The following is a 72,089-nucleotide window of genomic DNA, read 5'->3' on the forward strand; positions in this document are numbered from 1 at the left end:
AAAACAAGATTCACCTGCTTTAGGATAAATAGAATGAATATAGAATGGTGTTATAAATTTTAGGAAAATGCACCAGAAAATGATTTTCTTGTTGTTGCTGTTGTTATTCTTAATCTGGCAGAGCAATAGAATTATCCTGGAAAATATCTAATGGAACCCAAAAGAGCAAGAGGGTAAAAGGGATGATTTTGTACTCAACACCCTGATAGACAATTAGGAAAGGTTTTTCAGCTGCAGTCTATCTGAGATGTAGACTCACCTTGTATTTCTCAGAGACTTAGGTCCTAACCATGTAAGCATCTCAAGATGATCGTCATAACTCCCCAACTCTTAAACCTACTGGCCCGAACAAGAGGAATCAACATGTTGAAGATTTTATATCCTAAATCTGTGATGCAGTAATACAGCTCAGGCATTTAAAAATCTGATGTTACCTTGGCTCCATTTGAAATTTTTTTAAAGAGAGAGAGAGAGACAGAGAGAGACAGAGAGAACCAGTATAAATTCCAAACAGTATCATTTGAAATTCTAAACATGTAGATTTAAATTTTGGAATGCACAGACTAGACTGTGAGTGATATGGTCTAAAAGACATTATCAACTATGTCAAATCAATAAATCAATCATGAATTCTCTTGCAATTCACAACAGCCCCTTGCAAAAGAGTGCAATGATGTGAACACTGCCAAATGTATAGAAATGACTCTTCCTATAGAGTGGCCAACAAGACAAACTGACATTTTCTCTGTACTAATAGAGATTGAGTTCATAGCATATTTCCTCTCTCTTCAACACACACACACACACACACACACACACACACACACACACACACCCTGACAACACTCATGCTGTCTAACCAGCTGAGACTGCATTTCTCACTTTGAACATCAAAGTGAGAAATCAAGATTCAATTCAACATCATTTGCTGAGTAACTTCTGTGGACTCCGTGGGAGATTTGTAACAATCTAAAAGATTATAAGAGGGAAGAGCATATGATATGTCCACAAATAAACTTTTGAGTGTGAGTTAAGAAGAGTATTCATTTTTACACTGAACTGGAGATCCATGACTCTATTAACACCTTGATTCTGATATAATTCAATTTGTAGAAGTGATCTTCCTTACAGAGAATATAGCCTGTTCAAAGTTGGATCCACCAAACCTACTGTGGTATTTGTAGATAATCAACAAAAATGTTCTGAGTTAAGTTGAAATGAGAATTATATTGAAATACTGTTTTATAGCCAGCTTTTATCATTTTACAATGTGATATGTAATGTGATATATTGTGATTATATTTCCATTTTGATAAATATTCTTCTACAACAACATTTCTAATAGCTGCTGGCATTTCATTTTAAGAATGCATCATCATTTATGTAAATACTATTTTATTATTGTTTCCAAGTTTTCCTGTTATAAACAAATCTGAAATGAACGTCTTTGAAGACGCTAAATGTTTGCACATGGTCTTGACTATTCTCTTAGAGTAAAATCCAACAGGAAAAATTGTTAGGTTAAAAGATATTTTCATATGTGCTAATTCTTTTTTTTTTTTTTTTTTTTTTTTGAGATGGAGTCTCACTCTGTGGTCCAGGTTGGTGTGCAGTGGCACAATCTTGGCTCACTGCAATCTCTGCCTCCCGGGTTCCAGAGATTCTCCTGCCTCAGCCTCCCTAGTAACTGGGATTACAGGCACCCACCACCACACCCAGCTAATTTTTGTGTTTTTAGTAGAGATGGGGTTTCACCATGTTAGCCAGGCTGGTCTTGAACTCCTGACCTCAAGTGACCTGCCGGACTCAGCCTCCCAAAGTGCTGGGATTACAGGCATGAGCCACTAATTTTGATACATATTCACAAATATTTCCCCAGAGAGGATGTATCAATTTATGATCATATACTAATGTTTCTTTTCCCATTTAGTAGACAAAGAATCTTATTTTAATCTGTAATTTTCGATTCATGTTTGGCACCTTTTCTAATTCTTCATTTGCAAATTGCCGGGTTACATTCATCCATTTTTCTACCAGTATTTGCATTATTTCTTACTGATTGGCAACAAGTTTTTATATTCAGTATTGTAACACATTGATATATGTGTTAAAAAACATTTTTTACTCTTAAGAATAGAGACAGGGTCTTGCTATGTTGCCAAGGCTGATCTCAAATGCCTGGCCTCAAACTATCCTCCCACCTCGGCCTCCCAAAGTGTTGGGATTACAGGCGTGAGCCACCACACCCAGCCAGAAACATTTTCTCATTCATTTATTCATGACACTAATATTTATTAAAGATATATATCAAATTCCGTAAGCAACATGGGGAAAAAATAAGGTAACCAAAAAGAACAAAATATGCTGCTTTAAGCTCCTGAGATGCCACACTGAACACCAAGAAGTAATATGTCTTCTAGCATTTTGTGGAGAAAATATGTGAACTAAGCATTTTATTTCCAACCAATTCAGGTATTCAGTTAACAGAAGGACATTTTCAGTTATTCACAGATTTCAAAAATATTACATCCATATTTTCTTGACAGATTAGCTGAAGATGTCCTCCAACAAAATAAAAGATGAAGCCCACTTAAGGATTAAAGAGTGAAGATGACATGGCGTAAAACACTGGACCAGCTCCAAAAGCCAGTGATAGTAAAATATTTGCTGAGACAGATACAAAACTACAAAAGTGATTGTTAATGATACAACCTATTTCCAAGTATAAGTATGTGATAGGATACAGGAAATGCTATCCCTAAATATGGCATCTTGTCATACTGAATATTTCAAGCTGAAGAAAATTGAGAAAACCACAGAAGCAGAAAAGTCTCTCTGACCTTCTCTCCTGAAGACCCTTAAGTGACAGATGTCCTGCCCTATGTCTGCAGGGAAGGAATGTTACACAGGGAGGCCAAGAAGCATCTGAACAAACAGGCTTTGCTAAGTTCCCCCAAGTTTATTACTACTATGTCACATCCACTTTTTGTCCAATCATACGCTATCTATCCATTCTTCACCAAACCTAAGCATAAAAACACAGTTTTTCCTGGGTCTTTGGGTCTTCATTTCTCAAGGCTCCTGTGTCATGTAAAACTTTGGTAAAATAAATTTGTTATGCTTTTCTCTTGTTAGTCTGTCTTTGTTATAGGAATGTCAGCCACAAACCTTGTGATGAATGAGGAAAATATATTACCTTTTCTTCCCAAATGCAATAATATGAATTTTAAGAACCTAGCTCACCCTTTTTTCTTTTTCTTTTTTCTTTTTTGAGACAGGATCTTGTTCTGTCACCCTGGCTGGAGTCCAGTGGCACAACCCTAGCTCAATACAACCTCAAACTCGTGGGTTCAAGGGATCCTTCCATTTCATCCTCCCAAATTGCTGGGTTTACAGGCACACACCACCATGCCTGGCTAACTTTTTTTATTTTTGTACAAATGGCAGCTTGCAATGTGGCCCAGGCTGGTCTTGGACTCCTAACTTCAAGTGATCCTCATGCCTCAGTTTCCCAAACCACCGGGATTACAGGCTTGAGCCACCACGCTCAGCCAAAAACCCAATTCATCTTAATAAAACCTGAGAAATGGTGAATAAAGGGAAAAGAGGTGAGAAGACAGGAAAAGTTTATGACATTTTTCTGTGTCATAGAAGTCTAAAAATTAAATAAATATGGGTTCAACAGCATTTAAAAATGCAATGACATAGAAAAACCAAGATATATGTCCTCCAAAACACTGAAAAAGAGATCACAGTAAAGGATACATAATTCAAGCCCAAAGAGGGGATGTTAAAAGTAAAGGCATGCGGTGGGATGCAGTGGCTCACGCCTGTAATCGCAGCGCTTTGGGAGGCCGAGGCAGGCAGATTAAGAGGTCAGGAGATAGAGACCATCTTGGCCAACATGGTGACACCCCATCTCTACTAAAATACAAAAAATTAGCTGGGCGTGGTGGTGCACACCTCTAGTCCCAGTTACTTGGGAGGCTGAGGCAGGAGAATTGCTTGAACTCGGGAGACGGAGGTTGCAGTGAGCCGAGATCTTGCCACTGCACTCCAGCGTGGTGACAAAGCAAGACTCCATTTCAAAAAAAAAAGAAGAAGTCAAGGCATGCACAAAGGGATATTGCAGAAATGTAAACAAAAAGAAATGGAATGGCAATGTAATGTTCACACAAAGTAAAATCCAGTGCAATAAACGTTGATTAGGACAAATAGGGCCATATTACATTCTCAATTCAGACCAGGATAATTCAGACAGGGCTATAACCATAAAAATTCCTTATGCATAACTATTATAGTATCAATACTAATGAAGCAAGAAATTATTAGAGTTCGAAGGAAGATTTGGCAAAGAATAATAAACTGAATATTCAAAGCAGGAAGGGAAAAGCAAGAAAAATAAAAGTGCTAATGAATTACAAAGAAATACATGAAATTGATAAATATAATACTTTTTAGTAAATGAAGAGAGAAAACCACTACCAAGACTAATCAAGAAAAAGAGAAAACACAAACGTGCAAAATTACAAACAAGAACATTGGTACAGGGGATTTAGAAGAATTGTCAGAAAAGTGTATATAACTTTATGAAAACAAAATAGAAAATTTGAATAAAATGTACCATTTCCTAAAAAATATCTAAATTATCAAAATAAATTAGGAGTTCAAATGCTTAAATAGGACACAAATCATGGGACAAAAGTTTGAGAAAGATATCAAATTGACATCCTCTAGTTGACAGGATAATTATCCGAGAGCCAAGAAGTTTCCACTGCTGAGTTATATGAAATCATCAAGAAAACCAATAAGACCTATGTTACCTAAGCCCCTTAATCACACATACAAAAGTGCACTTGTGTCATGTGACACCCTTAACATAACCCTAAAATTAAAACTCATTAAAGATAGCACACATAAAAATTTAAAAATCGATCTCATCGGCCAGGCGCGGTGGTTCACGCCTGTAATCCCAGCACTTTGGGAGGCCAAGGTGGGTGGATCACGAGGTCAGGAGATCAAGACCATCCTGACTAACACAATGCAACACTGTCTCTACTAAAAATACAAACAATTAGCCAGGCGTGGTGGCAGGCGCCTGTAGTCTCAGCTACTTGGGAGGCTGAGGCAGGAGAATGGCGTGAACCCCGGAGGCGGAGCTTGCAGTGAGCCAAGATAGCACCACTGCACTCCAGCCTGGGCAACAGAGCGAGATTCAGTCTCAAAAAAAAAAAAAAAAAAAAAAATCGATCTCATTTATGAACACCAAAAAAGCCATAATAAAATGCTAGCAAAAAAAAATCAACGTATTAAAAGAATGATGCACCAATAAGAAGGGGCCTTTATTTCATTAACAAACAATTCAATGTTTAAAAAACTATTAATAGGATTTACCATAGTAATTGCTTAAAGGCAGAAAAATAAAACAGTCTTCCTGATAAAATCTGAAAAGATGGTAACATTTAATATAAATTATTGGTTAAAATCCCTATTGAGAATCAAGAAATATTAGCACTAGCATTGCCATTAAATTCAGAAAAAGAGAAAGAAAACCATGTTCATTATCACATCTATTATTTGGCATGTTTTGGAAGTTCTAGGTGATCAATAAGGCAATAAAGAAAATTAAGCACTTTTAGGAAAGGCAGAAGAGGCATATTATCTCTTTTTTTTTCTGCTTTTGCTCATGCTGTAATTATTTACTAACATGTGAAAAGCTAAAATAATTAATTGGAAAAGTATTAGGGAAATGAAAAAACACAGTTCAGTAAGGGAACCAAGTATAAAACTGGTTTAGAAAATTCAATTGGTGGCCAGGCACAGTGACTCATGCCTGTAATCCCAGCACTTTGGGAGGCTGAGGGTGGTGGATCACCTGAGGTCAAGTGTTCGAGATCAACCTGGCCACCATGGTGAAACCGCATCTCTACTAAAAATACAAAAATTAGCTGGGCGTGGTGGTGGGCACCTGCAATCCCAGCTAACTAAGGAGGCTGAGGCAGGAGAATTGCTTGAACCCAGGAGGCAGAGGTTGCAGTCAGTGGAGATCAGGCCCCTGCACTCCAGCCTGGGTGACAGAGCGAGACTCCATCTCAAAAAAAAGAAAAAAAAACTCAGTTGGTTTCCAACATGCCCACAAGAACTGACAATAAGATGTAGCGGAATAAAATCAATTCATGAAAGCCACAAGGTATGTGAATGCCTATATATTAACATATTTATTAATGAAACTCACTAATATATATTCATCTTTATAATGAAAACAAAAACTTTAGTAAAGTATAAACAAAGAACTGAATAGAGTTATTCATACTATTTACTTGCTTGGGAAGATATTAATTTTCCCCCAATTAATTTATAAGTTTAACCTAACTCTTTCAAAATAAAAACTGAATTTTTGTTTTTAAAATGGAAGGGCCTTCTTGTATAATAGCTTACAGCAGATAAATTCTACCTGAGAACTACTGGAAAATCCGGGTAAAATACCAAAAACAAAACAAAATCTACTTAAAAGCATTGAGAGATACCAAAACCACCAGGACTTGAGGGACTAGCAGGTTAGAAAAAAGGAAACCCACTGAAGTTAGCCCAACACTCTTTCCTGAACTTCCCGTGAAGGAATTTGCCAATCAATAAACAACAGACCAAGAGGTTGAAAAGTCCTGAAAGAAAATGCTAAGGGCAGAAAAACTCAGCACTGAGTTTTCAGCACCCAAAAGCGTTAGGGAGACAAAACTGGAGTTGTGGTCTGCTAGGGCATGAAGGGCATGAAGGGTACATGATTCTGGAAAGAAAAGAGAGGCAAAGGAGCAAGCCGGCCACCCTGGACAGCTATTTCCCTCCATGTATTTGCCATTCGGTAAACAACACACTCCCAGAAGTCTGAAAGCAGAGCAGAAAGCAGCTGCTAAGAGGGCAGTTTCTAATCAAAACTCCATTTCTGTAAATTCCTAAGACTGAAATATTTCTCAGAAGTGCCCAAGGATGGAAAATAAATGTCATCAAAACAATCCCCTGGGAAAACCCAAGATTGTGTTAGTGAAGAAATATGTTAACTGTTCATCTCCAATGTCCTGTTTTGATTTATCTTGCTCAGAAGGAATAAGAATCTCATCCCTTCAAAAATAAAAATAAAAAATAACCAAAACCACAAGAATAAAAGGTGTATTATTATTATTATTATTATTTTTTGAGACGGAGTCTTGCTCTGTCGCCTAGGCTGGAGTGCAGTGGTGCGATCTCAGCTCACTGCAAGCTCCACCTCCTGGGTTCACGCCATTCTCCTGCCTCAGCCTCCTGAGTAGCTAGGACTGCAGGTGCCCGCCACCAAGCCCGGCTAATTTTTTTGTATTTTTAGTAGAGACAGGGTTTCACCATGTCAGCCAGGATGGTCTCGATCTCCTGACCTCGTGATCCGCCCACCTCAGCCTCCCAAAGTGCTGGGATTACAAGTGTGAGCCACCACGCCCGGCCAAGGTGTATTACTTTTTAAGCTGAAAGAACAGACTTAATTAGAGAATTAGCAACAGCTGGAGCAAACAGCTGTTTCTTTTCTTTTCTTTTTTAACATCTTTATTGAGATATAGTTCTCATACCATAAAATAGACCCAGTTACAGTGTACAATTCATTGGCTTTTAGTACATTCACATTTCTGTTTTTAAATTATACTTTAAGTTCTGGGATACATATGCAGAACGTGCAGGTTTGTTACATAGGTATATACATGCCATGGTGGTGTGCTGCACCCATCAACCTGTCATCTACATTAGGTATTTCTCCTAATGTGATCCCTCCCCTAGCCTCCTACCCCGCAACGGGCCCCGGTATGTGATGTTCCCCTCCCTGTGTCCGTGTGTTCTCATTGTTCAAGTCTCACTTATTAGTGAGAACATGTGGTGTTTAGTTTTCTGTTCTTGTGTTAGTTTGCTGAGAATGATGGTTTCCAGCTTCATCCATGTCCCTGCAAAGGACATGAACTCATCCTTTTTTATGGCTGCATTGTATTCCATGGTATATATGTGCCACATTTTCTTTATGCAGTCTGTCATTGATGGGCATTTGGGTTGGTTCCAAGTCTTTGCTATTGTGAACAGTGCCACAATAAACATATCTTTATAGTAGAATGATTTATAATCCTTTGGGTATATACCCAGTAATGGGATTGCTGGGCCAAATGGTATTTCTGGTTCTAGACCCTTGAGGAATCACCACACTGTCTTCCACAATGGTTGAACTAATTTACACTCCCACCAACAGTGTAAAAGCTTTCCTATTTCTCCACATCCTCTCCAGCATCTGTTGTTTCCTGACTTTTTAATGATTGCCATTCTAACTGGCGTGAGATGGTATCTCATTGTGGTTTTGATTTGGATTTCTCTAATGACCAGTGATGATGAGCTTTTTTTCATATGTTTGTTGGCTGCATGAATGTCTTCTTTTGAGAAGTGTCTGTTCATATCCTTTGCCCGCTTTTTGATGGGGTTGTTTGTTTTTTTCTTGTAAATTTGTTTAAGTTCTTTGTAGATTCTGGATATTAGCCCTTTGTCAGATGGATAGACTGCAAAAATTTTCTCCCATTCTCTAGGTTGCCTGTTCACTCTGATGATAGTTTATTTCACTGTGCAGAAGCTCTTTATTTTAATTAGACCCCATTTGTCAATTTTGGCTTTTGTTGCCATTGCTTTTGGTGTTTTAGTCATGAAGTCTTTGCCCATGCCTATGCCCTGAATGGTACTACCTAGGTTTTCCTCTAGGGTTTTTATGGTTTTAGGTCTAACATGTAAGTCTTTAATCCATCTTGAGTTAATTTTTATATAAGGTGTAAGGAAGGGGTCCAGTTTCAGTTTTCTGCAGATGGCTAGCCAGTTTTCCCAACACCATGTATTAAATAGGGAATCCTTTCCCCATTGCTTGTTTTTGTCAGGTTTGTCAAAGATCCGATGGTTGTAGATGTATGGCGTTATTTCTGAGGCCTCTGTTCTGTTCCATTGGTCTATATATCTGTTTTGGTACCACCACCATGCTGTTTGTTATTGTAGCCTTGTAGTATAGTTTGAAGTCAGGTAGCATGATGCCTCCAGCTTTGTTCTTTTTGCTTAGGATTGCCTTGGCTATGTGGGCTCTTTTTTGGTTCCGTATGAAATTTAAAATAGTTTTTTCTAATTCTGTGAAGAAAGTCAATGGTAGCTTGATGGGGATAGCATTGAATCTATAAATTACTTTGGGAAGTATGGCCATTTTCACTATATTGATTCTTCCTATCCATGAGCATGGAGTGTTTTTCCATTTGTTTGTGTCCTCTCTTATTTCCTTGAGCAGCGGTTTGTAGTTCTCCTTGAAGTGGTACTTCATATCTCTTGTAAGTTGTATTCCTAGGTATTTAATGATCTTTGTAGCAATTGTGAATGGGAGTTCACTCATGATTTGGCTCTCTGTTTGTCTGTTATTGGTGTATAGGAATGCTTGTGATTTTTGCACATTGATTTTGTATCCTGAGACTTTGCTGAAGTTGCTTATCAGCTTAAGGAGATTTTGGGCTGAGACGATGGGGTTTTCTAAATATACAATCATGTCATCTGCAAACAGTAACAATTTGACTTCCTCTCTTCCTATCTGAATATGCTTTATTTCTTTCTTTTGCCTAATTGCCCTGGCCAGAACTTCCAACACTATGTTGAATAGGAGTGGTGAGAGAGGGCATCCTTGTCTTGTGCCGGTTTTCAAAGGGAATGCTTCCAGTTTTTGCCCATTCAGTATGATATTGGCTGTGGGTTTGTCATAAATAGCTCTTATTATTTTGAGATATGTTCCATCAATACCTAGTTTATTGAGAGTTTTTAGCATGAAAAGGGCTGTTGAATTTTGTCGAAGGCCTTTTCTGCATTTACTGAGATAATCATGTGGTTTTTGCCATTGGTTCTGTTTATGTGATGGATTACATTTATTGATTTGCATGTGTTGAACCAGCCTTGCATCCCAGGGATGAAGCCGACTTGATCATGGTGGATAAGCCTTTTGATGTGCTGCTGGATTCAGTTTGCCAGTATTTTATTGAAGATTTTTGCATCACTGTTCATCAAGGATATTGGCCTGAAATTTTCTTTTTTGTTGTGTCTCTGCCAGGTTTTGGTATCAGGATGATGCTGGCTTCATAAAATAACTTAGGGAGGATTCCCTCTTCTTCTGTTGTTCGGAATAGTTTCAGAAGGAATGGTACCAGCTCCTCTTTGTACCTCTGGTAGAATTTGGCTGTGAATCCATCTGGTCTTGGGCTTTTTTTTTTTTTTTTGGTTGGTAGGCTATTAATTACTGCCTCAGTTTCAGAACTTGTTATTGGTCTATTCAGGGATTCAACTTCTTCCTGGTTTAGACTTGGGAGGGTGTATGTGTCCAGAAATTTATCCATTTCTTCTAGATTTTCTAGTTCATTTGCATAGAGGTGTTTATAGTATTCTCTGATGGTAATTTGTATTTCTGTGGGATCAGTGGTGATATTCCCTTTATCATTTTTTATTGCGTCTATTTGATTATTCTCTCTTTTCTTCCTTATTGGTCTGGCTAGCAGTCTATTTCGTTGATCTTTTCAAAAGACCAGCCCCTGGATTCATTGATTTTTTGTATGATTTTTCGTGTTTCTATCTCTTTCAGTTCTATTCTGATCTTAGTTATTTCTTATCTTCTGCTAGCCTCTAAATTTGTTTGCTCTTGCTTCTCTAGTTCTTTTAATTGTGATGTTAGGGTGTCGATTTTAGATCTTTCCTGCTTTCTCTTGTGGGCAGTTAGTGCTATAAATTTCCCTCTAAACACTGCTTTAGCTGTGTCCCAGAGATTCTGGAATGTTGTGTATTTGTTCTCGTTGGTTTCAAAGAACTTATTTATTTCTGCCTTCATTTCATTATTTACCCAGTAGTCATTCAGGAGCAGGTTGTTCAGTTTCCATGTAGTTATATGGTTTTGCGTGAGTTTCTTTTTTTTCTTTTTTTTTTTTTTTTTTGAGGTGGAGTCTCACTCTGTTGCCCAGGCTGGACTGCAGTGGTGCGATCTCGGCTCACTGCAAGCCCTGCCTCTCAGGTTCACTCTATTCTCCTGCCTCAGCCTCCCGAGTAGCTGGGACTAAAGGTGCCTGCCACCACACCTGACTAATTTTGTTTGTATTTTTTTTAGTAGAGACGGGGTTTCACTATGTTAGCCAAGATGGTCTCAATCTCTTGAGGGAGTTTCTTAATCCTAAGTTCTAATTTGATTCCACTGTGGTCTGAGAGACTGTCTGTTATGATTTCCATTCTTTTGCATTTGCTGAGGAGTGTTTTACTTCCAATTACGTGGTGAATTTTAGAATAAGTACCATGTGGTGCTAAGAAGATATATTCTGTTGATTTGGGGTGGAGAGTTCTGTAGATGTATATTAAGTCCAATTGGTCCAGAGCTGAGTTCAAGTCCTGAATATCCTTGTTAATTTTGTGTCTCGTTGGTCTGTCTAATACTGACAGTGGGGTGTTGAAGTCTCCCACTATTATTGTGTGGGAGTCTAAGTCTTTGTAAGTCTCTAAGAACTTGCTTTATCAATCTGGGTGCTCCAGTATTGGGCACATATATGTTTAGGATAGTTAGCTCTTCTTGTTGCGTTGATGTCTTTACCATTATGTAATGCCCTTCTTTGTCTTTTTTATCTTTGTTGGCTTAAAGTCTGTTTTATCAGAGGCTAGGATTGCAATCCCTGCTTTTTTCTTGCTTTCCATTTGCTTGGTAAATATTCCTCCATCTCTTTATTTCAAGCCTATGTCTATCTTTGCAGGTGAGATGGGTCTTTTGAATACAGCACACCAATGGGTCTTGACTCTTTATCCAATTTGCCAACCTGTGTCTTCTAATTGAGGCATTTAACCCATTTACATTTAAGGTTAACATTGTTATGTGTGAATTTGATCCTGTCATTACGATGCTAGCTGGTTATTTTGCCTGTTAGTTGATGCAGTTTCTTCATAGTGTCAATGGTCTTTACAATTTGGTATGTTTTTGCAGTGGCTGGTACCGGTTGTTCCTTTCCATGTTTAGTGCTTCCTTCAGGAGCTCTTGTAGGGCAGGCTTGGTGGTGACAACATCTCTCAGCATTTGCTTGCCTGTAAAGGATTTTATTTCTCCTTCGCTTATGAAGTTTATTTTGGCTGGATATGAAATTCTGGGTTAAAAATTCTTCTCTTTAAGAATGTTGAATATTGGCCCCCAGCATCTTCTGGCTTGTAGGGTTTCTGTAGAGAGACCCGCTATTAGTCTGATGGGCTTCCCTTGGTGGGTAACCCGACCTTTCTCTCTGACTGCCCTTAACATTTTTTCCTTCATTTCAACCTTGGTAAATCTGACGATTATGTGTCTTGGAGTTGCTCTTCTCAAGGAGTATCTTTGTGGTGTTCTCTGCATTTCCTGAATTTGAATGTGGGCCTGTCTTGCTAGGTTGGGGAAGTTCTCCTGGATCATATCCTGAAGAGTATTTTCCAACTTGGTTCCATTCTCCCTGTCACTTTCAGGTACACCAATCAAACATAGATTTGGTCTTTTCACATAGTCCCATATTTCTGGGAGGCTTTGTTCATTCCTTTTCATTCTTTTTTCTCTAATCTTGTCTTCACACTTTATTTCGTTAAGTTGATCTTCAATCTCTGATATTCTTTCTTCTACTTGATCAATTAGGCTATTGATACTTGTGTATGCTTCACTAAGTTCTCATGCTGTGTTTTTCACCTCCATCAGGTCATTTATGTTCTTCTCTAAACTGGTTATTCTAGTTAGCAATTTGTCTAACCTTTTTTCAACATTCTTAGCTTCCTTGCATTGGATTAGAACATGCTCCTTTAGCTCAGAGGAGTTTGTTATTACTTACCTTCTGAAGCCTACTTCTGTCAATTTATCAAACTCATTCTCCATTCAGTTTTGTTCCCTTGCTGGCGAGAAGTCGTTATCCTTTGGAGGAGAAGAGGAGTTCTGGTTTTTGGAGCTTTCAGCCTTTTTGCACTGGTTTCTCCCCATCTTCATGGATTTATCTACCTTTTATCTTTGATGTTGGTGACCTTTGGATGTTGTTTTGGTGTGGATGTCCTTTTTGTTGATGTTGATACTGTTCCTTTTTGTTTGTTAGTTTTCCTTCTAACAGTCAGGCTCCTCTGCTGCAGGTCTGCTGGAGTTTGCTGGAGGTCCACTCTAGACCCTGTTTGCCTGGGTCTCACCAGCAGAGACTGCATAACAGCAAAGATTGATGCCTATTCCTTCCTCTGGAAGCTTTGTCCCAGAGGGGCACCCACCAGATGCCAGCCAGAGCTCTCCTGTATGAGGTGTCCATTGACCCCTGTTGGGAGGTGTCTCCCAGATGGGAGGCACGAGAATCAGGAACCCACTTGAGGAGGCAGTCTGTCCATTAGCAGAGCTCGAGTGCTGTGCTGAAAGATCTGCTGCTCTCTTCAGAGGTGGCAGGCAGGAATGTTTAAATCTGCTGAAGCTGTGTCCACAGCCACCCTTTCCTCCAGGTGCTGTGTCCCAGGGAGACAGGAGTTTTATCTATAAGCCCCTGAGTGGGGCTGCTGCCTTTCTTTCAGAGATGCCCTGCCCAGAGAGGAGGAATCTAGAGAGGCAGTCTGACTATAGCGGCTTTGCTGACCTGCAGTGGGCTCTGCCCAGTTTGAACTTCCCGGCAGCTTTGTTTAGACTTTAAGAGGAAGACTGCCTACTCAAGCCTCAGTAATGGCTGATGCCCCTCCCCTAACCAAGCTCAAGCATCCCAGGTCAACTTCAGACTGCTGTGCTGGCAGTGAGAATTTCAAGCCAGTGGATCTTAGCTTGCTGGGCTGCTTGGGGGTGGGATCCACTGAGCTAGACCACTTGGCTTCCTGGCTTCAGCCTCCTTTCCGGGGGAGTGAATGGTTCTGTCTCGCTGGCATTCCAGGCACCACTGGGGTATGAAAAGAAACTCCTGCAGCTAGCTTGGTGTCTGCCCAAACAGCCACCCAGTTTTGTGCTTCAAACCCATGGCCCTGGTGGCATAGGCACTGGAGGGAGACTCCTGGTCTGCGGGTTGCGAAGACCATGGGAAAAACGTAGTATCTGGGCCAGCATGCACTGTTCCTCATGGCACTGTCCCTCATGGCTTCCCATGGCTAGGGAAGGGAGGTCCCCAGCCCCTTGTGCTTCCTAGGTGAGGTGATGCCCCACCCTGCTTCTGCTTGCCCTCCGTGGGCTGCACCCACTGTCTAACTGGTCCCAGTGAGATGAGCCAGGTACCTCAGTTGGAAATGCAGAAATCACCTGCCTTCTGCATTGGTCTCGCTAGGAGCTGCAGACCAGAGCTGTTCCTATTCGGCCTTCTTGCCAGTCGCTGTATATTCACATTTCTTAAAGGATGTGCAACCATCACCACAGTCAATTTGAAAACACTTTCATCTTCTTAAAAGGAAATATCGTACCATTTAGCTAGTACAACCCGACATTCCCTTTCCAACTCCCCAGGCCTAAACAACCACTAATCTACTTTTTTTTCTCTAAGGATATCTCTGTTCTGGGCATTTTGTATAAATGAAATTACATAATATGTGGTCTTTTGCAATTGGCTTCTCTCATTTAGCTTAAAGTTTTCAAGGTGTATCCATGTTGTAGCACGTATCAGTAACTCATTCCTTTTTATGGACAAATAATGTTCTAGCATCATTCCTAGCATCAAATAATGTTCTACTATATAGATATACCAAATTTTGTTTATCCATTCAACAGTTAATAGAAATTTTGGTTGCATTATAAATAAATGCTGTTATAATGCTGCATATTCATGAATTTCTGTAATACTATGTAATATTACATAATTCACCTTACATTAATATAATAATGCTGATTATCTGTGTATGAATTTCTGTGTGGACATGTGTGGACATATGTGTTCATTTCTCTTTGGTACTTATCTAGGAGAGGAACTGCTGGGTCACATGGTAACTCTATGTTTAATTTTTTGAGGAACTGTCAGAATGTTTTCCAAAGCAGTAGCACCATTCACATTCCCAACAACAGTGTAGGAGGGTTCCAATTTCTCCATATCCAAGGTGTGTTATTATCAGTCTTTTTTATTCTGGCCTTCGTGGGTGTAAAGCGATGTCTCATGGTTTTGATTTGCATTTCTCTGGTGACTAATGACACAGAGTATCTATTCTTGTGCTTATTGGCCATTTGTATATCTTCCTTGGACAAATGCCTTTTCAAGGACTTTGCCCACTTTTTATTGGAATATTTATCTTTTCATTGAGATGTAAGGGTTTATTACTTATTCTGGACACAAGGCTCTTATCAGCCATATGCTTTGCAAATATTTTCTCCTATGTGGTGCATTGTCTTTTCACTTTATTGAGGGTGTTCTTTGAAACACAACAATTTTGAATTTTGTTGAAATCCAACTTATCAACTTTTTTGTTGCCTATGCTTTTGGTGCTATATCTAAAAATCCTTTGCCAAATACAAGGTCATGAAGGTTTACCCATAAGTTTTCTCCTAAGAGTTTTATAGTTTTAGCTCTTACATTCAGGTCTTTGATCCATTTTGAGTTAATTTTTGTATATGGTGTTAGATAAGGGTCCAACATCATTCTTTTGCTTGTGGATTTTCACTTGTCCCAGCACCATTTGTTGAAAACCCTATTCTTTTCTCATTGAATGGACACCCTTGTCAAAAATCAGCTGATTTTAGATATGTGGGTTTATGTCTAGACTCTCAATCCTATTCCACTGATTAATGCATATATTTTTGTGCCAATACCACACTGTCTTGATTACTATTGTTGTGTAGTAAGTTTTGAAGTCAAGACATTTGAATCCTGCTACATTTTTCTATTGTTCTTCTTTTTCAAAATTGTTTTGGTTATTCTCGTTCTCTTGCAATTCCATTTGAATTTTAGAATTGGCTTGCCAATTTCTATAAAGAAGTCTGCTGAGATTTTATTGGGGATTGCATTGAATCTGAAAACAGAGTGGGAGCTTTACCATATTAAAAACATGAAGCTTTCCAACCCATGAACCTGGAATGGCTTTCCTCATATTTAGATCTTTTTAAATGTCTTTCAATAATATTTTATAATTTTCACAGTATAAGTTTTGCAGTTCTTTAGTTAAATTTATTTCTATTTATTTTATCCTTTTTGATGCTATTATAAGTAGAATTGTTTTCTTAATTTAATTTTTAAATTTTTAATTGCAAGTATTTGAATTTTAGAATCAGCTCACCAAATATAATTGATTTTTGTATATTAATTCTCACTGAATTTCTTTACTAGTTCTAATAGGCTTTTAGTGGATTCCTTAGGATTTTCTATATACAAGGTGATATCATCTATGAATAGATATAGTTTTTATGTTCTTTTCAAATCTGGATGACTTGTATTTCTTTTTCTTGCCTAACTGTACTGGGTGGAACACCCTGTATAATGTTAAATAGAGGTATTGAGAGCAGACGTCCTTGTCTTGTTCCTGATCTTAGAGAGGAAGCATCTAATATTTCACTAGTAAATATGATGCTAGGTATGGATTTTTCATAGTTGTCCTTTATCAGGTTGAGGGAGTTCCCCTTCATTACTAGTCTGTTGAGTGTTTTTATTATGAAAGGATATTGGATTTTGTCAAATGTGTTTTTGATTCTAATGAAATGATCATGTGATTTTTGCTTTTTATTCTGTTTATGTTTTACATTCATTCATTTTCAGATAGTGAGCCAAATTTGCCTTCCTAGGATAAATCCCACTGGTCTGTGGTGTATAATGCTTTTACACATAGCTGAAATAGTTTGCTGTTATTTTGTGAAGAATTTTTGAATTCATATTCATAAGAAATATTGGTCTGTAGTTTTTATTTCTTGGGATATCTTTGGTTTTGGTATCAAGGGAACACCGGCTTCATAAGAAGAGGCCAGTGTTACCTACCTTACTTTTCTATTTTTTAGAGGAGTTCGTTAAGAATTGGTATTAATTCTTCTTTAAATATTTGGTAGAACTCAGTAGTGAAACCATTTGGTCCTGGGCTTTTTTGTTTGTGAATAATTTATTAGTAGTAGTATTAATATATCAATCTCTTCACTCATTATAGGCCTATTCTTATTTTCTATTTCATATTGAGTCAGTTTCAGTAATTGTGTCTGGGGAATTTGTCCATTTCATCTAAGGTGTCTAATTTGTTGCATACAATTGTTCATAGCATTTCTTTATAATTTTGTGTTGTTTGTGTAGGGTCAGTATAATGTCCCTTCTACCATTGCAGGTCCTCAAGGCAGACAGGTTCCCAAGGAAGCGAAGCTGTCCCCACAGATGAGAGATCAGTAACAATCATGACCCAAGGAACTGATAGCAGATAAGTTGTTTTTACTCAAGTGTTTTATTCTAACTCTTCTCTGTTTGGGGGGACTCCATGAGTTACATGTAGAATGTAAGGCTCAACTGTCAACTGAGTTGGTGTAATTTTCCTAGAGACTAAGCTGAAAATACCTATTAGATTCTTCAAAATATACACACCCTCTGTTTTGGCAACATCCTTACCAGGAATTTAAGATTTGGACATACTTTTAAAAACTCAGCAATACTCATGTGCAAGGATGTCCACGGAATTATTTTGATTAATAATAAAAAGTAGACACAACCAAAATATCCATCAACGGAGGGCTGGTAAGTAAAGGTTTGTACAACAACACAATAAAATACTATGCAGAATTTTCAGAGAATAAAATAGTGTTCACTAAAAAGCATGAGGTATATGCTGGTACAGAATGGTATAGAATGATCTCAAATTTTTATCATTAAATGAAAAGTTGCAGAACAGTGTGAGTAGTACGATCACTTTTGTGTACATTTTTAAAATACATAGATGGATGTACATATGTGGGCAATTTTTTTTCCTGGAAGAAGTCATAAGAAACTATGTCTTATGGTTACCTTTGGCAAAAGACTATGGGTAGGTGGGAAAGAGGCTTTCAGGTTGTATTTTTCCCTCTAGATACAAGATAGGATGTTATAATCCTAGATGTATGTTTTTTTTAAATGCCAAGAGTGTTACCTGGGTAGGGAGATTTAGGGGCCGTTTTTGGTTTTCTTCTTTGTTCTTATCCCTATTAATTTTTAATGAAATGTTAGAAAAGTTTATGAAATAAAAGTGTATGTTTTCAAAGTACCAGCTCGTGAAATAAAATTCCTAGTTTTCTTAATCTCGCGTGCATCTCATGGTCACCTGTGCCACCTTAAAACTATCTGAGTCAAAAGCAGAGTAGCAGGTCACCACTGAAAACCTCAGAAAGGAGAAGTCCTTCCGTCACAGACACCCGAAGACAGAAGAGCACAAGGTACCTGAAGGTGGCTTTATGCTAGGCCCTTGCTACTCAAAGTGTGGTCGGTGGACAAGCAGCATCCACCTCACCCAGGCACTAATTGGAAATGCAGAATCTCAATCCCCACCTGGGCCTAAAGTTTCAGAATCTGCATGCTATCGGATTCTGAGGTGATTCACTAGCGTGCTGAAGTATGAGACCTCCTGCACTAGCTCAGAGGTGTCATCCCCAGTTGCATGCTGTAATCACCATAAGTGTTCTTTAAACCATGATGGGTGGGTCCCATCATGGAAACAGGGAATCCAAATCTCTAATGGGAATTCCTGCATGGGAGATTCCCATGTGTAAACTGATACTGAGAATCCCGCATAACAGTCAATGTCTCTCCTTCATGCTCTTTCAAATACACCTCTGTTGTAACATATGTGATAACCACTCTAATCTATAGAGTCTTTCTAGGTACTAGTCACTATGCTGAACACTTTACCCACATAACTTCCTTTAGATCCCCACAGCCCTATACCCTTGGTATTGGCATCCCCGTTTTACAGATGAGAAAACTGAATCTTAGTGTTTAAGTAACCTTTTCAGGCTCCTATGGCTGTCAAGCAGCAAGGGACAGGCTCAAACCCAGGCTCTCATTTCCATGCTCTTAACCCTATTATAATATAGTCACTTGTTTACTTGTACCTCTCACTAAAATGTGACCTTTTGATGTTAAGATATATGTCATTCCTTCTTTATCTTTGGTACCCAATTCAAAATAGTTGCACAATAAATATTAAGGACTATCAAGTGCATCATTTGCTTGTTATTTTGCAGACACACAACAAAATGTCGATGGGTAAAAATACGGACGCATGAGACACAACTCAGAAACCCTGAGCTGGGTGACAATGGTGGCCTTTTCTCTCCTTCAGGATGGCATTAGGAGTTTAGTTGGTGCCAACCAATGTTTTACCTGCAAGTGTGGCCTCAAGTCACCATCATTCAGACCTTTCACCATATCATACCTCAGGGTTAGGGATCTGAGATGCTTCTGCCAACATTCCCGGTATATCAGGGCAGCTCATGACATGCCTCCATGTTTTCCATGTGGGTCATCAGACAACAGAGCACCAGAGGGGGTTGAACTAAATGAATACTCAAGTGCCTTCCAGTCCATTTACAGCTTCCATTTCAGCTGCAATTCCCAACTGTCTCCAATTAGCAAACGTTTGCACAGACATCATGAAGGCATCATGTGCTCCCTGTAGCTTGTAAAACAGCTATGATTTTGGTACCTTAGCACCATCCTGTAACCCAAATCTCCAGCTCAACTTTGCTTTCCACTGAAGCTCTTCATCCTGCTCCAACAGGCACCTTGTACCCACACCCAAGTTCCCACAAAAACTCAAGAGAGACCAGTGAGTTACTCTGATGTTTATTTTAATGCATCTTAGTCCACACAGTTGGTATAAAATCAGAAAATGCAAAGCAAAAACAAAAGGTCTGGAGTCTTAGCATCAGAAGGGCACCATATATACATCTACAGTTGGTGGCCAATATAAGTCATCGCCAGACAGTCCTTGGAGGCACAGAACAGCCTAGACTCAGCCAAGCTCTAGGAACTCACGGTCCCAAGGAGTCTAGACACTTGTTCTGATGCTCCGACCGTAAGAAAAATGTGGGAGTGATGAAGGCTTTATGATTTACTCATTATAGTAATAATAGCAGCCTAGCTAGGTACAAAAGCAGTTATAAACCATTTATATTACACAGAATTATTCAGGTCTCCATTCTGTCTTATGTTGTAAAATTGTTAATTGGATTTCCAGTGAGTCGTTTAGATGATTAGTGATAATAAGGAATGGTAAATCCATAGCACCATTTCAAAGATTTGTTGTCACTGATTTCTCATTCAGATGTGTGACTGAGATACTCCACCTGTAAAGGCAAGTATGCCAATGCCATAAGCCGTGTTTTTGCGAGGGCTCCAGTTTGGGCATTTTGTCCGTGTGTGCGTAAAGCTTCACACAGAGGTTCAGGCAGCGGCTGTTTCTGTTGGATGCACTGGGTCACCCACCAGAAAAGGGCTTTTGGACATTTGGGGTTTCTACCCACACTTTGGTTTTCTAAATGAGGTGGACTGGGAGGGAGGTATCTTCTTTCAGATGAAAAGGAAGGGGCAGGATGGAGTTATCTTATTTCTGGGTAAAACAAAACAAACAGAAAACAAAACAAAAATACTGAGCTGGATTATACTGTTAGGATGTAAAGTTCCTTAGCTACTTCTTTAAGGCTCAACACGAGGCTGATGGTCAACATAAAAAGCAAACAATACTATGTACATATATGTAAAAAGTGTTATAAATAGGTTTTATAAACCGGAGATATTATATACATCTTCAATCAACAGCAACCCCCACCTCCACTGCTTTCTGTTTGGTTTGGTTTGAGTTTCGGATTTTGGGCTAGCTCTTTTTTCTTTTTCTGCTTTCTGGTTTCCCTTCCTCCCTTCCCTATGTACGCTCAGAGCCTCAGACAGACCATCTGGGCGCCTCATTCGCGTTTCCGCAAAATCACGTAGATGACACCGCTGAGAAGGGCCAGGGGGAAGGCCACCCACGCCAGGATGTAGGCAAAGCCGTAGGAGTAATCCGAGTTGAGATGCCACTCCGGGTGCCTCACCGTGTAGATGGCCGCAGCGCTCATCACGCACAGACCTGGGGAGGAGAGTGACAAGCTGGGTAAGGGAGAGTCCATGGCAGAGCGGCCCCCTCTCCGCCACCCCGGATGCCGACAAATGCTGGGTAGGAAGAACATTTCTACCTCTGGAAGGAAATCTGCTTCCAGGTCCAGAATTGAAAGGAGGTAGCTCAAAAATCCAGGAACAAGGAAAACGACTTGCTCTCTACTTCCAATCTTGGCCATCTAGGCCTTAATATCTGAGGGTTTTCTTTACATTTTCTGCCCTATTTCTCTTTCTTTAACTGTCACCAATTCCCAGGCCACACTATATGGCCAGCAGGCATTCAGGCTGCAAGTAAAACCTACCTGTCTCTTTCCAAGGGTGGTTGGGTATGGAAGCCCCTGGAAATCTATGTGCCACTCTACAAGTGAGTGGTGGCATTACCTGAAGCCAATGGAAGTGAAGTGACATTTTACCATTATTGGAGTCATGCTATGGTAAAAGGATTAAGCTCCACGCAGACCACAGGGGCCTATGGTCCCCCTAGCAGAGTTGTTATATACCAGGTGAAGCAAGCAATGCCTATGGGCACTGCCAAGCAGACAAAGAAATGTGTGGAGGGGAAAAAAGAAAGTGAGGAAGAAATTAGAATGCAGCAGACAGTATGAGTGGGAAGCCACGCTGCAGAGGGGGAAGATGATCAAAGGCAACCATCTGAAGCCCAAAGAAGGCTAAAGGGCATTGGATACGCAGGTGGGTCAGGCCACCCTCTCTGGCCACCAATGCAGCCCTTCGGTGTCAGAAAGAGAAGAAACACCTCCACCTTGGGCCCTGTGGAGCAGCCACGCTCAAACTGATGGCCCCAGCTCACATGACAGTCAGCGTCCCCCCACAAGGAGGGGTCCAGTGATGTCAGCACCCCAGCCTGGAGCTGCACAAAGCCTGGTCTGTTTCCTCCCTGAAAACAGGGTCTTTGAGAAGCTCTGAGTGACTCTATTATAAATCCAGTATGCCGTGTGGGATTCGTGCGGTTCCAGAGCTCCCAATGCACCCGCCTCCCCGGCCACCTACATCTAACCTCACTGCTATTTGGGCTGCTGTTTTACTGGACACTGCAACTTTGTTTGAAGACAGTGCAGAAGTGGGAATATGCCACATGAACCACCCTGTTAAGCCTGTCTTCCTGCAACTCAGAGGAGAAAACTGCCGCTTGAGTGGCCCCTGTCAAGAGAGCCACACAATAGTCTTGGAACCAAAATGGGACAGCATCCAGGACCTGCCACCTACAGGAAGTTAAGACAGCAAAGATGGCCATGTCAGGAGTGAAATCATCGCTGGTTAATTGTTCACTGCAGAAAACAGCAGTTTTGATCTGCTGGGGACACACTTTATTTGCCTTGAGGTCCAGGATCCTTAATGGCTTGCCTCTCCAAAGTGCTAACTCTTGTCTTTAAGACATACTGAAGTTGTCTCTTGGGCTCTGTCTGACTTATCTAACGAGGGCAGGGCTATAAAAAAGGAAACATGACCTTGGCAGAGAGCAAGGTGTTAACAGAGTGCTAGCAGGGCAGGACAACGCTTATCGTCATGCAGGCAGGGCTCCCAAATGGGCTGTCTAACCAGATCTGGCATGAGAAATGCCTCAGGAGCTGAGTGGACCAGCTACTCCCTGATTTTACTGGCTAAGAGGAAATATCAGATTCCATCCTTGAACAAGAGGGACATAAAGAGGCAGTATAGAGAAGTGCAGTGACTAACTACACAGCTTAATGTGTATGACTTTCATCTTAGTAGAATCTCAGAAGTGAATGACTCTAAGCTTACCTGTGATAAGCAGTAAACTTAGATACCTACAAAGCCAAAAAGAGGATACGCACTTTATATGATTGTTGTCAGGAGACTGATGTTTTAGGGAATATATTATTACAAGATTGTCTGCATGTAAAGCAATAGATGTACACTAAAATAGAGAAAAGGATGATTCTTTGGCTGGGTTCCCTCTGTCTGCAACCCAAGACAGTTAATGTCATCCAGTAGTCATCTCCAAAAGCCAAATACTCCTAATAAGTGGACTGTGACTCACTTTCTCAGCAACCAGTAGGTGGAGATGTATCTCCAGGTCCCTGTGGCAAGGGTAAGTGAGGCCCTGAGGCACAGGCAGATGTTCTGCTCTTTGGCAATGACTGGGACTCCCTGGGAGGGGCCTGAGTCTGGGAGCAAAGGTCATCTTTAAGAAGAAGGACACTGACCCTGTCCAGACAACACAAATGTGCTGGGCATTCAACTTACAAGAGTTTCTCCCTGTCTCAGGATGGGTAGGTCTGCAACAACTTCCTGCAAGTTCTGCCTAAAGCCCTTTTGAAGAGAAAGTCTTAAGCTCCTTTAACAGTGACTGCAACCCCATGAGAGTGATTAGAGCCCAGAGCCCCTGGAAGGAAACACCCAAGGGGCCAAGGTCAAAGGAAGCAGCTGAGGGAATTCCCAGTACATCCTTATCATCTCCATTCCCTTTGGTTCAGTGAACATTTAATGAGTGCCTAGTGCATGCGGGCACTGTTATAGCTGGTGTTCTGGATGCACCAAGATAAGTGAGACATGGCTCCTACCTTAAGGACTGTGTGTCTAGAAGACAGACATTTGCATATAATTTCGATATAGTCCGATGGAATTTCAACAGAGGGAAGGAAATGCACCAGATGCCCCAAGAGCATAGACGGGCACTGAGTCCAAACTGGAGAACTGGAGAAGCCACACGGACTCTCATATAATAGGCTGATTAGCTCACTAAGGGTCAGGAAAGAGAGGGCCTTTCATGACATGTTACGGAAGCTGTGATGAGAAGCCTCTGAGGAAACTTCAGCAGAGAAGAAACATGATCAGACGCACATTTTAGAATGATCACTCTGGCCACGGTGCAGAAAATGGATTCAGGGGCAGGGACAAGGCAGGTAGCTGGAAGGAGCATGAGGAGGCCTTTGCATAGCTGCACTGGGGTTAGTGAATCAAGACAAAGAAATGGGCGTAATGCCTATGGAGGATGCTACCCAAATGCAGGACTCAGTAGAAGGCTGGCTGTGGGGTGAGGGAGAGAGGAGAGGCCAGCATGACCGCCTGGTGTGTTCACTCAGGCAAGTGGGAACACGGCGATGTCTCAGAAGCCAGGGGAATAGAGCTTCAAAGAGTGAGTAGCTAACAGTATTGAAAGGAGCAGAGTGATCCAACAAATTAAAGACTTCAAAGTGTACTTTGGTAACCTCAGCAAAAGCACTTTCATTTGAGAGCCTGGGGCAGAAGTCAGAGAGAAGTTGGCTGGAAAGGGATGTCAGTGGGACCACCAGGGCGGTCACTGGAAGGTGCAGCTATGATGTTGGGTTGATGAGTGGGTGCCTTTGTCTCCCTCCCCCTTCATCCTCAGGGCAACAAGGTAGGGCAGGAAGGGCTGTGAGGCCTGTTCCTCTGAAAGTAAGAAACTTCTCTGTGTTTCTGTGATTGAAGCCCACTCCTTTTCCATTTTCAGTATCCAAGTAACCACTGCTGCCTAGAAAGCCACCCATAGCATTGACTCTGATCTGGGCATGGCTAGTGAGACATTCATAATCATTCATCCCTAACAAAAATTTCTAAATGTGGTATTTGACATAAGCCATCTTTGAATCACTCTAGACAGGATGGCACTGAACTTTTATTAATCCCCCCGACCAAATTCTTTTTTTTTTTTTTTTCCCTAGAGAGGCAGGGTCTCTGTCACCCAGGCTGGAGCAAGCGCAGGGTCCTGATCATAGTTCACTGTAGTCTTGACTTCCCAGCCTCAAGCAATCCTCCTGCCTCAGACTCCTGAATAGCTGGGACCATAGGCGTGTGTCAGGCACCCGGCTAATTTTTAAATCATTTTTCATAGAGATGGCATCTTGCTTTGTTGCCCAGGCTGGTCTCGAACCCCTGCCTTCAAGTAATCCTCTCACCTCAGTCTTCCAAAGTGTTGGGATTACAGGCATTGGCCACCACACCTGGCCCAAATCCTTTTATTTTAAATGCTCTATAGCTATATTGATCTTTCTATTAACAAAACAAATGAACAACAATAACAAAAAGATAGAGAAAGTGAAACTCACTCAGGAATCCCCTCTACTCTTTCTGTTCTTAATCCCAGTAACTACACATTTGACTTGAGTTTGATTCTGCCAAGGAAACACAATTATCTAATCATCCAACCAATAGTTTTATTCAGGTTCCTCTATGTGCCCCACATGGAGCTTGATGCTAGGTGTAAGCGGTAAAATAAATCAAAACGTGCAAATCTTCCTTTTAGGTCTGTGTCTATATTAATTTCTTGATGTTTTCCAGTGTAGTGCAACCCCACCCAGCAGAGCTAAGGCATGGATAACTACTGTCAAGGAATAGATGGCTATAGGTTCTGAAAATAAGAATGACTCCAAAGTCCAGACGCAGGATCAGGATGTTCCTTCTCTAAGAAGGTAGTTTAGTTACTTCTGGGGAAATATCCTAGAAAACCTTATGGTGGGATTAGGGACAGTTTAATGGCTATGTCAGTGGTTCCCAACCCTAAATGCACATCAGAGTCACCTAGGCAGTGGATCCATCCCACAACTATTAAATGAGAGTCTCCAGGGATGAGACCTGAATACTGTCTTCTTTTTTCTTTTCTTTTTTTTTTTTTTTTTTTGAGACAGTCTTACTCTGTCACTCCCAGGCTGAAGTGCAGTGGCATGATCTTGGCTCACTGCAACCTCCACCTCCTAGGTTCAAGTGATTCTCTTCTGCCTCAGTTTCCCAAGTAGCTGGGACTATAGGCACGCACCACCACGCCTGGCTATTTTTTTGTTTGTTTTTAGTAGAGACAGGGTTTCACCATGTTGGCCGGGCTGGTCTTGAACTCCTGACCTCAAGGGATCTGCCCACCCCAGCCTCCCAAAGTGCTGGGATTACAGGCGTGAGCCACTGCGCCCAGCCCACTGTCACTTTTTTTTTTTTAAAGGACCTCAGGTGATTCTGATGCATGGCTCAGGTTGAAAGCACTGAACTAAAGGAAGGAGGCTTTTGATATGCATTCAGGAAGCAGCCAACCTAATGCAATCAAGAAGAGATAGTTCCTAACTGTTAGCCTTGTGGCTAAGTGAGGAAGAGATAATTTGGCAAACCATGGAGACCCCACATGACACACAGAGCTGTAATCCAGAGCAAGGAGACAGAGACAACTCCCAAACCTACAGTCAGCTCCAAGAGCCCTAGCATCTTTCATGTGCTTTTCCTGAAAGCTCATGTGTGCCATCCATAAAGATCACAGCTGGGCCAACCAAGAGGAAGCTGTGCAGAGATAATGCAGCCCTCACAGCCACTTCCGGAGACTACACAGAGATTCTAGCGGTTTCCACTTAAAATGCTCCAGTGCAAAGAGGCATTTGCCAGCATGCATGCTTGTAGATTTTACATCCCATGAGTGTGGAGCTACTTTCTTCTTCCTTCTGTCCTCCCTCTCTTTCTTCCTTTCTTTCTCTTCTTCCCTTCTGTTTGTCAGTTTTAGCTTTTCTGACTACTTCCTTGATGTTAAGTTGTCACTTCCCAGGTTTTCCCAAAACCTGGGTTTCTCATCTCCAACCATAATCTACTTAGCTCTCTAATTACTAACTTCTTACTAGTCTATGAGTCAGAAAACCACATGACAAAACTGACTTAGAACTGTCACACGATAAGGGAACCAGGAAATCTCCAAATAGAGTTCCTAACTCTTTCAGTTCTCAGAATTAGTGGAAAGATCCTGCAGCTATTTCCAGTGCAACATCCTAGAGATCTGAGGTTCCTTGGAGACCAACTCTCAGATGATCTTGACTGGGATTAACAAGGGAGGACAGGACACTCTCAGGACTTACAAATTACAACTGCTATTACAGCTCAGCATTTCAAATTCAAGATAATTTCTTATTCAAATGTGGACCAACAGATAACTGAAAATTCAGTCTCATGAGAGGTAAGCAGCTAAACGTAAAGGGGATAAAGAGGACAAAGTCATGTGCTTTTACATTCGGAATTCTGCACTTTCCGCACAGTTCTAAACATCTTGTATTGATTTTGGAGGAGAATGAAAATAGTGAAGCAAGAGTGGATTACTAAATATACTTAAATCGCAATACCTAGAAAAGTGTTTGGCTGAACTGAAATACTTTTAACACACAGTGCAGTTACATGAGTGACTTAAGGGTTCTTATCTCTGGACTTTGAGTTTTGGCCTAAAATGATGTAATGATGTTGCTAAAAAGACATTGTTAAAGGACTTAAAGCCGAAACAGCTGAGCAGGATGAATGAAGATGAAGGTACTGGCTATCCCAGGGAGCCTGTTCAACAGCAGCTTACCTCTTCTCGGCTCCACATTTTCAACGTGACTGGGTCTTATGGTACAGGCTTGTATTCATCACAGATGTTTGGAACTTCAGAATAATACATAGTGCAAATCTGCATTTACCTTCCATTGTAAATCAGTTCCACTAAAAGATAATATAAAAGGCAGAGCTTCTGCCTTGGATTTTGTGTTCTTTAAATTTTTGTGCATTCTGTCTTTAAAATATAAGAAGTACCTCACTATATTCAGTGTAACATTCAATCGTCCCTGTCATGAGCTGGGTGACCTTGATCATTCATTTACCCTCTGGTGGGCTCAAATTATTCATCAGTAAAATAACGAGCCCGTACAAATAAAATGTAATTTTTTTCACAACAGAAGGGTAATGTGCCAAATCATAACAAGGTTTGAGGGAGGCACATGTCACACATGAGCATGAAAACCCAATCATTGCTTATGAAACTAACATTTCAATATAAATACATTATGAAACTTCTGGTTCTAAATCCATATTATCTTGAGGGCATATCCACTGATGCAATGGATATGATCATTATTTGATTTGATATCAAACTAAAACGAGTCAGAAAAAAAAAAGAAACCCCAGAATATGTTACAGTTGTCTTTATTCCAACTGAAAATTGAGTAAGGGTAACTCTTCACTTTAACATACCTAGAAATGAGATCTCCTTGCATAACTGGTCATTTAACAGAGCCAGCAACCATCCAGGAGCTTGGCTTGGTGTCATAAGACATGGGTAAGTAGCAAAGCACTGTCTGGTTTTGAAATCTCAAAACCATGAGTATTGAAATGTTGTATTTGAGTGTTTAATGAGAAGTGGTTAATCATTTACTTCCTTTTTTCAGGAAAGGGGAACTCTCTGGCTTCTAGACAAGGTCACCAACATCTAACCTTGGGCTGTGTCTTCCCATACAACCCTATTTAAGGCATTATATCTATCAAAGACACATGGGCTGCTTTCAACCTTCCAATGACTGCTCCTGGGCACAGAGTGGTGAAATGGTACCATGGGCATTCTGACAATCAACTCAGAGAAGAGATGCTACATCCTTTGCCCTCTCAGAGGGTCACAATTGAGAACATCTCATAGTACCTAGACATACTCTGGTACATATGAAGTTTGTGATCTATGAATTTGGACCACGAAATCCACCACTACATCTGGCCCTTACTTCTCTCCAATGCCCTGCTGGCTCAGTCAACAGTAAGTCAACAGACAGACATATAAGAGCTAATGAAGCAAGATGCTAGGCAGAATCCAGAGACAAAGTTGGAAGATGTCACCCTGTGTAATAGAAGTTTCTAGGACTCTGCACACCATGCATATTAATAACACATTTAAAGAGGGAACTTGAAGACAGTTTAGGCAGGAGATTAAGGAGACGTCTCATGTGTTTTCATGTGTTGTCATGGCCCCATGTTTGGAAATGACAATATGTGACACAGGAGTGCCAAAATGAAGATACCAGAGGATGACAACAGTCAATCAAAGCCCAGTGGAATCTAGGAACTGGAAGCAAGGAAGGTGAGAATTTGTCAGTGTGACTCATCACTACCTACTGGTGGAAGACACATGCCTGATAACTACTTTGCCAGTTCTTAGCACATCGGGGCCATTTTCTGGAGGCATAATGTAATCTACAGAAACAGCTCTCAAGCCTGACCTTTGCTCTACAGCTAGCCTCAGTATTCACCTCTGATTATGTGTCCAGATTGCAGTTTCATTCCTGATGATACGCCTGGCTTGGGGGGGGACCTTCCTTCCAGATCCTCTAAGTTCTCTTTAATATGCATCTCATTCCAGGGAGAAGGGGAGAGTTCTAAGTCCCAAGTTCTAAGACACATACACGTACACACCCACACATACAAGCACCCACCCTCACTTTATGGAAAGCATCCAGTGGGGAGACTCATGAACATCAGTTATTCTAAGGCCACATCCTTCTACTAAACTAATCATTCTGCAGACTTGGATGCACCCTGCTTCCACATGGACTTTAGCATCCGCAACTTACCAGCAAGAATTTGGAAGATTCCAGTGATGTAAAATCTGCCCCCCTTGGTGAGGGTGAAGAGTTGGCAGAAGAACAGGAACAGAGACAGAATGCTGAAGATGATCGACAGGATCATGGTGGCCTGGACAGACTGCAGCCATTCTAGGGGAAAGAGACACTTGGTTAGGAGAGCTGGCCATGGCCGGGGGAGGGCTCTGCCTCTAGGTGCAGGGCCTGAGGGGCCATGACTGCTGACAGCACAGTCTTCACAGGCAGCAGAAGCAGAAGTCCTTTTTTCCTTAGCAGAACTCAGACAATTCACTTTTGCAATCTAAGAAGACATTCTTTATTTGTTTCTTTTGGAGGAAAAAATATATACATATATAGATACATATATATGTACCGATATACACATATACAAACACATATATGTATCGATATGTACACATTACATACATATATACCTATATGTACAAATATGCATACATATATGTGTGTTTCTATATATATGTGTATATACACGTATACAAATACATGACACACACATATATATAAAACACGTGAACATTTAGGGAAGGGCTGTAAAAAAATATCTATAGTTCCACCACTAGGAGTTAAAGTCATTTTAAAATACATCGAATTTCCTTCCAGTGTTGGTGCAAATGTGTTACTTATGTACATGTGTCTGTGTTAAAGAAGGCCTGAGCCCTGCCTACTGCCTTCCCTCTTCTTGCCCTCAGGGGTCTTTGAAGGGCTTATCGGAACTTCTGCATTCCAAGAAAAATAGTTTAAAACCACTGTTCAAATTATCTGCATTCCCCAAGGAGAAGTAAAGATCATGGGAATGGCTGTTAGAGCCCAAACTAATTTTTTAGAAGAATGGAAGAAAATACTGATGAAGAAAGGTATGCTCTCTATAGGTATGGAAACCCATTTGCTTGGGCAACCTGTGTTTTTTTTTTTTTTTTTTTGGTCAACTCTGATCATGGCCATTAGCCTCAGCACAGAGCGGTGTGTGATCACAAACCACCAGACGGGATGAAGGCTTACACTTCCTTATCTCTGTTGAACCCCAAATCTCCAAGCTTCCAACTGAAATTCAGGCAAGAAGACAGTGCCTCCTATGGTTCCTTCAGTTCACTATCTGCTGCAAATTCATGTCATTTCAGGGAGGAAAGAAGAAACAACCTGAGTTCCACACTGTAGAGGGAAGCCCAGGGTAAAAATCTGCATTTGGCCTCTGTCTTGTCTTCCAAGTGCCACAGAATGCTGGGGGCAGGCACTGCTCTCACGGAGGAAGAGCAACTGGGGAAGCTGCAGCATTTAATCCTTTCAGCTCAGGAACTGCCATATGTAATGGCTTCAAAAGCATATCTTCAGTGCTTCACCCAGTATTCACAGCTCTGAAATCTGGATGGTTTATAATTAATAACTGAGTAAGATAAACTTGTTTTGAGTTGTAAGCAGCTCATGGCAGAATTTTAAGGGTGCCAATTAAGTTAACTGTTACTAGAGTTTCACCTAAGATGTTTCCAAGGCACAGACTGGAGACATTTTAGAGTTGGAAGAAACCTGAGAAATCAACTAGTCCAGCTCCTTTGCATTGAAAGAGATTTCCAGAGGTGTTTTCATGAGCCCAAATGACACAGCCCAATCTAAGAGGCCTTTGATTCTAGTCGAGTACTCTTCACATTCAAGCACAACATATGCTTCTTTTATTTTTTCAATTTCTTTGTCAATTAAAGTAAGAAAATGACGGCTAATGGGTTGTGAGCCATCCTGATTTCACTCTTACATAACCTTAATTAAATGTTTGTCTTTATCCAGCATAGCGGTTCTTCTGGAGGAGCACTTTGCAATAAAGCTAATGTTCCCATAATATTATTTGCTTAAAATAAAAAAATTATCTAGCACTTTGGTAGATGCAGCTGGAATTACAAAGAAATCTGAGACCCAAATCTGAAACTAAAACAAATAAAGGGATTCACTTTGGCTGGGAAATGTCCTTCCATGTGCACGCTCATGAGGAGTATGGCTGGTGGAGACAATATCTTAGATTTCCTTCTCCAATCCTGAGATACTGTCTTCACCCTTATCCCCACACCCCTGTCATTTTCAGCAGAAACTACTATGAGACCTCACACATACAGAAAACTTAAAATCTTTATATGTTAAATCTATATAAACAGAAAGTGTCTAATATTTAATAATATAACCTAAATACTTCTTGAAACATCTTTCAACAATAACTTGAATTTTAGTCCCAATCCCACTACAACTGAGCTGTTTGCCATAAGCTGCTTCTCGAATCAAATCAGAATTAGAGGATCAAGGACATTTTTATTGAATGAGCATTTGTTGAATACCTACTGTTTTGAGCCAAGCCCTCTGGTTGACTCTGATGATCCAGAGATGAAGAAGATGGTTTTCAACCATAAGCACAATAAATAAAACACATGCACTAAGACAATAAGTCTAAGTATATCATCAACCACATTACATGTGAATGGGTTCAAGGCACTCATAAGATATGGAATTTTATCTTTGATTAAGACATTTTGGGAGGCTGAGGCAGGTGGATCACTTGAGGCCAGGAGTTCAAGACCAGCCTGGCCAACATGCCAAAACCCCATCTCTAAATACAAAAAAATTGGCCGGGTGTGGTGGTGGGCACCTGTAGTCCCAGCTACTCAGGAGGCTGAGGCAGAGAATCGCTTGAACTTAGGAGGTGGAGGTTGTAGTGAGCCAAGATCACACCACTGCACTCCAGCCTGGGCACAGACAGAGACTCTGTCTCAAAAAAAAAAAAAAAAAAAAGACTTTGTAGCTATATTGTAATATAATAGATACACCACCTAAGACAAGCAACAGTCAAAAACAAAAAAGATTTTGAAAAGAAGCTTTAGGCAAATATTAACAAAAAAGAAAGAAGATAAATTAATAATAAAAAATAGAATTTATGTTGAAAGGATGAAAGTAGCCAGAGAGTTGTTTGGTTGTTTCATAGAGGAAAGATTTGGTTTATTTGATCTTTACTTCTGGTTTACATGATCTATGACTGAAGAAAATAACTCTTTATGCATATAATAACATGGCCTGGAAAAGTAAAAATCAAAAAATAATCAAAATATGAGAAGAAATTGTTAAAACCACAATGACAGTGGAAGACTTTAGCTTCCTACCTCAAAATAGATGTCAGGTAGACCAAAAATAAGAAAGAATATAGATTACATAAGAAGATTAACAAATTTGTCCTAATATAAAAACTTGTGTCTATATAGCAAAAGACACAAATTTTCTATACAGCAAAACCATAAGTTATTTTCAAACACACATAGGACAGCTTTTTTGTTATTTTCAAACACACATGGGACAGCTTTTCAAACTGCCTATAAGGCAACAAAGAATACCTCAATAAATATCGAAGTGGAAATGATATAGGCTCAACATATAACCAAAGGCAAACCAAAATTCGACATTAAAAACAAACTAGCCAAAATAAATTTGGAAATTTAAAAACAATGTTCCAGATAATTCCTCAGATTAAAAAAAATCAAGATGAAAAGTAAAAATTTCTTCAGCAAGGAATTATATTGAGAGCACATGGCACACCTGTGGGTTGTAGCCAAAGCAGTTCTCAGAGGACAATGTATACACTTCTAACCATTTGCTAGAAAAATCCTTAAAAAGAGTGAACTAAACTTTCAACTCAAGAAGCCAGAAAAAAAAAACGAAATAAGTCCAAAAATTAATTGACTTAATATGGATAAAAGCACAGACTAATAAGACAGAAAAAAATATTAAAATACATTTAATAAAAATGTCTGGTTCTTTGGGGGAACATCAACGAGTTAGACAAATTTTATTCAAGTACATAAAAGAAGTACTAAAGAAACATACTAAGTTCCTGGATAGAAACACTCAAAGTTATAAAGATGCTAATTTCATACAAAATAATCTACAAATTCAATGCTATCCTAATCCATATTGCAACTGGAACTGGAAAAAAAATCAATTAAAAATTCATCTAAAAAACAATAAGCAATGACAGATAAGAAGTAAACACAACAGCAACTAAAAACCAAAACGAACAAACGAACAAAAAGAAAATCAGAAAAACAAATAAAACCAGTGAGTCAAGATATCACCTACCAGATTTAAAACATATATCTATATTTTGCTTATTATAGTATATGGTATAAATTAAATATACAATTAATTGTAACTTTATAATATATAATTATAGAACATATCATAGAACTATGATATATGTAATATATAATTATAGAACATATCATAGAACTATGATATATAATTATATAATATATAATTATAGAACTATATATGTTCAAGTGCTTACATTATAATTATATAACATAATTATAATTAATAAAATGTATTTTATTTATAGACATACAAAGCTTATATTTATATTATAAAGTTTTAGCAATTCAAAAATATGGTATTAATCATGAAAGAAAAATAAAAGAATGGGACAGAATTAAGACTTTGGAAGCATACATGTAAATTTAATAGACAATACACAACATCATATAAACCAGTGGGGAAAAGTACAACAGACAATACATAGTGTTGGCTATTCATTTGGTAAAACATAAAATTAAATCTCTAGTTCACATCATTAACAAAATTAAATTACCGACAGAATAAAGAGAAAACAGCTAAGTATAAAATTTAAAAGCCCTGTGATTAGCAAAGGAGAAATATGAACAGCCAATAAACATCGTAAAAGGTGCTCAACCTCACTAGCAGCCAAGGAAATACAAGTGAAACCCATGAAGAGGGTGACACCAATTTTCATCCAGCAAATATGCAAAATTCAAAACAACTGGATAATATCAGCAGAACAAATAAGTGATAGCTACCTGCATACACCATTCATAGGAATAATAATAATATTATTATTATAATCCTTTTGTGACCAGCCATTTTGTGGCAGAATATATTAGGTTGATACAAAAGTAATTGTAATTTTTGCCATTAAAAGTAATTTAAAAATTGTAACAGCTCTAGCGTAATGACACTACATATATGTTCAAGTGCTTATCTACTATATCCTGGAAAAACAGTGAACATATACTCAGAGGAAAATAAATAAGGACATTCATTGTAGCATTTCTATGAGGGAAAATAAATTATGGTATATCCTCACAATGAAATATTTTGTAGCAGTTAAAAAAATCATGAGTTAGAAAATGAAGAGTCTTTGAAAGATCTCTAAGACAATGAAAAGAGTAAGGTGCACACACAACATGTCATCATTATGAAAACAAACACCAAAAAACTATGTAATGGTGTATAGACATCCACAGGCATGCAAGTATTCGTAGAGAAAGAGCCAAAGTTGTGTCAAATTGATGTCAGTGGGTTCCCCCAGGAACTACTGTTGCAACGAAGAAGAGTTTGGTCAAGAAGGCCTTTCAGTTGAGAATATTTTCATGTATTATAATACTTGTATTACTTAAATAATTAAAACCAATTTAAAAGATTACAAAGGTAAAAACAGATGCAGCAGTCTATTGACTTATTAAGAGTTAGGATTCCAAAACTCAAAGGGCTACTGGAATTCTGGGCAGGACTGGGCCTCCACATGCCCAGGAAAAGAACAAGGGATTTTCCTTTCTTCCAATGCCATTGATCAAAAGCTACACAGTGACAGCGAGAGGAAAAAAACAGAGCCCAGCCCAGAAGAAAGCAACCTCCATTCCAGCTCCAAAAGGCTGGTGCAAGATTCAAGAGCTCTCGGTTGTTGTTCACAGGGAACCCCATAGGGCCCTGAGGACATTTCTAAGCTCAGATGATGCTGCTCCCCAGTCAGAGCCATTCATCAGAACTGGAATAGACAGATAACCAGCGCAGTAAGAGACAGCACATATCACACACTCCAGAAAAGACACAGCTTTGATCCTGTCCAAGGATAGGGTCCCGTGTGAGCACGTGCAAAGCCTGACTCTCTCCAGCATTTATGTGCTCCGGTTAGGACAGCCCAGGCAGGGCTGGGCTCTGTTGCCAAGTTCTTCTGACCACCCACCTAACTTGCCACATACATTTTTTTGGCCTTGAATTCTGCTTCACATACTTGAGGCACTAATATATTTTATTGGGTTGTCATAATGATCAAACAAAAGAGTTGCTATTGAAGCTCTGTTAAAGGATAGTGCAAATAACCCCACCTAAAAGGCTGATGTGAGAAAACAGCGTAAACAAGCATTTACAGGCTGTTATTGAGGGGCCAGGTTCTGGAGCATTTCCATCTGGGTCACACCAAGCAGTATGAACATGGGAGCCACAGGCCGGGCGCGGTGGCTCACACCTGCAATCCCAGCACTTTGGGAGGCCCAGGAGGGCGGATCACGAGGTCAGGAGATCGAGACCATCCTGGCTAACACAGTGAAACCCCGCCTCTGCTAAAAATACAAAAAAAAAAAATTAGCCGGGCGCGGTGGCGGGCGCCTGTAGTCCCAGCTACTCGGGAGGCTGAGGCAGGAGAATGGCGTGAACCCGGGAGGCGGAGCTTGCAGTGAGCCGAGATCGCGCCACTGCACTCCAGCCTGGGTGACAGAGCAAGACTCCGTCTCAAAAAAAAAAAGAAAATGGGAGCCACGATGTTCACACAAGCCAGGTTATTAGCACATTGGCCAGAACTCCAAAAAGTGTTTTGATACAACTTTGGTATCAATTCATATCTCCTCTCCAGCATAAGGGCGCTACAGAGTCAGAGTGCAACTATCTGCACAGATAGCAAACTGTCTATAAAGAATCAGAGAGCAAATACTTTAGGCTTTGCAGGTCATACGGTCTTCTTAACAACTACTCAATTCTGCCTTTGTAGCACAAAATCAGCCATAGCCATGGACAAGATGTAAATGAGTAGGTGTGGCCCATTCCTTCAATAGCCATTTATCCAATAAAATCTTATTTACAAAAGCAGGTTGGATTCGACATGCAAGCTATTATCTGCCAAACTCTGCTACGGCAAAACAAGTCAGCTGTACAGAAAATAATTATTTGAGTTCAGAGAAATGTAAGGCAAGGGAAAATGCTGTCAATTACAAACCTGTTTTATTTAGATCAAACCTAGTGTGACACCAACATCCCAAGTGGCTAAACTATAGATTAACACAAGCCCCAGTGTGGCCATACTCTTCCCCACCCCCCACCCAAATTGCAAGTATGCAGTAAATAGTAGAGCTTATGTTGAGTACCTGCTATCCTCCAGGCCACACTAAGTTCCTGGTGCAAAGTGGAGGCCTGGTAAATATTTGTGGTGTTCCCAGTGGCAGTTTTAAGCCAATATCCAACCTTGGTGCTGAGCACTGGAATTAAAAACTGAAGCTCTGGCCAGGCGTGGTGGCTCATGCCTGTAATCCCAGCACTTTGGGAGGCCGAGGCAGGCGGATCACAAGGTCAGGAGATCGAGATCATACTGGCCAACATGGTGAAACCCCGTCTCTACTAAAAATACAAAAATTAGCTGGGTGTGGTGGCACACGCCTGTAATCACAGCTATTTGGGAGGCTGGAGCAGGAGAATCACTTGAACCCAGGAGTCGGAGATTGCAGTGAGCCGAGATCATGCCACTGCACTCCAGCCTGGAAACAGAGCAAGACTCTGCCTCAAAAAAAAAAAAAAAAAAAAAAAAGGCCAGGAGCGGTGGCTCACGCCCGTAATCCCAGCGCTTTGGAAGACCAAGGCGGGTGGATCACGAGGTCAGGAAATCGAGACCATCCTGGCTAACGCGGTGAAACCTCGTCTCTACTAAAAATACCAAAAATTAGCTGGGCGTGGTGGCGGGCGCCTGTAGTCCCAGCTACTCGGGAGGCTGAGGCAGGAGAATGGCGTGAACCCGGGAGGCGGAGCTTGCAGTGAGCCGAGATGGCGCTGCTGCACTCCAGCCTGGGCAACAGAGTGAGACTCCGCCTCAGAAAAAAAAAACAACAACAAAACTAAAGCTATAGCTCTTTGCAGGCCTCCTGTTCTGAGAGTGTCTGGTACAAGAGCTGCTGACAGCTTTCTGACATGAGCTGCCGCAGCACCCAGACCCAGCTCCCACAGCAGATAGTGGGAAGCTCGAGTTGCACAAAGATCAAAGCTCATTTCAAGGTCAGATTCCTGCTGTAGGAGCAGCTGAGCAATGAAGGAAATACATCAGCCCCCTCAGCTATATTCTTAGCCCAGGGCCTACAACCTAGAGAGTTAAGGGCTCAGAAAGTACGAAGCACTTTTCAATGTAACTGTTCATGTGCATCTTTCATTACCAGCATGGAACCAACCCTGCCCCATATCAAGTCCCACTCTGGGCAATTCATAAAACTGTTCTGACTCAAGAGAACAGGTTCTGTTGAAAGTGAAAGGAAGGACAGTTGCAAGAGTCAGAAGAGACCTTGGAGAGGCCAAGACAGAAAAAGCCACGAGACAGTAAATCACAGAGGCAAAGAGTTATTAATACCTCCCATTTGCATAGTGCTAGACTGTTTTCAAAACACATGACCCCAAGACCAGGACTCCCACGCCCAAACCTCCCAACCCACAACCATCACATAGATCGCCATTTTCCTTATTTCTCAGTATGAATGTCATTCCAGAAATAGCTGAGTCTCTGAAAGGCCCCCATCCTAAACAATGTGGCCTTTGCCCATAGGCTTCACCCACCAGCTCAAGCATGCCCAAAGCCCAGCGTGGGTCTTGCCCCCTGGGCTTCAACTTCTCCCCCAGCTGGTGGCTTTGAAATGGGGCTTGCTGGTCAGGCTAAATTTGCCTATGATTCATGCAGAAAGCAAAACAGATGGAGACAACTGCGTGCCAGCATGGAGCTCACAAAGGCAATGAAGACCACATGGGCGGCTCTTTCAACAGGTAATCCTGGGGGCATTTTAGCTAGAGCAAAGCCTGTGTCTGGCCACTAGTGGGCACAAACTGCTCAGTAAGTGGAAGGAAGCTTCATGTCAAGGTATTCCAGCTAAACTTGATACAGTTGTTCAATGAACTGCATTCCTAATTAAAAGGCTTTGTGGCAGGCACAGAGCTAGTTTGTCGGGGTCGAGTTCTGCACTTTGACATCCATATTCTTGTTCTGCTAGTGAGTTCTTGGACTTCTAAAGGGAATAACATGCAGCCACTGAGGTACTTGAGGTTACTGGATAATAGTAAGCTGTCTGAGGTTTTTTTATACCCTTGTTGGAAAACTCTAGAAATAGGGAAACAGAGTAGGCTTTGTTTCTCTAAGAATTGCTCTTGGAAGACTTACTTCACCAGATACAAAAGAAAAAGGAGGGGGGTGGGTTGTATGATCAAGGATATCAATCTCCCTCCTTGGTAATTCACAATGTACCATGAATGATCAAAGCCTGCTTAACTTTCAAAACTTAGTGTCTTTCAAACGGATTTATCAGGAAACTTTTTTTTTTCTGTTTTTTAAAAGAAGAGCTCACTTAAAAACACTGAGTTTGGCCATAGAAGATGACGGGAAAGGCAGTTGCAATTGCAGTCATCAACTGCATCAGTGGAGAATGAACAGGGAATAATTGGTTTAGTTTCAAGATCTTCAGGTTTAGGAGGAATTCTCCCTATAGAAATAATACAGTTCTCCTCCTTCTTTCCTCCAAAGTATGAAAAAAGACCACACATTATGGAAATGAAGAGCTAGAACAACAGAGCTGCTACCTCCACCAGTGACAGTAAACCAATGCCCATCTGCAAGCACAAAACCCATCTCTGCTCCCTCTGCCTACTGCAGTTCTACCCCATTGCCAAGGCCCAGCGCAGAGGCCACCTCCTTTTAGGATCCCTCGATGCCACAATTACATCCTGAACATGAACAGAGGCTCCGGGACCCATGCAATGTGCAGGTCCTACCTCAACTCCAGGTCCTACCTCAATGCCCACTCTGCTTTTAGGAAACCAGGGTACCTGCCCCAGGTTACCTAATTTGTTAGAGGCAGACCCGGTGCAGAAAAACAAGGATTCCCGGATGCCCAGACTACTAGTTTTTCCACTACAACACACTGGGGGTGCAGAGAAGTCAATGATATGCTTGAAATCTAATGAATTAAATTATTCTACCACCATTCTTCAGACTTAGAATCCACAAACACTAGAGAGGGTGGAAGGAGAATGGTGTGGCAAAGAGAGAGAGGCTCCCCTCATTCTCTGCTCATCAGCCTGCCAAGCCAAACCACTGACCAAACTTCAGAAGGGCAAGAAGAGGCCCTGCTTATGCAGCTGGGATTCCAGTGGAATCCCCAGCACCAGAGAAGCCACTGAAAGAAGGAAGGAAAGAAAAACTGCAATCGTCAACTGTTTGAAGAGTCATCATGTAGAGGAGAGACTGGGGTCACCCTGTGGTCATTGTCCAGGAGGCACTATGGAGATTTAAACTCTTTAAGGACGAGCCAAGCAACTTGATAAAACCCAAGTCCAGCACATCAGGCATGAATGAAGGCAACTAGAAGAGACTGGACAAAAGAGGGGCAGTGTTGGGTTTAACAAGGTAATTTCTCTTTTTTTTTTTTTTTTTTTTGAGACGGAGTCTAGCTCTGTCGCCCAGGCTAGAGTGCAGTGGTGCGATCTCGGCTCACTGCAAGCTCCGCCTCCTGGGTTCACACCATTCTCCTGCCTCAGCCTCCCGAGTAGCTGGGACTACAGGCACCGGCCACCACGCCTGGCTAATTTTTTTTTGTATTTTTAGTAGAGACGGGGTTTCACCGTGTTAGCCAGGATGGTCTCGATCTCCTGACCTTGTAATCCGCCAGCCTCAGCCTCCCAAAGTGCTGGGATTATAGGCGTGAGCCACCGCGCCCGGCCAAGGTAATTTCTTAAGTGACAATATCTCCTGGCATTCCTCCCTCATCACTGGCTGCTCATCCCCAGTCTCCTCTCCTTCCTGTACCCTCGTTAACCCCTGGCATGCCCAAGACTTAGCTCTGAACCCTGCTCCCCTTTTCTGCCTTCTGCTCTCAACTCCTCCCCAAGTAACTGTATTCAGCCCCACAACATTGAATACCCTTCGGTATAGAAGAGTGACTCTTGACTTTGAATTTCCAGCCCAGACCTCTCCCCTAAGCTAAAGACTTCTAAATTGAAGTGATTTGCTGACCTCTCTGATGGTCAAAATATAAATCCTGATTTCTACACCTTCCTCTAAATCTTCTGTTCCTCCTCCAGTCTCCCCATCTCAGTCCAAGATCCAGTTACACCCCAGTTGCTCAAGCCCAAAACCTAGAGTCATCTAGAATCATTCTTCCCTAACTCCCTACATCTAACCCATCAGCAAACCCTGTCATGAGACCTGTTTTCTTCTCTACTTCCCCTGCCTAGCTAAGCCACCAGCTACCTCCTAGAGTTCTTGTGAGGATTAATGCATTGCTTTTCACAGAATGCCTGGCACTTACGTGAGGTGTTTGTATTCTTAACATCATTGTCATTGTCATCATTGTCATCTCAGTGTCATCATCATGTCCAGTCTGGACTATGACCACAAACTCCTCAGTGGTCCCCAGTTTCCACTCTTGCCTCTCCCCAGAATTCATTCTCAACAGCCAGAATGAGCTTACAAAACACAAATCAAATCATGACACTCTTGTGCTTAAAACCCTTCAATGATGTCCCAACTGTCCTTCTCAGTACCACAGCCTGTGAGGCACCAGCGATCCTGCTCCCATCCCTCTCTCCCGCATTCCCCACCCTCCTTTCTTCAGCTAACTCAGGGCCTTGGTTCTTCCCTTTACCTCCTGGAATTTTCTTCCCGTGGTTCTTCCTATAACTGGTCCTTCCCTGTCTTTTAAATCTCAGACCACACCACTATGGAAGGAAGAGGCCTTCCCTGAGCAGCTCATTCCTCCATTGATGACTTTCCATTGGATCACCCTATTTGTTTCCTACAGAGCATGCTCCACTACCCATAGTGATGCATTTATTGTGTATTGCCTGTTTCCTCCAACTCCTTGTAAGCTGCACAATGGCAGGGACCTGCTCTTTCTTGTTCATCTCTGTGCACCCCGTTTCTAGAACAGTGCCCAGTACATAGGACAGGCTCAATAGAGTTGAAGAACACATGAATGGATCTCACTATTAGCTCTTCAAAACTAAAAGAGGCTGTCTTGAAGGTGATGAGTTCCCCAACAGTAGTAGGATGAACATGTGGTAGGCATATTGCAGAGGGGTCTGCAGCTCGATGGGATAGGGAGGAGGGATGGTCCAGATGACTCCGGGTCCCTGCCAGTGTTGGGGGCCACATGTGTGTGGATGACTGCACACACATGTGGTCCCCAACACTGGCAGGGACCTGACCACAGTCAGAAGGCTTCATCCCAGACAGCCTTCTTTCGGGCACCAAAGATCAACATCCACAACCTCAGGCTGCACCATGGCCAATCCTGCTCCTGAAATGCAAGGGATGTTTTCTGGGTTCTGGTGAAATCTTGGGGATACAATTGAAGTTTTATTAAAGCAAAGACTATAGATACCAGGTCATACGGTTCAGACACAGGTTCAAACATTTCGTACTAATTCCTGGGTATTGGCATCAGAGAAACTCTAAGGGTTGAAATCCTGGCATGCTGACAACACATTCCATCCCCTGTACCTCCCTTGCACCACCAGGGTCTCAGCATCTCATAAGAGCCTGTAAAATCCAGAGCCATTACTTGGGTAGAGATTACGGGTTGGCTCAGGGAGCCACAAAAATTTTAAAATGTCAAACATGAACCCATAAATGCAGAAGGTCTCCCGTGTTTTCTAAAATCTGGCCAAAAGCGGAGTCATAGACAAGGAAATTGTCCGGTGTCCTTGCCAAAATGACAGTGTCACCAAATTGATAAACAAGTCTGGGATCATTTTGAAGACAGCGATGATAGGAGACCACCAAGGGCTCAGGTTGGGGGCTGCTGAGACTGGCAAGATTTAGTTTCTCTAATTTTCAACCCAAAGCATTGACCTAGTGCCACACACAACCTGTTGATAGTCATGAGTTTGCTGTTGCTGCTGCTGCTGCTGTTTAAACAGAAAGGAAGAGTAGTAAGTGGTCATCTTCTCAGTGTCTGGTGCTTGTCCAGCCCACACACTGTGGCAGAGCAGACTCATCTGTTGTCACTGGGAAATGAGGGGCTGCAGGTACTGCCCTTAGACAATGGAGGTGGCCAAGGATGTTTGGGGACAGATTAGAGGAAAGTTCAACAGTTCCCTTCATGCTTTGGTGTTGAGCACTGGCCTCCTCTTTAAAAACAAAAGTGATTCAAAAAGGGACACATTTTTTGTGCCTAACACCTCAGCATGAAAAAGTTTATCAGCTACCTTTTCTTCTGAGACAAGAGAGGACTTTGTGAGCAGGGACAGGCCCTCAGAGACAGATTTTACTGAAGACAAACTCTGCCTGGGTCCCGCCTCATCACTGAAGTTGATGGAAGACCAGCCAGGGGCCAGGGCAAGCCAGGACTGTGCCCTTCCAGCTCTTGGGCTCCCAAGTCGCCTGTGGCATAATTCCAGTATTCTGACCCATTCTGCTACACATCAGGTCCACACAAATTAAACAAAGAGCAGAGGAACGCTTGTGAGAACTTGGACTTGATATTTGGATCTTGGAGACTTCAAAACAAAAAGTGTTCATTCAATAGCAGGGCAAATGTTTTGCCTGAATCCTCTGGGTCAGTAGATTTTAAACTCGCCCATAGGGTCTTGGGGAGAAGGCTTGACACACCCTTCCCCCTCACCAGAGCCTTCCAGATTGTATGAGTTTGCAAACTAAAGCTCCAGGAACTGGCCTCATTCAAAGCTACCCCATGAACCCTGCCTGCCACGCTCCAGGGCTCCACTCTCTTAATCAAGGCAGAGCGAACCTACTTGTTACTCAAAACCAATTTTCTAACATAAAATGTTCATAGTTATTTTCTGATTGTGAAAATAAAAGATCTCAATGAGGAAAACAGGTAAGGCAGCAAAAGAAAGAAAACAGCCAAAGTGATAAGAATCCCATCACCCAAAATAATCACTGAAAATATACTGATGCATTTCTACCTTGTACAATTTCTGATATATTCTGCCTTATAGAGGCTTCTGGACTGTCACTCCAACTTGGAATCAAACAGACCACTGAGAAACCCGTGGAAGACAGCAGGTCTAAGGAAATCACAAAGATTAGAAATGCATGAATGTGCACCCAACTCCTTCCTAGTGTGGGTGGGGGGGACCTTTGAGATGGTCTGTGATTCTACTTACCCCTCACTCTCTGTTCCCACCAGTCTTCCCTGCCCTCTGTCCCTCAACTACGCCAAGCTCCTTCCCTCCCCAGCGATCTTGCACTTGACGGTCCTTCTGTACGGAACCTCCCCTAGATGTTCATATGGCTGGTTCCTGGCCACTCCTCAAGGAGACCTTCCTTCACCACTGCAATCCCTCTTTATCCCATTACCCTGTCTTATATAGTTCTTACCATTGCCCCCAAATTCTCCATGTTTACTGACTGGTTTGTCCAGGAAAACATAAGCTCTTGTTCACTCTTGTAACCTTAGCACCTGCAACAGTCTCTGGTCCATGACAGTTGTTCAAGAAATAGTCCTGCATGAAAGATCAGAAGAGAAATGGAGAGACTCCCAAAATGGGAAGTTCACATTTCAGGAAGTGAGAAAATGCTGAAATTCCAAGATGAGGGGAAGAGAGATGGGAGGTGAGACTTAACAGAAGCAGGAGTGGATCATTCAGGTAGATTCCGATGGACCTTGTTAAAGATTTTCATCTGAAGATTAAGACCAATGAAGGGCCTCTGAAAGGTTTCAAAATGAGGAGTGATATAATTAGGTTTGTGTTTTTTAAATGTCAGCCTGGATTCTATATGAGAAATGAATCACAGAGGAGCAAGAAAGGGTGCAGGCAAACTAGTTAGGAGGCTGCCCTGGCGCCTCTGACAAATGAGGAAGCAGCATGACCACAGGTGGGCAACAGGCATTGGAACAATGGGGTGGCCTGAGGGACCCATGACAATACTGAGAAGAGAAAGAACGAACACGTCAAGGCAGACTCTAGATGTTTGGCTTGCCAGCTGGTGAAGCAGCATTCGCTAAAATACTAGAAAGTGACAAAGGGGTAGATTAGGACTGTCTCTGGCCTAGTGACTTGGGGGCCTCTCTTAGATATCCCAAGGGAAGTGGCCAGGAGATAGCTGGACAAACAGGTCTGGGATTCAGAAGAGAGGTCTGGACTGGAAGAAAACAGAGATTCAAGAGACATCATTAAATAATAATAAGACGGCCGGGTGCAGTGGCTCACACCTGTAATCCCAGCACTTTGGGAGGCTGAGGCAGGTGGATCACCTGAGGTCGGGAGTTTGAGAGCAGCCTGACCAACATGGAGAAAGCCTGTCTCTACTAAAAATACAAAAAATTAGCCAAGCATGGTGGTGCACGCCTGTAATCCCAGCTACTCGGGAGGCTAAGGCAGGAGAACTGCTTGAACCCGGGAGGCAGAGGTTGCAGTGAGCCAAGATCATGCCACTGAACTCCAGCCTGGGCAACAAGAGTGAAACTCTGTCTCAATAATAATAATAAGACTTCGCTTATACCTGGAGAGGTGGTAGAAATAGAGAGAGAGAAGCCTCAACAGATCCTAAAGTTTCTGAGAAGCGTCCATGTGAGAATGGTGGGGTGGCTGACAGAGCCCAGGATGCAGCAGAGATGGACTCTTTGAAGAATGCTGAAATAACTGGGACTTATGGAACTGCATAGGGCCCAACTGAGCTATTGCAAAAGAGTATGACTGGGTATGGGAGGGGATGGTCAAACCCTCAAGGGAAGTATTCCATACCAGGCTTACAGAGAGGTATTGGCTGCCAAGTTTCTATGATTTGAAAAGCCATGCTTCCCCCAAGGCCGAATGACTATATTTCTCAGCCTCTCTTGTAAATAGGTGTAGGTGTGACCATGTCACATTTCATTAAAAGAAAAGGGGATTCATTCTTCCCCACCTCCTTTCTCCACCCTGCTGCTTGAATCATGGATGAGATGGCTGGAGCTCTAGCAGCCTTTTGTTTACTGAAGATGACAGCCAAACCCAAGAGATGGCAAAGAAATGAGCTAGAAAGTGTCTGCATCTCTGACAATTTCGTGGAAACTCCATACCTCTCTCAAGCTACCTACTTCCAGACTTCTTTGAAAAGAGAGAAAAATAAATGATCTTATTTAAGCCCCTATCATTTGAAGATGTTCTCTTATACACAATCAACCCTAATCCTAACCAGAACACTAGCCAACCGGTCTACCCCATCCCCTGCCTTGTTCTACCCTTACCTTAGGTTACATCATTGCCCTAACAGGGAATATTCTCCTTCCCGTTGCCTGTATTGACTTAAATCCTGCCCATCCTTTGGAGGATGGATCAGATTCTACCTCCCACCAGAGATTTCCCTTCCGCTTCCTCCCTGAACTCAGGCGCTGTCTGCCTGCCTCCCTTTGGGCACCTGGCCTGCTCTGCCTTCCAAGGGAGTGATTCACCCTTCCATACTTATCTCCTGACTCTTCGACCAGGCTCGGGACCATCCAGGCAAGGCCTATGCATTCCAGATCCTCGTATTCCCTGGGCCGGAGAGGCACTGTATACAATATCATAATGAATATCCCCACACTAAGCCTCTCTTACCTCTGCCCACACGAGGCAGATAAGGAGGGGGTGCCAGAAAGTATACAAACACATTTAGAAAAACGAGAAGGCAGGCGGAGTCAAAGTCAGTTAGTTAAAAATCTAAAACGATTTCTAATATTAAGATGTAGCCTGGGGGCAAGATCTGGTATGTCTCTTTCAAACTACACAACCTAGATGTTAGACTGCCTCATGGCGCGATGCCAGGAGGCCCCATTCATGTAGAAAACAACATGAGTGGCAACCCCCAGAGAGAGCTGAAGTGTCATGGTCATGCACCAGAAAAATGAGTCCTTTCAGAAAAAAATACCGAGTCACGTGGCGCAGTGGCTCACACCTGTAATCCCAGCACTTTGGGAGCGAGGTGGGTGGATAACCTGAGTTCAGAAGTTCGAGACCAGCCTGCCCAACATGGTGAAACCCCTCTCTACTAAAAATACAAAAATTAGCCAGGCGTGGTGTTGGGCGCCTATAATCCCAGCTACTCAGGAGGCTGAGGCAGGAAAATCGCTTGAACCCAGGAGGCAGAGGTTGCGGTGAGCCGAGATCGCGCCACTGTTTATTTTTTCACACTTGCAACATATTCTTCACAAATCGATGTCAGTAATGAATTACTTTTGATTACTTAACAAGTTTTTTTTTTTTCAAATATACTTTCTAAGAGCAAATACAGAGAAGGTAAATGGTTGGCAATGAGCATAATTCATTTGTAAAGGCAGTGTAATGTTTTAAAAATTACACATTTTTTTCAGCTTATTGTTTGCTGCCACAATTGTTAAACTCAATCAAAGAGGCCCCGGAGGATTCGCCACTTAAGGCTGAACTCCTAGCAAGTGCTGCCATGTTGGGGAAGATAGCAGCAGAGATAACCACCACTGGGGAAGTGTAAACGGAAATTTCAAATTTAGATTAAGCCTGAGTGGCGTGAAAACAAACCCAGCATGTTTAGGTGCAGTGTCCAGATGTTTTCAAAATGCCCTGATTGTGAGAGCTGAGAAGGGAGATGTGGAAAACAGACACTCTGGGGTCCTCACAGAAAGCAACGAGGCAGATTTGAAACCCACACTAAGGAGGCATTGTAAATGAACCCAAGAACATGAGCTTGGCACAGCAGGAACAAGTTGAGAGACAAGAAGTTTCCTGATTAAAATAACCCTAGTGCCTCTTTGAGATCTGCCTCTAGCACCAACTGACAGCTATTTCCAACGGCAGAAGACACCAAATGCAAATCTGTAACATGCTACAGGTCAATATTGCTTTCTTTCCTGCAGATGGTTTAAGCACAACTTAGCAACTCCTCTGCCGCCTCGCTTCTGCTGAAACTTAGCCGGGTTTTAACACGCCTGCCAAAACTGCCCCCTTCCGGGCCCAAGAGTCCAGGATTCCGTGCCAAGCCGCGTGGCCAGATGCCACTTGGGGATGGCGCCTGTGAGCACCAAAGCCTGCCCTTTTCGGGCTGAGTCACTACTTGTAACCACCAGGTGTCAGTAGCGAGTACGGAGACTCCCATCCGGAGTGCTTTGGGAACTTCAGCCAGACCCTAAAGGGGGAGAAACCGGATGCTGTGGCTTTGGGGACAAGCAGTGCTACGGTCACATTCTCAGGCACTCATGGGTATTTCATTTACTCAGTTGCCAACTCACCATGCAAACCCACCACGTAATTTTTGGGATGGCTTTAATTCAATGCCTTTCACACACTCAGTGACAAGATTAAGCACTGTTCTCACTCCAGTAGGACTGGGATCTTTTCTCTGCTCCTTCCACAACCCAGAAGGTAAAAACATAAAGCAGGGTTTTCTATTCCTTGCTTATCTTCTCCATATAAATTACCAAATGAGTATGTTAGCAGTTTCTATTTGTACTGTGGTTCAAGGAATTTAATTTATAATGCTTCACCTTGGGACATGCTTGGGTATTACTGGGTACAAAGCCGTAAGAGGGAAAGTCCAGCAAAGAAATTAGATTATGCAAAGCCAGGACCAAAGGCCACTTCACTGCCTGTTTTATTGAACTGGATCTAAATTCGTTTCTCATCTGGTGTAGCATCTTGAATATATATACTGGATCTACGAGTAGCTGCAGCAACATTTAAAGCTGTATTTCCGTGGCCTTTTAAACCCAGGATGTTAGGAAAGCTCTGCTGTATCTCTAGGTCCTTCCAGCCTGAGGACACATCTTTTGGAACAAAAGATCATGTGGATCCAGGTCCACGGGCTCTTAACATCAATCGCTATGGCCTACCCAGCCACCAAAACAGCTCATCCTGTTTACCTCCACCTGTCTGCACCCAAACACACAGAGCTCCTGGCTGGCTGTTCCTTTCCCTCTGGGTGCTTGGGGTATCTAGTTGGTGCTTCTGCTGCCAACTATCCCTTAATTTGACCCTCCTGAAGCCTGGCTTCCACATCTTACAAGCAAAGATGCTAAGGACAGAGTAGAAATACAATCTTCTGGATTAAGGACCCCAAGGCTTAGCTTAGGGTTTTGCAAATAGCTTCAAGTCCCCATCTTGCAACAGGGAAACATTCAAAGGTTTTGATGCTAGGTGGCATCACTGAGGCCCAAGACCTGGAAAGGCAGCCAGTCTTGTGTCCCTGTAACTGATGGTGCAGTGAGCTAGCCCCACTGTCACTGCAGCAGAAAGGGGCAGAACATTTCTGAATAGAGACAGCCACCAAACCAAAGATACACGTTTGATCCAATGTCCCAAGGGGGTCTGCCTAAGGCTTAGCTATCATACCACCTTCACAGCTCCCATGTCGACATTTTTTCAAATCACAAAAAGCATTATCCTAAGTGATCAGGAGGGCGCTAAGGGCATGTCTCTAGGTAGAGTGAATCACAATGATGCCTAGGATCTCAGCTTCCCCAGCGAGATCACCACCCCTCCCATTTTCCCTGGGCTGATGGCTCCCTGTCACATCACACCCCACCCCAGCAACAACATTCTGCCTTGTGTCTTCCAATAAGCGTTTCCAGCTCTGGACTGAGAAACGTGTTACAGGCATCTGAGGACAAGCTCACGGAGCACAAAACCAGCCTCACCGTTTGGTGATGATGAGAAACAGTGGTGGACATTTCCTGAGGAAGAAGTGCTACAGTTCTGCCAGAGATCAGTTGCGTGTCCATTGCCCACGATCCATTGCTAGAGAGAATCAGATAGATATCCTGAGTCAGGGAGGGAGTGAGGAGTGAAGGAAAAGGGGAAGGAGAAAGGCCCAGGGATGGCGAAAAGCACCCTCATCCACCTAGCCACCCCGCCCACCCCTGCATAGTAAGAGCCAATGTTTTATGACTTAAAAGCACCTTGTAAATGGAGAAGTTCCACATGCACACAGAAACGATTATGTGCAGAGATGTTTACTATAGTAGAAGGAGCCATGAACTCAACCTGAGACACCTGCTTTCAAGCCTTCTCTCCTCCCGGCATCTCGAGATCATTCCCCAAGCCCGCCTCTCTGAGTCTATTTCCTTGTTTATAGCTCCTATCAGTCTGATACTATCATCACCAGGCACAATGGAGATACTGTGAAGATGCTTGTAAATGTTAAACTAAGTCACAAATCCCCAACATAATTATTCCTCACAGAGACTAGAAAATCATGCTTACAGGCCGGGCACGGTGGCTCACGCCTGTAATTCCAGCACTTTGGGAGGCGGAGGTGGGCGGATCATGAGGTCAGGAGTTCGAGACCAGCCTGGCCAACATTGTGAAACCCCGTCTTTACTAAAAATACAAAAAAAAAAAAAAAAAAAAAATTAGCCGGGCGTGGTGGCGGGCACCTGTAATCCCAGGCTGAGGCAGGAGAATGGCTTGAACCCAGAAGGCAGAGGTTGCAGTAAGCCAAGATCATGCCACTGCACTCCAGCCTGGGTGACAGGCTGGAGACTCCGTCTCAAAAAAAAAAAAAAAAGAAAGAAAACTAAAAAGAAAATCACGCTTACAATGTGCCTTAAATTAAGAAGTGAAAGCCACCATTGGAAAACTGCCTGAATGTCTGCTCATCTTCATCGCCAAGAAAATAACTTTAAGATCTAATGGGCTGGACAGTTTTGTAACAGAAGTTACTCTGATGGCCTGTTCCTACCAGTGGAAGCTTTACTAACAAGGTGTTGTGTTCATGCCATAAAGCCGACATGGGACCTGTGAACTCTTTTCCAGAAAAGCCCATTTTAACTTTCCAATTTCAAGTCCTAAAAGGGTGTTTTATAAATTAATTCACCCATCTGACTATGGTTTGGAGAAAAAAAAAAATCATAAATACTCCTCTTCTTCAACGAGGCTGCATCAAGAAAAAAAAAGTTAAACAATCTTATCAAATGAAAGTCGGGGACCCTAGATCGGCTCTGAAGTTATTTGGCTTAAATAGAGACCTGCGCAGCTAACCTAGCCCGACGCTCACTTGGTTCCTATCACTGAATCTGCTCGCGTTTTCTCAAAGCAACTGGAAGGGGGCAGATTGCCAGAAACTTCCCTGGGACGTCTGAGACTTCCAACTGTCTGCAAATAACACAGTCCTGAACCAGAAGGAGCACGGGCTGGGAACCCAGATGGGGAAGGGCGGGCCACGCAGGAAGCCTCCCCGCCAGGCACTCACGCTGACGATCGTGGAGACGAACAGCAGCACCAGCACCGCGACGTGGAGGACGATGATACTCAGCAACAGGAGGAGCATTCTGGCGGCAAGTTCTGCTCAGCGGAGTTTCTGCCTGCGGGGAGAGCGCTGGGCGTGAGGCCGAAAGCACTGGGCCGAGCGAGGGAGGCGCGCGCAGAGGGAGGGTCCCGCGCACTAGCGGAAGGCCCGGCCTGGCCCAGCGCCCGCAGCCCGACCGCCCGCGCGGGTCAGGAGCCTTCGCGCCGCCTGCCGCCGAGAGGGGGCAGCAGCCGCCTGCAGGACCAGCGCCCAGTGCCCAGCGCCCAGCCGGGCCCGCCTGCAACAGAACATCTTTTGCTTTTGGAAACAAAACAAGCGGTTCGCACTTCTAAAACCACCCAGGGAACAGAAGGGTTTCCAGAAAATATGAGCAGAGGCCACTGCACGCTTCCACCTACCCCAAGCGCCTCCCGGCGACCTCCCTGGAAGGTGAGAGGTCACGTTCTCCGAGACCCCGGTTCAGATGGTGAATTCCCCTATGGGGTGGAGGTAGGGGTGAGGGGAGTAGGCGCCCAGATTTCCGTCTGAGACCTGGAGACTGCCGTGGCATGCGGTGGGGGAGACAGCGGCGAGGAGGCTGGTTTCCCAGACCCCAGTGCTGTCCGCATTCCGTTGGTCTCCAAGTTTCCACCCAACTCTGCCAGCGTAGAGGAACGGTCCTGGCCTCGCGCAGACTCTGGCGGCTCCGGAAAGGCGGTGCAGAGCCAGAGTAGTGTGGAAAGGAAAGAATGGCTCGGGATGCTTGCCCGGACCCTGCGCTTCCCGTCCACCGCGCGCTTCCCCAGGCAGCCCCTGGGGGCAGGGGGCATTCCGCTCTTGCGCTAGACCCACGTGCTCGCCTAGGGGTCCAGTCTGCACCCCAGGCACTCAAAGCCAGGACGCGGATCCCATCAAGCCTCAGCTCCGGTCTGGGTGCGGTGGGACAGGAGCCCAGGAGCCTGGACCGAAGGGAGTAGATGTCCAGCGGACGGGAGAGAGAGACAGAGGGTAAAAGGCTGAGTCTGAGAATTTCAGCCGGTCAGAGCCGGTAGGACATTTCTCCCAAGTAATGCGGTCCTCGCCCCTCATTTTAAACTTTGGGGGAACTGAAGTCTGGGATGACCTATTAGAGGACATGCATGGCTGTGAAAGATCTGGCTGAGACTCTGGGGACCACTTTAGGCAGAGTCTTGGGCCAGGGAGACAACGTTTCAATAACCCAGTTTGGAAAGTACCCAATCCCAGGCCCCTCCGTTCCTCTCCACGAGCATCACATTCAAAGAAACTCTGGAATGCACTGGAAGAAATAAACAAGGATTTCTGATGACTCCCAGAGGGTTTGAATTAAACCGATGGCAGGAGGCTGGGAACTGGGGAACCACAGGAGTCCAGCACTCTCGGGATGTCCGCCACAGGGACTGTTTTGCCAGTGTGTCCCAGAGTCAACGCCTCTTCAGCAAGGCGAGAACTGGGCCGCCCTTATCCTCCATCCAGACACCAGTACCATCACCCTTGCCCTGTAAGGTCCTACAGACCATAAAGGCTCTCCTCCTTGTATTACTCCAAGCCCCATTGGAGGGAAACAGGACACACAGGGGACCCTGTGCCCCTAAACAGAAGCCCCAGGGAGCTGGCCAAAGCCCCGCGCCTGCTCTGCGCTTTCTGGCACCCTCACTGGAAGATGCCCACATTTCTCCTCCATCTCCTTCACTCTCCCCACCAAATCACTTACAGCCCAAAGGAACAGCTGTCCCGATCCTCAAGGTGGCCTCAAGCACAAACTCGGGTGCGTTGGCTCCGCTGCTGGCGCCGCCAAAGCTGCGCTGCGGGGCTGCGCGCGCGCGAAGCAAGGGGGCAGTGGGAGGCTCCTGGCGTTCCCCTTTAACGGGAACAACGCCCTGTTTGCGTCGCTGCAGTAGGGTGTGTCCCTGGGTCAGCGTGTGCGGGAGGGCGGGACTCAGGGAGGAGAGGGGGCAGGAGAGAGGGAGGGCAGGAGACAGTTACTTGGCCTTAAATGCGCCTCAGGAAAAAGTCGGTCTCTGCAAAACCGCGGCGAGTTTTACTCGAAACCAGAGGCGGCTGAGCTTTCTCACCTCCCACCTCCCTCCTCCCCTGGCCCCGTGGAGATCATGGAAACCTAGTGTTGACCGAGAAACTGGCTCCTCAGCCCACTCTGGGAAGACCCAGCCAAATGTAGCTCAGCGGATGCCCAGGGCTGGGCTTCGGGGCGCGCCGACGCCAACCGCGCCGGTGCGGGGCTGAGGCTGGATTCCTCTCCCACTAATAGAGGGCAGCGGGCGCTTGAGCGCTGGAAGAAGTCCCTCTCCTCTCGGGTCCTGGAGCCCCTGCCTTGTCCTGGCGTCTTAGCCGGGCACACCTTCCCCGCTCCGGTCCCCGCTATTACTGTCTGCACCTATGAAGCATGCCAGCTTCCTAGGATTGGCGGGGATTGATCTAGCGGGCTCCGCTTGGGTGCGAATTAGGGGAAGAAAAGTCCGGCCGACTACTGGATAGCATAGTCTGGGATTGGGCTCCTCCTAGCCTGGGCAAAACCAGACTACCACCGAATAAGCTCCAGGCAGTGTTCCTGCAGCCGTCGAGCTTGGCTGTCAGCCTTGGCTGGAGTCCTGGCTATGGGGTTTGGGGGGCGGGTGCGAGGTGGCCATTGAGGTGGGGTTGGAGCAGCCAAGGAAATCAGCTGATTCATAGCCTCCTAACGTGGCCCGCCCAGCGTTACAGGGAGAGAGGCTAGCCCTTCAGTCTCGGCTTGGCAGAGGCGCGCCCAACTGAGACTCCCGTGCGCAGGCCAGCCTTGAGGCACGGGACAGGGAGCAGGAATGTGGATGTTAAAGGTTTTTGCCTGAAAATGCAGCAGTTCACGCACGCGCGCACGCGCGCGCGCGCGCGCGCGCACACACACACACACACACACACACACACACACACTTCCCTACCTCTGGTGTACTGTGTCATAGAAGCTCATCACTCTCAATGATTCAAATAATTCTATATTATTTTACGATTTGAAAGGACCTGCTATTTTAGCTAATTGTGTATTCTTAGTGTAAGTAAAAATAAATTTGAAAAAATCTTCAAACAATGATCTTTTTAAAACTATCGTGTTATCAGATTAAAATGAAGCATACTTGTAAACATTGCATTTACCGTGCGCGTTATATGCCAGGCACTTTGCCTGGACTTTGTATGCCTGGTCTGTGAGAGGCAGTATGGTGCAGTGGTTAGGCACTCTGGCTCTAGGCTCCAACAAACCTAATCACCCTGCTTACTTTTGTTGTGAATTTGGGCAATTTCTCAAGTTCACTGAGCTTCAGTTTTCTCAGGTGCAAAAGGAACTAGTAATGCCTGCTTTAAAGGTTTATGGTGGTGATTGAAGGAGACAATATGTACAAAGCAGTTAACATCGTGTCTGCAACATAATAAGGGCCCAGTGCCCAAATTGCCACCACTATTATTATATCACATTTAACTCTCACATCAACCCTTCAGGGAAGACCTGACCACCTCTGCACTAAAGTAGCTTGTGACTCTGATAGGTAGGTAGGTAGGTAGGTAGGTAGATAGATAGATAGGTAGGTAGATAGATAGATAGATAGATAGATAGATAGATAGATAGATAAAGATTTATAAAAGAAAGTGCATATGCAAGTAGAAAAAAAGTCTAAAGACACGGAAATGTTTTCTTTCCTCCATAGGTCATTTTATAGGTTAGATTTGCTCTAGAAATTATTACTTTGTTTTATGCCATTTGGACATTTATTTATTTAACCAACACTTACGTGATCACAACATACTCAGGACTGTTCTAAGTAAGCACTTTACAAATATGAGCATATCTAACTCAGGGTTTTCTTTCCCTTCCTTTGTGATTTTCAAGTAAATTTTTTAATAAAGTCTAATACACATACAGAAAAGTGCATATATTGGGTGCTACAGCTCGCTTCTTCCTTTCTTTTGAACCCAATAGTTTAATCAATAACCACCCAGGTCACAGCCATACCATACGCTGCCAGACAGGTAAACCCAACCCATCTGTCCCTCACTGCCTCTGGCCTCCTGCCTGGTTCTCAGTGGTGGGAGAGGAAATGCTACTCAGTGCCTGCTGACCAGGCTTGCCACACCCAGAGCCCGGCTGGCCAAGGCTCTGCTACAGGTGGCAGCTTCTCCCTGACCTGCTTACCAAGGCCACCTGCCAGCTGTATGTGCACAGCTATTTTCCATGGGGGAAAAAGCATCTAGATTCCTTTCTTCCTTTCAATCTGGATGCATTAGGGTTTCTAGATGCTCTCAGATGGCCCCCACCTCCCCAGCCAGAGTGTATATCCACCTCTTAACCAAGGATATAAAAAGCTCTCTGAATCTCCAGTCAATTCCAATGCAAATGCACCATCTCTCCTGCAATCCTTTTCATTTACAGCTTGCAGGGGGTGGGGAATTAGGCAATTCTTGTAAAGCGTAGGCACACATCACCCAGAGGCACAGTTTGCCAATAAAACTCACCCGGCCAAACAGCGTGACCCCTTCTTCCAAGCAGATTTCTTTGCAGTCAAATGCAAGGGATGCTAAGGCAAGACCCTCCCCACAGGGCAGCCAGAGACCCGCAGCCGACAGACTAAGCCTGCAGCTTCCAACCAGGCTCCCCGAGATGTTCCCTGGTGGTGCTCCCTGTAACTGAAGCCAGACCAGGCGTCTTTCCAGTTTATTCAGGGGCTGATCCAATGCTGGGATATGTCATGGTGGCCTGAGAGGTTCTCAGCCTCTATTATTTAAAGAGACAGTGTCCAACTTTGTGTGCTTTCCAGAATACAATAATCCCAAGAGGCCGTGCAGGGCATGGAGAAACTGGAATCAGAAGGGAGAAGAGCTTTGAGTATGCCTGAAGCCTGTGATGCCAAGACTGTTCTCACTGGAAGTGCCAACCTGTGTAATAGCAAAGAGGTCCCACTGGCTCCCCTCCCCTCCCAGTGAATTCTGCAGAGATTAAATATACTGTGTGAAGGATCTGTGTCTACAGTGTTACATATGTGCAGGTAAGTTTTATTTTAAATGAACTTCATTTTAAGGAGCCCAAACATTGCACAGCTAATCTCTCACAGCATCACAGCAGTGAGCCAAATGTCTCAAGAGTCACCAAATCAAGCCTGCTTTGTTCCAACCCCTGTTTGGAAAGATTCCCTGTTACCTGCCCTGTCTGCCTAGACCCCATCGCAAATGATCACATGTGTTGTACATTAGAATAAAACTTAGGGAAATGGGTTCTTCTGACTCTGTCTTTAACGTGCCCTAATCAAGCTGACCTTCATGAGATCATTCAATGCAAGTAAACACACCTCTGTTGAAAACTATTGAAAACTTTCTAACCTGTCAGGCAGGACAGGCTGGAAGAGCAATTGGAAATTCTTGGAAATTCTTGGAGAGGGAAGTAAAGGAAGTTATGGCATATTTAGGTTCTTTGCAGCATACCCACTCCAGCTGCCAGAGAGTCCTCCATCCCTTGAACCGCTTCTAGCTGCAAACTCTGACACAAGGGGACTGGTTTCATTGCATGAGTTTCCTGGAATTCTGACACTTGGGGCATAAGACTTCCTCTTGTGTTAGGGATCCCCAGTCTAGAGAGACCTGCAGAGTTTGGAGAACTCCCTCCCTGTCACACACTTTACGTTTGGTTGGACTCTCCAGTCACAAGGGCCTCTCAATGGCCGTCTCCCCTGTTCTGCCCACAGCCAGCATCTGCTCAGAGCCAGCATCACAGCCAGTGCCAATAAGACAGTTTCACCTTTCTCTCTTTGCTGAGATCATTTTTATTTTTCACAGCAGTGGTTCTTTAGAATCACTCAAGGGCTTTGTGAATGACCTAGCCTGGGCCATGGTCAGAGAAGCTGACTCAGGTGGTTTGGGATGGGGCTCAGGTATGGGTAATTTCCAGTGTCTCTCTCCCCGCTGGATGTTTCGTTGTCCAGCCAGGTTGTCATGTGGAGTTAGATTGTCGCTGATTTCCTTCCAGCTCCCTTCTGTTGTGGAACCCAAATGGAGATGAGGTGCAGTGTGGGCTGCTGCAGTATTATGCAAATTATAGGTCTGTTCTGCCAGGCAAAATGGGGTGTGTGTGTGTGTGTGTGTATCTGTGTGTGTGTGTGTGTGTGACAGAGAGAGAGAGAGGAGCCTCCCTCCATCCTCCTCTGACATGGTCTGTACAGGGACTGGGAACAGTGAGCATGGTTTTTGCAGCCTCTCCAGACAGCCTTTTCCTGGGTACTGCCATGATCAGCTCCAAAGGCTACATGACAGAGGCTGCTGTCCCTCAGGCCAGGATCAAGCCTGAAAACGTCTAAGATTATTTCTGATCTAAGAGCTAAAGATTCAGAGGAAAAGGGGTGGGGCTTAGTGAATGTGAGGCATGGCTTCTGGCCAGATAGGACCAGTCTGATCAGCCCTCCCTCTCTCCTTCCTTGAGCTCCACATTCTGAGACCTGCTCTCTTGGCCTCACGTCTCTTTTGCCTGGGTCCTCCATCTCCAGCAGCCAAACACTGAAGTCCCTGTTGGCTGTCAGCACTAGAGCTGTTCACTGTTGTATGCCACTGGCCCTGTCTACCAGATGCCAACACACTCGTCTTTACCCATCTGGGCCAGACTCTCTTCCCTTCCCAGAGTCAGGTGAGGAAAACTCCTTCCTGGTCTCCCATTTCCAATAACCCTGTTCTCAGCCAAACGGGACCCCTATCCCATGCATCTGTGTTGAGCAATGTCTCTGCAAAGCTGTAGGCGATATCCCACTGAGCCTCTTGCAAAATAAACACACAGAATAGTCACCAAATAACATTTATTATTATTTGCTATCCTCCCTTCCATTTACGGATAGGAAAAATGAGAATCGGGATTCTCTGAGGAAACACAGTTGAGTCAATGAGACTAGCTATTTCCAGCACCTGAGCTGTTCTGCTACACCACGCTCCATCGGCTCAGTAGCATCAATTACCCACAAGTCCTTGATAACGATGACAATAGGTTATATTTACTTCGTGTTTAGCATATTCCAGGCACCATCTTGAACATTTTATATGCGTCAAGTCACTTAATCCTCACAACTGTATGAAATAGGCACCCCATCATCCTCTTTTAGAAGAGGGAGAAACTGAGGCAGAGCGAGATGTTCAGTCACTTTCTCAAGACACACTGCAAAGAAATGACAGAGGCTGGATTCTAACCAGGCATTCTGGCTACAGATCCTGTACTCACAGCCTGGGCTATCTGACGTTCTACCATGCCTCTAATTGTACCCAGCACGTCCCTAGCATATCTTTTCATCATGCTTCCATAAACACTATCATTTAATGTCCTATTTGTATGAAAGATATTCTCACATTACACATATTTATGCATTCACGTTTCTTTTTCCATCAAAAAGCAAGAACATATCCTAAGACATCCATTTTTTTTTCAGCACCAGTCACATTAGTACAGCTTTCAAGAATCCTGTCTCATCCTGCCAATAAGGCTTTGTGCTCCTCCAGGGACATTTGCATTCCATATGTCTGTATAGCACCAGCACTGGCAGAATCCTGCCTGTAGGTGACAATTTAATTTCATAAGAATGAAATGTTGTCCATGACAGTGGAATCCCAGCAGACTCTTGAAGAGGGAGGAAGCCCTTCTGCACTTTATAGCTAATAAAATGCTGTTAACATATAGCAGTATCTTATTTAAGAGGAATCATTATAATCATTTTCTATGTGAAGAAACTGAGGCTTGGAAAATTTACAGTGTTTCCTCCAGGGACTAGCTAGTGAATGCCAGGGCTGGGGCTTGAAAAAGTCAGTTCCTCTGACTCCCAGACCTGTAATTTTTTCACTATGCAGGCTCCCCAGAGAGAAAACCAGAGGCAAGTCTGAGTTTGGTGTTTGTCCAGGTGATGAAGTTGTTGTTGGAGCATCTATCCCACCAGGTGCTCAGTCAATATCTGAAAAGTGTTTACACTAAGAATGAAGTCTTTCCTGTGTCCTCATAGCCAGCAGCCTGTGTGGGAGTTCTTGGCCAGCCCTGGACACAGCTGGCCTGGAAGGGTCCTCAAAAGTCAGTCCTGCCTCATCTAGACTCAGCTAGACTGTTTTGATGTTGAGTGAGAGCAGCTTGTTGAAAGAACAAGCAAGGCAGAGAAAGAAGGCAGAGGGGAAGGAAGGAAGGAAGGAAGGAGGGAGGGAGGGAGGGAGGGAAGAAGGGAGGGAGGGAGGAAGAAAGGAAGGAAGGAAAGAAGGAAGGAGAGAGGGAGGGAGGGAGATATGGCTAGGAAGAGGGGAGGGAAGAGAAGGAGAAGGGAGAATAAAAGGAACAGAAGGAGCTAGTTTGACTTCTGTGACAGAATCTTCTACAAATGCAAGTTTGAAATTATGTCAGGTCCTAATCCCTAGAAGATATTCTTTATGAACAACACAGATGCAGTCAGAAAGCAACATAAAGACACACAAAAAAACTCACATTGACACAGGACTGTTCCCTAAATGACATCTTTAAAATACAGAAAGGTATCTTGGAGTAAGTTGTATATTAACTCCTTCACCTGTGGGAGAGAGAAGTCGCAGAATTATTATGTTGTGGCAGTGGGACCAGACCAAGTACAAAGGATTCTCTGTTCACAAATGCATTGTTGCTTAGGAAAGCCAGATTCCACAGATGCAAGTGGAGGGGAGAAAGCAGTCTTTTCTCTGACATCTCATGAGCTAGCAGCTAGAGGATTCGGGAGCAATTTAAGCAAGAGTCAGAAATGGATGTATACTTGGGATTGCAAACTCTAAAACTTTTCTAAGACTGTTTACTCCTAAGTGAAAATGCTTCTGCTCCAATAGGGCATAGGTTCAAATAAAACGGAGAAGCAGAGCAATCTTGCCACATGGGAATGCACGGAATGGGGAGGAATGCAGGGATTTTCTAGGCCACTGCAGACCAGGCATAGCAATGTCGAGAAATGCAGCCTTGACTTGATGTGAGAGATTGTCCTTATTGAGAGAGGTGGACAGGAAGGCCCATGTAACCCAAAGAAATGCCTGCTTCAGGCAGTCGAAGCCACACCAAGAAATGGGGCATTAATCTCCAGCAAGGACAAGGTGAACACGAACGGTCCTGGATGGGACCCTGGGAGGACAAGCCCCACGACGCATCATAGTCCCCACAATGCATCATTCTGTGTGCACTTCTGAGCCTAGGGAGCACCAGTTGTACTTAAAATGAACTGGAGACCAGATGTTTTCTTCATCTCCAAGTTCCTGAACCACTTATCAAGTGTGAAACCTCAGCTAAGCCAGGGAAGTTCACAGACAAAGGTCAAATCCTTTCGAGACGTTCAAGGGAAAGCCGGGCAAAACTTCAAGAATGTTTACTCTTCATTGTTAGACTAGGAAATATCTAATCTACAGGATTTCAGTGGTAAGCCTGGGCCTATGTAATTGTTTTACTTTAAATTTTGGGCCCAGAAATTAAAATTCTAAAAATGTATCTTTAGAAAGTCATGGATATGCAAAAATTTGGCTATAATGGTATTTATAGCCGAATAAAGGTGACATGTTTTATAACAAAGAAAAGTGTGAACATCCTAAATCTCAAAGACTAGAGGAATGATTGAGTAACTTTTGATACAGTCATAAGATGAAATATTATGTAAGTATTAAAAATAACGTCCAAGAAGAATGTTTAATGAAATGAAGAGCCATTCGTGATGGATACAAAATAGCACACCTATAATTTGTTGAGCACTGGCTATGTGCCAGGCACTGTGCTAACCCTCTCATTAAATACCTCCAACAATCCCATGAGGGGAGAACTGCCGTGACCTCCAAGACACCCACACAGTGAGAAAATGGTGGAGCCAATATATAAACTTCGACCACTTGAAGCCAAGACCCCAGGTTCTTGACCACTAAATTCCACCAAATGTACAGTCTTTGAGTACCACTGTGACAAAAGTGAAAGTAAAACTGAAAGAATGCAAAGACTGAAGAATGCAATACGACAGAATTTGTTCAACACTGTGTTTCCAAGTTCTAACATTAAATGGGAGAAATAACCGCATGGAGCTGAACACATAACAGGATTCATTGTGATGAGCGATCGCACATCTCAGCCTCGTGCCTCCATCATAAGGAGTCTGTGACTCTGTAACTTCAATGTAGGAAACACACACTGCTTCAACCCCAGGGAGGCACTGGGAGGGCCACGAGCCAGGTCTTGCTTCGTCTTTTGCACTGATCCCAAGTGGAGTCACTCCAAGCACAGAGGTGCTATGGCAGTATTGGAATGAGCTGTGCATCTTACAATGTTGATGGTAAAATGTAGACATTTATATAGACCATGAGTTTAATGATTGTACCTTATACTTATTTAAATACATTGGGAGATTAAGAAAAATAAAAGGAAAAAAGAGAAGTGTTTTTGAAGTTTCTTGTCTTGAGGGAGCCTGAATGAGCCAACAGTTCGTTGGTTTAGGTATGTGACTTTAAATATGAGAATCCCTCCAACCCACAGCAAGAGCATGGTCAGACATGTGGTTCAGATGAGTAAAACTGCACTGACATTTATGGTCAATTTGACCAAGCGACAAAACTCTCGTGGTTGCCAATGGTCTATCACCTACCGCATTGCCTTCTTTCTCAGAATCCCTCTCCCTCTCGCTTTCCCTACCCCTTCCTCCCTTTACCTCTCTCTATCCCCTTCTGTTTTTTTTTCCCTTTCCCTCTCTCTCTCTCATGTTCCAGCCTCACAATGTGAAACCATAATGAAACCACAATCACTTGACTATCTGAATTCTATGATTTTGTGAGCTCCTTGATTATTGGGAGACCCCAGGTCATTTTCGAATTCCTCATCCCAGGAAAATGTTTCTACCCATCCTCCCCAGGGGACAGTCCCCATGCTCTCCTGCTTCACTACTGTCTAACCTTGGATCATTTAACCTGCAACTGTGTCTTGGGAATCGCTAGGAGGGAACTCGATTACAAAGCATTTTCTAAATGTATAGGACCATGGAATTTTTATTCCCAGGTTACCTCCAAGACTTAGGTTCCACGGACCTCACCATTGGAAACATTGGGCTCCACGATTCTAGTCTCTAACCATAGAGGCGAGCTGATGACAGTCACTTCAGGAAATGAAAAGGCAGATTTGAAGGCAGGAGGTAGAGGCTTAAGGACTCCAGGCCAGCGAAGAGGGAACAGAAAACATCCGTAGAAGCCAACATTGAAGAGAAATGCCAAAGAAATGTGTTGCTGTGATTCTGAGTAAGGAACTGGGTGGATGTGGTCTGAGGTCATGCGGTTCTCCACAGGAGAGACAACGTTCCCAGTGGGGCTCAGGCTCTCCCTCGTCATATGTTTATTTCCCATTTGGGGAAGAACACAGTGATTCAATTCAGGGAGTGACCTTGTCACAGTCTTTGGAAGAACTGCCCAGAATCCAGGTAAGGAGTTCTATAAATGAGCCCACGATGGCCTCTGGGTATTGACCACTTGGTGGTTTATTTCTTCACAGCAGGCTGGGAACCATCGGCTCAAAAGCCCACTGGCCTCAAATTCAAATTTTTACACATCCAGTTATTCTTAAAGTAGCTCAAACAAGCAGCCTTTTTAGCCACTTGGAACCTGCCTGCTTTGCATGCCCCATGAAACCTTACTCGCATCGGCTGCCCTGGATACCATAGAGCCTTGTGGCTCTAAGACTCCAAGCTGCTATGGCCCTTCAGAGCTTTCTGACCTGGAGACTCCTCACCACACTGCTGAGTGATGTTGGTATCACCTAAACTAATAAGCCCTGTCTCCACGTCCCCCTGCCCCGTGAGTTCCCTTTTCTCTTTAGCTTTCTCGATAGTGGCCCCTGGAAGATCCCCAGCTGTGAAGGATTTTCCCCATCCTGAAACCCTGTCCAAGGCCCACCAATAAAGTTTGTTGTAATTTATTGCCTCTTGTTGTCTTTTTTTCTGATCAGATCCCCTCCTGGAACAAATCCCCACATATGGACCGGGAGGGATGGGATGCAGAGGAACCTGGAGCTGAGCACAGAAGCCCAGCAATGCAGCTACCATCTGTGCATGACGGAGGGGCAGGAAATCCTCCAGAGAAATGGAAGCATCCTGGTGGCCTCATTACACAGGCCTTCCCAGCTTCCTCACATCACCCAGGGAAGAGTTTCTTCCAAAGAACCCAGGGGAAAGTGGTTCATGTGGACTGCCAGGGATACACCCCCAACTGGAAGGCCTTGTGAAAAAAACTTCACCCCAGCAAGCTGAGAGCGAAGACCTGTTAGGAGGCTGAATGCATGGACTCCTCAGCCTTGAAGCTATATCAGATAACCTGGTGCCTCAGCCCGTGCATAAACCCAATGGCAGTCCACGTGGTATGCTCCGACTCAGGGGACTGAGAGACCCCTTTTCACCCAACAATTTCAGTGCCTGATTATCAATCCTTACCTTGTCCACACAATGTTATGTGCAAATACCTCAATAGAACCCAATCTGGTAGGTCTCTTCTTAATAATTGCACATTGAAATGTCTGTTCGTCATCTAGGCCAGCGGTTTCTTGTATAAAGGAAACAAAAGTCATATAATTCCTTTTACTAAGGTCACTGACCTTTGCAGCTTCTTCCATGATGGGAGAGTAAACAGAAGATGACTAAGTGTTTTTGACATCCAAAGTCACCCACAGCCAGAACCAGAGTCTGGGAGAAGTGTATTTTGGACATCGTGACCTCAACTATGTGAAGGAAAGGAAAACTGAAGTCCTCTTAAAATAATATTCATTCAATAGATATTTACTGAGCAACAGCTACAGGCTAAAAGCAAACATCACACAACCTCTTCAGTCTTTATTAGCATGCAAAACTAGCCCCAAATGCTCCCCATCCCTGTATGCATGCCCCCTTGCGATGTGGCATTTCTGCTCCCTTCATCAAGAGGTGAAGTCTGATTCCTCCACTCTTTGAGTCTGGACCTGGCCATGTGACCTCGTTTAGCGAATGGGACATTAACAGTGTGACACAAGCAGAGGCTTTAAAAGAACATTCTCATTGGGATTTGCTTTGTGGCTGCTGGGGACCTTTCCACCATCATCTGAGCAAGCCTGGACAAGCCGCTGGATATTGACAGGCAACACTGAGAGAGATCTGAACGGCCTGTGCCATCCCAGCTAAGGTCCTAGACACATGAGTCACCATAGCAGAGAATAGCTGTACCCGATCTAGACCAGAATGGATGCCAAATAAAGCCCAGCTACCCCTCAATATTGTGAAAAGGAGTAATTTGTTGTGTTAAGACACACTAAGTTTTGGGGTGGTTTGTTACACAGCAAACACTAACTGATACATTAACAATCCTGGACTTCGGGTTAGACACCAAATGCATTAGATTTACAAATAGGTCTCTATGCCAGCAGGGGCAGACGTGATTATCCCTGGCAGTAGCAAATTGACTTCCACTTGTTCCACTGGTTGTCTGGGACCTGAAAATGGACTGTAATAGTTGGCTCAGTTTCATCTCTAAAGGAGAAGAGTGGTTAAGGCCAGAGAGATTGAGAAGATTCCTGGAGTTCTTTGGGAGTCGCTTGACCCTATAGAGACTCTCAGGCATTTTCTGAGAGTCTTGTGGTTCTCTGGAGAACACTATGGGTCTGTAGAGAGTCCCATGGATTTGTGGAGTGCTCTGAGGTATAGTGTGGAGGAGGACTTCTGAAATCAACTGGGGTGAAGCACCGTGTTTTTTTGTTCTTTATTTCTAATTCATCACAGTCAGTGACATGACCTACAGGCGGGCCATGGGAGATGGAACATGCCCACTATCATGCACTTGGATGCCACGACAACATCAAATTTCTGTCAAATGTTCTAAAGTTTTATTCTCACCGTCTGTACTCACTTCACCACAGCCCTTAAAAAGTTTGTGAATTGGCACTGGTCCCATGTGGCGACAACACTGTGAGTAGCTTTGCTGTAGAAAGAGCTGAGGAGGGGCCTCTAAGTATACAGCCCCAGGCCTGGAACCACGAACTCCCAAAAGTGAAATGAGCTTGATCATTAACATTTTTCTTTGAACACTGAACCAATATGCCATTTCTTCAGTGCCCAATGCAAGACCTATGGAAAATCAGGTAACAGGTGTATTTGTCTGTTTTCATGCTGCTGTTAAAGACACACTGAGACTAGAAAATTTACAAAAATGAGAAGTTTATTGGACTTACAGTTCCACATGTCTGGGGAGGCCTCACAATCATGGCAGAAGGCAAGGAGGAGCAAGTCACATCTTTCGTGGATGGCAGCAGGCAAAGAGAGAGAGCTTGTGCAGGGAAACTTCCGTCTTTAAAACCATCAGATCTCGTGAGGATCCATTCACTATCATGAGAACAGCATAGGAAAGACCTGCCCCCATGATTCAGTCATCTCCCACTGGGTCCCTTCCATAACACGTGGGAATTATGGGAGCTACAAAATGAGATTTGGGTGGGGACACAGAGCCAAACCATATCAACAGGAAAATGTTTATAAAGAACAGAACATTTACTTCAGAAGGGCACTGAGTAATAGTAATAACTCTCATCATTTAGCACCTCATTGGCTAGAAAAAGTAGTTGGGGTAGGAAGCATTATTCCATAGCCATCCATGAGCCACAGTCTTTTTTTTAATGATATTTTTAATATATACTATTCTTTTGAGTGTGGATATATTTGTAATCCATACAAATGATATTGTGCTCTAAGACCTCATCGTTTTTCATTTTTATTCAACACTGCTTCTGAAATCTAACCATGTTGCTATGTGTACATCTAGTTCAAGTTTCTTTTTATTATTATTATTATGAAACTTTAAGTTCTAGGGTACATGTGCACAACGTGCCAGTTTGTTACATATATATACATGTGCCATGTTGGTGTGCTGCACCCATTAACTCATCATTTACATTAGGTATATCTCCTAATCTATCCCTCCCCCCTCCTCCTATCCCACGACAGGTCCCGGTGTGTGATGTTCCCCACCCTGTGTCCAAGTGTTCTCATTGTTCAATTCCCACCTATGAGTGAGAACATGTGGTGTTTGGTTTTCTGTCCTTGTGATAGTTTGCTCAGAATGATGGTTTCCAGCTTCATCCATGTCCCTACAAAGGACATGAACTCATCCTTTTTTATGGCTGCATAGTATTCCGTGGTGTATATGTGCCACATTTTCTTAATCCAATCTATCATTGATGGACATTTGGGTTGGTTCCAAGTCTTCGCTATTGTGAATAGGAGCCACGGTCTTGATGGCAAGGTTGATCAAGTGCCAGTTCGTCCCTGAAAGCTGGTACGAGGAGTGCTGGTGAGGGCTGCTCAAGGAGCCACAGGAATGACCCCCCTAGTGCTGGCTGGAGTTCTCATCCACTTTGTTCTCTGTACTCCAGCTGAGCCCTTTCACCAATATGGCTCTACCCTCTCTGGGCTCCATGGGCCACACTAAGTACTTGTCAGGGAGGAAAAAGGCCCATTGCAGGATTTCTTGATAAACATATAAAAGGACTCTAAAGGGTCTAAGAAGTTGTGCAATAAAAACAACAACGTAGAACAAAATAAAAACCTGTTTATGGCCTGTTTCTTAGCCAGTTAGGATCCTTTTTTCCTGTAACCCAAAGGTAGCATGATGGTGCTTTGAACTATGTCCCAGTACATTTTCCCTTCTAGGTGATGGGTGGGTTACTACTCATGGTTTCTCTACCTTCAGACCCTGGCACTGGTGTTCTAACCCTGGGAATTCTTTTGTGACCTCCATCTGCTCTTTATCTCCCTGACTCTCATTTGTCCTCCAGGTCTCAGGTTGTTATTTTTTGGAAAGTTCTTAAACTCCCTGAGAGGACTGGTTACTAATCTGTCTCTTGTATTCCTACAGCACCCCACACTTCCCCACAAAAAGCACAATGTATTAGACTTGAGTTGTCTTTTTCTTTGTCTGTCTTCTGCAGTAGTCTCTAAATTGGGCAAAAACACCATTTCTGACTCATACCACATGCTCCATAGATAGCTGAAAAATCATAAAAGTAAATTTTCATCTTATAGTTCTGGGCAGAAGGAAAGTGGCTCAGCACGTCACAGAAATAAACCCTTGGCCAAAGTTTTGTTGCATGTGTTTTCGACCCACAAAACTGCAAATATCACAATCCTGTCACATGACATGAAAGAGATTGTGTGCCTGGGAGCCTATGCCAAGCTGTTCTTCACCCAGAGGGAGCCCTCAACTGAGATGGGGTGGGGGACCCCAGGCTGACTGCTGACCTCAGTCATAGCTGGACCTAGAGGACTAGAAGTGAGTGAGATGGAGAGAGCCTCAGGTTGCTAGGTCAATTTTATAATTCCAGTTCAAGTTCAAATGTTTTTTGTTTGTTTGTTTTTGTTGTTATTGTTGTTTTAGACTGAGTCTCACTCTGTTGCCCAGGCTGGAGTTAAGTGGCATGATCTCGGCTCACTGCAACCTCCACTTTCCGGGTTCAAGCGATTCTCCTGCCTCAGCCTCCTAAGTAGCTGGGATTACAGGCGTGTGCCACCACGCTCAGCTAATTTTTGTATTTTTAGTAGAGATGGGGTTTCACCATGTTGGTCAGGCTGGTCTTGAACTCCTGACCTCAGGTGATGCACCTGCCTGCACCTCCCAAAGTGCTGGAATTACCGGCGTGAGCCACCATGCCCAGCCCTGACATTCCTAGATTTTTAACACTTTTCAATGTCATTGCTGGAGAGTCATTTTTAGGTTAGGAATGCTAAAATGGGCATGATTCAGTTTATCCAAAGTTTTGGGATAAAGATGAGATGTGGAGGGAGAAGGCTGGAAGGAGGCATTGCTTAGGGACAGTGCGGGTTCCTACCCAGGTGTGTTCTAGCAGGCTGGGGAGAGCAGAAGGCAGCTGGTGCTTGGATAAGGGGTACCAGGAGCACGTAGAAGGAAGATGTTGAGAAAATTTAGTGAGTACCAAAATGTGCCGAGCCCTAAGCGTATCACACTGTTTCTTACATTCTTCAGAGTAGCCATATACAGTCAGCTCTCCATATCCAAGAGCTCTTCAGATTCAACCAACTGCAAATTGAAAATATTTTAAAATAAATAAATAAAAATTAACAGTGCAAAAAAATAAAAAAGACAAATGTTTAAAATGCAGTGTAACAACTATTTACATAACATTTACATCGCATTAGGCAATCACAAGTAATCTAGAGATGATTTAAAGTACACACAAGGATGTGCACAGGATATATGCAAATACTACACCTTTTTATATCAGGGACTTGAGCATCCTCAGGTTTTGGTATCCTCAGGGGCTCCTGGAACCAGTACCCTGAGGATATTGAAGGATTACTGTAATCTCAAATTATCTTAGGCTCAGAGAAATTCAATGAGATGTCCAAAATCACACAGTTACCATGTGTATATAAAGAACTATACTCACTAATGATGCAAGTTCAGAGACGGCTTATTTTTTCCCTTTGCCTTAATTTTTTTTATACCTAAAGTGACAGTGTTGAAGTTCCACCCAAATTCTGTCAAATCCCATTTGATCTTTTCCGTGTATCTGCTCACTGGGCTGCCCCCATCACTCGGCTTCCAACAGCCAGTCCTGCAGCTCTTCTCTGTAGCCTGCTTGGGCTTCTGAGCCACCTAACCTGCAGGCAGAGAGAGCTGGGAATGCATGGGAGCCCACCTGCCTGTCCCCCACCCCACCTTGGCCATTAACCAGACTGTCAGATTGAGGAAAATGAACTCAGGTCACTAGCTTTGGGATGCGATAATTATGGGCTGGAACCTACCTTCCAATGTTCCTCTTGGGATCAGGCTGAAGCTACCTTCTGTGGATTTTGCCTGAGACCATACCCTTGCACGGCTTCTTCTCCTTGCCTGCCCTGTTTCCCCTCCCCCTTCGCCAGTCTGCCCTAGGAGCCCTCGCATACTAAGTCACTTGCTTGCGAATCCTTGTTGCTGTGTCTGCTTCTGGGAAACCTGACCTAAGGCACCACCTCACATATTCTCTTAACGGTGGTGGAAAAGGAAAGAAACAAACAGGAGAGCAGGGAAAGAAGACAGAAAAGATGAAAAAATGGTTTCACTTTGGATTATGGACTCTCCTTTGTCAGTCACGGCCTCATAACACATTAGACTGAAATTTCTGAGACATTTCTTTCCACACCACTGTTTCACATAACTGGTGCTTTTATGTCTAAAATTACAAAGAGACTATAACGTTTACAGTTTGCAAAATACTTGAATAGGCTAGAGGGAACTCAGATTGGAGACTGGCAGCTGATGGGCTGAACTCAGCTCACTGATATGTTTGGTCTACACAGTATTGGGTCACAGTGTTTTAAAACTGAATTCATTTTCAGCATTTTAAACCTAGAGTCACATGAAAATCCCTGCTTCTGGCTTCTCTTGAAAAGCTGGGCTACTTGGCAATGCCATGCGTACATGACTATATGGCAGGAGTCATTTGGAGCTGAGTAGTGGTTCACAATTAGGTAGTATATTAGTCAAGATAGAATGGGCTCTGCTGAAATAGCAAATAAAATCGAAATCTTAGTGGTTTAATCCAAGGAAAGATGATTTCTTAGTCACTCAAAGTCCAATGAGGGTTGGTAAGCACTATAATCCAAACAGTGACTCAGGGATCCAGGATTCCTCCTTCTTGTGGACTCACCTTATCAACAAGTAGCCTCCAAGGTCACTGGGGGAAGAAAGAGAAGGTAGAGGGAGGAACACGTGCTCTTAATTCCCTGAAATGTCATTTTTCTTCAGAGCCTGTTGACCAAAATTAATCCGATGGACCCAAGCCAACTGCAAAGGAGACAGGGAAATATGGGAGAGCACACAGAATCTGGTGAGCATTGTCTCTACCATAGCGAGATATGTGTCCTAATTTACCAACTCTCCACAGACCCTACTGCCTCCCTGAAACTGGCATTTATTTTCCACTTATCATTTTACACAATCCTCTTCACTCATTACATTACTCTGGGTTAAAAAGAACCTGTATGAAATTGGAGAGCACCTGGAATCCTAAGAATACCTCACCTCCCTCCTCAGGACTGACATGATCTGAAGTAGCCAGGAGCTTTAGACAGGCCTCTCCAGGGAGGAAGAAGCCCTCCAAGGTCTTAAACAAGCCCTTCATCCAATGACTAAAAGATGCCCTTTTCCTAGACAGAGGTGACATCCAGTTTTTTCCAGAGGCCAGACCTATCACCAGCACCTATTTCTGTCTCAACAGACACTGGCAGCTGGCAAAAAAGAACCTTTTGAATAAATGTGATATTTTCTCTCTGCTTGTCACCCAACATCTTCTCCAAAAAACCATGTCTAAAATGGTGACTGAGTCTTCAAACCAGGCCACAAAATCTACTGAACAAAGAATGTGGTTGAAATTCCCCATGTGGCTGAATTCCCTATGTGGCTAGCTAGGCATGAAACTATCACTTAAAACCAATTCTATGGGAAATGATATTTCAAGGGCAAATAATTGACTTATGAACGGTTCTTACAATTATTGCTTTGTAAACTAGAAATTACTTGTAATGAATTATCTGAAAGTGACTCATTAAAGGTCAATTTTTTCCCCTGGTTCTTGTATTAAAATTAGATTTCAAATTCCTTTTACCCTCAGGGTAGAAGACACCTACAGTAACCAACTAATATCAATCAAAAGCTAAGAGAGTCTTTCACAGTCTTGGACAATTGCAAAAATCCTCTGCCTAATAGAACTATGTGAACTATGTATGTAAATTTAAAAACTTCTAGAAGTCACTTATATAAAGTAAAATAAGACAAGAAACATTAGTTTAAACAATAAATTTTATTTGACCCAATATGTCCAAAGTAATTTCAACAAATAATTAATATTAAAATATTGAAATGTTTTGTTCTATTTTGTACTAAGTCTTCAAAATCCAACATACATTTTTTATACTGTAGCATATCTCAATTTGGTCTAGCCACATTTCAAAAGCACCATAATCCTTTGTGGCTGATGGCAACGTAGTGGTCATTGCAGATCTAGATGTCAAATTAGAGGAGTTAAGCTACAATATAAATTGCTTAACTATTAAAGAGGAATCAAGAATCCGAAGAAAGATATAATTCAATAGGATTTATTAAAGACAGGCATCTTCTGTAAAGCTTAGCAACCAAGGAATTGCTAAATTAGGAGAGAATAGGAATTCTGAGTGCAAGACTGTGCGAGAAGTTGGTCAAGAAGGAAAGTGTCTTGGTTTTGGATTCCTCCAAAAACTCACCTGGAGGCAAGGGCTTGATGCAGGCTTTCTATCTGAGAGATGATTCCAGCAATCAAAAGTAGGGAATTAGAAAAGTAAGATAAGATGGCAGGGGATTGGGGGAAGCCAACATGGGATTCTTTTATGAGACGGTTACTATTGCTGGGAAGTTTTTAAAGACTCAGGTAGAACACACCTCCCAGTGTCTCTCTGATCATATTGATGGGATGCCAGACAATGTGAATTTCACCTTACTAGGTGCTGAATATTTCTGTCTTCCTATAAGTATTCTTGATCTTAGTTTTATGGTACAGTTACATTACTTGGAAACAGTTTGATTCTTTCTGGATTTGCTTTTAACATTTGTTGGGCAGATCCAGAAGAATAGCATTGTCTTGATGCAGGAGGACCCAATTTCAGTCTTCTCGTTAATGGGCATAGGGAAGATCCTTTATACTGTCTGAGCTTCATTTGCTTCATTTTGAGTATTATCCACTGATTCCCATCTGTCATTGGTTGACAGTTGCTCCTGGGAGCATTAAATCCTGTCACTTGCATCCTTGCATACAGGCTGAGAAAACTCCCACGGTTCCTTCGAAACCCACCCCCCCACCCCCCACACCAAAGCAGAGATGCATGTGCTTGAGGTGGGAGAGCTGTCAGCAGGTGTAGGAACCCTCCCCTGAGCTGACAGGTAAGTGCAGAGGAAGGCTGAGGGGCAGAGCATTAACCATTACCAAAATGGGTTTTGTTTGTTTGTTTTTCCTTTTTGCAAAATAATTTTATTGAAGTGTAGTTAGCATGGAGTAAACCACACAAATTTAAAGAACACAATTTGATAAGTCCTTATTTTGCCTTTGTTTTTGAAAATATTTCTTCCTCTGTATAGAATTATGGGTTGACAGATATATTTTTCTCTCCAGCTTTTAAAAATGTTGCTTCACTGTCTTCTTGCTTGCATTGTTTCTGATCAAACATGTGTTATTCTGAGACCAGCTATATTATTTGTGAGGCCCAGTGTAAAGTGAATATGTAGACCCCTTGTACAAAAATTACTAAAAATTTCAAGATGGCAACAGCAGGGCATTAAACCAAGCATTGAGACCGTTCACAGTGTACCTTGTGCAACTGCACAGGTTGTGTGCAAAGGAAGCTGGTCCTGCTG

The 72,089-nt window shown here is 43.2% G+C and overlaps 1 protein-coding gene and 1 pseudogene across 2 annotated transcripts; both read right to left on the reverse strand.

Moving 5' to 3' along the window:
• Positions 1–19,738: 19,738 nt before the first annotated feature.
• On the reverse strand, positions 19,739–55,345 carry PMP22 (peripheral myelin protein 22). Of its 2 annotated transcripts, none has more exons than XM_009251316.3 (5): positions 52,387–52,510; positions 50,619–50,730; positions 49,066–49,165; positions 29,396–29,536; positions 19,739–21,036 (listed from the first exon to the last, which is right to left on the reverse strand). In XM_009251316.3, the coding sequence occupies exons 2-5, from the start codon at positions 50,694–50,696 to the stop codon at positions 20,873–20,875; spliced, it is 483 nt and encodes a 160-aa protein (XP_009249591.1). In that variant the 5' UTR covers positions 50,697–50,730; positions 52,387–52,510; the 3' UTR covers positions 19,739–20,872.
• LOC112129824 (small nucleolar RNA U13) lies at positions 27,731–27,827 on the reverse strand (annotated as a pseudogene).
• Positions 55,346–72,089: the final 16,744 nt, after the last annotated feature.

Source organism: Pongo abelii, chromosome 19 (genome assembly GCF_028885655.2).
Source record: "Pongo abelii isolate AG06213 chromosome 19, NHGRI_mPonAbe1-v2.0_pri, whole genome shotgun sequence".
NCBI lineage: Eukaryota > Metazoa > Chordata > Mammalia > Primates > Hominidae > Pongo > Pongo abelii.

What these genes read in the sequence shown, in the direction of transcription:
- PMP22 (XM_009251316.3), bottom strand. Translation starts at nt 50,696, where the DNA reads ATGCTCCTCCTGTTGCTGAGTATCATCGTCCTCCACGTCGCGGTGCTG. An exon ending in TCGTCTCCACGATCGTCAGC is followed by an intron (nt 49,166 to 50,618) that starts GTGAGTGCCTGG and finishes GATTCTCTCTAG; the next exon opens with CAATGGATCGTGGGCAATGG. An exon ending in TTTCTCATCATCACCAAACG is followed by an intron (nt 29,537 to 49,065) that starts GTGAGGCTGGTT and finishes TCTTTCCCCTAG; the next exon opens with AATGGCTGCAGTCTGTCCAG.